The sequence below is a fragment of the Rattus rattus genome, chromosome 2, assembly GCF_011064425.1.
Source record: "Rattus rattus isolate New Zealand chromosome 2, Rrattus_CSIRO_v1, whole genome shotgun sequence".
Taxonomy (NCBI): Eukaryota; Metazoa; Chordata; class Mammalia; order Rodentia; family Muridae; genus Rattus; species Rattus rattus.
Genome location: NC_046155.1, coordinates 196,701,375 through 196,773,463, shown reverse-complemented (window position 1 = coordinate 196,773,463; position 72,089 = coordinate 196,701,375). Strand labels below are relative to the sequence as shown.

General features: G+C 38.9%; 3 pseudogenes; 1 reads left to right on the top strand and 2 right to left on the bottom strand.

Annotated features, from left to right (window-relative positions):
* The first annotated feature begins 9,355 nt into the window (after positions 1–9,355).
* On the top strand, positions 9,356–10,359 carry LOC116894638 (annotated as a pseudogene).
* Positions 10,360–17,676: 7,317 nt separating this feature from the next.
* On the bottom strand, positions 17,677–20,020 carry LOC116893522 (annotated as a pseudogene).
* Positions 20,021–55,061: 35,041 nt separating this feature from the next.
* On the bottom strand, positions 55,062–56,862 carry LOC116893521 (annotated as a pseudogene).
* Positions 56,863–72,089: the final 15,227 nt, after the last annotated feature.

Below are 72,089 nucleotides of genomic sequence, written 5' to 3'. Positions count from 1 at the left end.
AATGAAAGGACTTAAATTTACTTTATTCTTTAGTCAAAAACTGAGGCTTGACAAACATTTTAAAAATGGATAATTCCTGCTTACCTCTCCCCCGAAACTTCACTTAGCTGCATCTGGTTTATAGTTAAACTAACTGAAGAAATTTTCTACCTGTATTGTCTTCATTATTATTTCATATATGTGTGTAGGAATATGAACTACATGAAAACATGAAGTAATAATATTTTATATATATCTTTATAAGTAGTATTCCATTTAACTCTTTTTTTTCTTTATTAACTTGAGTATTTCTTATTTACATTTGGATTGTTATTCCTTCCCGGTTTCGGGCCAACATCCCCTAACCCTTTTCCTCCCATTCTACATGGGCTTCCTCCCCATTCTCCCCCATTACCACCCTCCCCCAACAATCACATTCACTGGGGATCAGTCTTTGGCACCAAGGGCTTCCCTTCCACTGGTGCTCTTACTAGGCTATTCATTGCTACCTATGAGGTTGGAGCCCAGGGTCAGTCCATGTATAGTGTTTGGGTAGTGGCTTAGTCCCTGGAAGCTCTGGTTGGTTGGCATTGCTGTTCATATGGGGTCTCGAGTCCCTTCAAGCTTTTCCAGTCTTTTCTCTGATTCCTTCAATGGGGGTCCCATTCTCAGTTCAGTGGTTTGCTGCTGGCATTCGCCTATGTATTTGTTGTATTCTGGGTGTGTCTCTCAGGAGAGATCTACATCTGGTTCCTGTCAGCCTGCACTTCTTTGCTTCATCGATCTTATCTAATTGGGTGGCTGTATAAGTATGGGCCACATGTGGGGCAGGCTCTGAATGGGTGTTCCTTCTGCCTCTGTTTTAAACTTTGCCTCCCTATTCCCTGCCAAGGGTATTCCTGTTCCCCTTTTAAAGAAGGAGTGAAGTATTTGCATTTTGGTCATCCTTAATGAGTTTCATGTGTTCTGTGCATCTAGGGCAATTCAAGCATTTGGGCTAATAGCCACTTATCAATGAGTGCATACCATGTGTGTTTTTCTGTGATTGGGTTACTTCACTCAGGATGATATTTTCCAGTTCCATCCATTTGCCTATGAATTTCATAAAGTCATTGTTTTTGATAGCTGAGTAATATTCCGTTGTGTAGATGTACCACATTTTCTGTATCCATTCCTCTGTTGAAGGGCATCTGGGTTCTTTCCAGCTCTGGCTATTATAAATAAGGCTGCTATGAACATAGTGGAACACGTGTCTTTGTTATATGTTGAGGCATCTTTTGGGTATCTGCCCAAGAGAGGTATAGCTGGGTCATTAGGTAGTGCAATGTCCAATTTTCTGAGGAACCTCCAGACTGATTTCCAGAATGGTTGTACCAGTCTGCAATCCCACCAACAATGGAGGAGTGTTCCTCTTTCTCCACATCCTCACCAGCATCTGCTGTCACCTGAGTTTTTGATCTTAGCCATTCTGACTGGTGTGAAGTGGAATCTCAGGGTTGTTTGACATGCATTTCCCTTATGTTAAAGATGTTGAAGATTTCGTTAGGTGTTTCTCAGCCATTCGGCATTCCTCAGCTGTGAATTCTTTGTTAACCTCTGAAGGGTTATTTGTCTCCCTGCAGTCTAACTTCTTGAGTTTTTGAATATTTTGTATATAAACCCTCTATCTGGTGTAGGATTGGTAAAGGTCTTTTCCCAATCTCTTGGTTGCCCTTTTGTCCTAACAACAGTGAACTTTGCCTTACAGAAGCTTTGCAGTTTTATGAGATTCCATTTGTCAATTCTTGATCTTAGAGCATAAGCCATTGTTGATGTTTTGTTCAGGAAATTTTCTCCAGTGCCCATGTGTTCGAGATGCTTCCCCACTTTTTCTTCTATTAGTTTGAGTGTATCTGGTTTGATGTAGAGGTCCTTGATCCACTTGGACTTAAGCTTTGTACAGGGTGATAAGAATGGATTGATCTGCAACTTCTACATACTGACCTGCAGTTGAACCAGCACATTTGCTGAAAATGCTATCTTTTCTCCATTGGATTGTTATGGCTCCTTTGTGTGATGAAATACATACTTTGAGTTTTAGTAATGTTTCTTTTATGAATGTGGGTGCCCTTGCATTTGGAACATAGATATTTAGGACTGAGAGTTCATCTTGGTGGATTTTTCCTTTGATGTATATGAAGTGTCCTTCCTTATCTTTTTTGATGACTTTTAGTTGAAAATCGATTTTATTAGATATTAGAATGGCTACTCCAGCTTGCTTCTTCAGACCATTTGCTTGGAAAGTTGTTTTCCAGCCTTTCACTCTGAGGTAGTGTCTGTCTTTGTCTCTGAGGTGTGTTTCCTGTAGGCAGCAGAATGCAGGGTCCTCATTGCGTACTGGATAGTTTGTTAATCTATGTCATTTTATTGGAGAATTGAGACCATTGATGTTGGGAGATATTAAGGAATAGTGATTATTGCTTCCTGTTATATTCATATTTGGATGTGAGATTATGTTTGTGTGTTTTTCTTCTCTTTGTTTTGTTGCCAAGGCAATTAGTTTCTTGCTTTTTCTCGGTTGTAGCTTGCCCCCTTCTGTTGGGCTTTACCATTTATTATCCTTTGTAGGGCTGGATTTGTAGAAAGATATTGTGTAAATTTGGTTTTGTCATGGAATATCTTGGTTTCTTTATCTATGTTAATTGAGAGTTTTGTAGGATACAAAACTGGGCTGGCTCCGATGATGCCATGTAGTCTTGGTTTCTGTTGCTTGGATTCCTGCGCTTTCCTCTTGCCATCAGGTTGTCTCTGGTGTTACCTTGTTCTGCTATTTCTGATAGTGGCTAGACCGTCCTATAGGCCTGTGTGTCAGGAGTGCTGTAGACCTGTTTTCCTATTTTCTTTTAGCCAGTTATAGGAACAGAGTATTCTGCTTTCGGGCTTGTAGTCTTTCCTGTCTACTGGTCTTCAGCTGTTCCTGTGGGCCTGTGCCTGAGTCCACTAGGCAGGTCACTTGGAGCAGAAAAGTTGGTCTTACCTGTGGTCCTATGGCTCAAGTTGCTCGTGGGGCGCTGATTTTTCCATTTAACTCTTTATTACACTTTCTCCCTGAGAAATTTCCATAAAGCTTATGTGAGGCATTTATTATTTTTACAAGATAGTCTATGAAAAATATCCCAATTTTAACATCACTGTCTGTTCTGCTATGTTTGGAGCATTTCCCCTTGCTTTGTAGTTTTCTCTCTCAACAACAAAGACAAACAAACACATACATCTCTTTTAAGTCATCCCAGAGGAATAGAGTTTATCCTAGCAGGGAGACAAGAGAGTCAGGGGAAACATGGTGGCACATGCAGGAAGCTGGCTTATCACATTTTCACCTACTCCCAGGAAGCAGAAAGAAGGGAAAGGAAGACTATGAAACTGCCAAATCCACCCAAGCTGATGGACTTCCTCCAATAAAGCTCCACTTCCTTAAGGTCCCATAACCTTCCCAATCAGCATGACCAACTGGGTCAAATCCAAGAGCCTATGGGGAAGATGTCTCATTGTTTGAATGTCAGACATTGTATCTAAAAAGCACTATGTATGTCCGAAGACAGTGGTGTTAACTTTATTCATGGCCTTGCCACAAAGAAGAGATGGTGGGATTGACTTAATGACATAGGAGTGATCCTGCCTCCATGTTTCTTGACCCTTAGAGAATTACAGGCTTAGATCTAAGTTACAACATTATGCTTATAATAACATAAGATACCAGGATGATTGGCTCTGCCTGTTCCTCTCCACATCTGAGCATCCCATAGCTCTGTGACTCAGGTAGAGCCATTTTCCTTGTTTTTCTCTGGCCTAGCTGTCAATTGTGCTGCTTTCCCTGAATGTGCACTTTGCTGTGGGAGAGCAGAAGACCTCTGAGGTGTCTCACAGGCAGGCGCATCTCCTCTTTCCATATCCCTACATCCTGTGGCAGCTAAGATCTGTTTTTGACTTATAATTGATCTCAGGAAGAATTTCCTTGCTTCTCCCTCAGGATTAGGAGATATTTGCTTGGTATTGGTACAGAATCCTGGCCTCTCCAGGGGGAAAGAGTTTTGTGTTTACTTTCTTCTCTGTAACAGCGGGCAGAACTATGGGTCCCTGTGGAGCTAGAAGTGTTTACTTCATCCAGACCAGAAATGGGATCTGGAGATAGGGAAGGTTTTGTGTGTCCTTTGCTGGTGCTTTCAAGCACTCAATGCATGCTTGAATCCCCAGTGAGCTTTCTTCCCATGTGTCCTGTCCTCAAACTTTCTAAAGGTACCAGGTAGAAATGAGCTACTGAAAGTGGGAAGTCTTTCATATTTTTGAGAATGTATGAGGATTGTGTTTAGGATTGGAAATTGACATGTTTATCCACAATTCATCTTTCAGGTTCAATAAATCCTGGCTGAATTTTTCCCCACCTACGTTTCCACATCTCTCTGCTGCACTCTGTCAAGGAGGAAACTGTCTATGCCCCTCATTTCTCTTTGGATTGAATGAAAACTTTGGGGAATTTAATTTTACTGGTTGCTTAGCTACTTCAGCTCTCTAATGGGCGACAAAGTATTACTTCTTAGAGTATTATTTTTCTTTATTGTTTGAATAGGTGAAACATTTCCCAGCCCTCCCTATCCTTAAACAGACATTAATGATCATTGTCTATAGACTTTGCCTTGATAAGACTTTGTTTACATTTATCAGTCTCGTTATTATTGTAAACAATATGTTGACTTTAATTTCTTTTGCTCCTATTATAAAACTAATAGGAGTTAAGAGCAAGGCAAACCCATGGGGTGCAGGTAGGACTCAGATCCATGGAAAACAAAATGTCTAGCTATCCAAATGAGGCTAAAATCCTCAAAGGTTTTTCAAAAAATAATTCAATCAATGAGTTGAGGATCTGAAGTAAAAAGCCTGGTTCCCAAAGGTCTCAGCTCACAGACAGTCCTTCTTTTTACTATTCCGTTCTTCCTCCCCTTGGAAAATTTTGGTGGCTGTCTGCTCCCCTGCCCCTTCCATCATGACATCACCATGAGTAGGCTTTCTTAAGACTCCACGCTTCACCCAACTCATAGGCCAATGCTTCCCAATGTTTAAATTGACATGCAATATCCAGTCTATCTTGACTGCAGAAGATACGGCCTTGGCCTTTTCCCTGAGTATAAAAACTGTGTGCTTCACCTTACTTAGCAACTCACGTTTAAGACCTCCCCCCTATAGGAAACTGCTTCTCTATTTCTCAATAAAACTCTGCTTGCTTTCCTCTAGTGCTCTGGCTCATTGCTTTTTTAGGATCATGACTCCGAAGCCACTGGCTCATCTAAACCCACTAACCCCACTGAGCCTAGGAGAGATTCCATTGCACTCAACCTGTAATGAATCATTGATACATAGAAATTTCCCAAAAATATTTTTACAGTTTCTGCTACATCATATTAATTGTATTTTAATAGAATTGAATTTGAAATAACTGACATTGTTTCATGTGTATAAGTTCTTTAAATATATCTTTAGTTTCTAAGAAAAAAACTAAATATTTCTTCTTGTTAGATTTTTTTTATTCCTTCATAATTAAACCACATGTGATAGTCTAAGAACATACTTTGTATGGCTTCTTTGAGACTGTTAATTCTAATATGATCCAGCAGGATGCAGTTTGTTTTAGTAAACAGTCCAGGTGCCATTCCATGCATAAACAGTAAACCTTGGAGGCATATATATATATATATATATATATATATATATATATACATATATATGTAAGCTAGGGGTTGAGGATTTAGCTCAATGGTAGAGCACTTGCCTAGCAAGCACAAGGCCCTGGTTCGGTCCTCAGCTCCAAAAAAGAAAAAAGAAAAAGTAAGCTATCTATCTACATATATGTATACACTTCATAGTGTGATTTGATGAAAACTTTCTGGGTGATAATTAGTTCAGTCCTATGTGTACAATAAAACATACATAAATCTCACTGAAGAACAAAGTAACCTAATAAAATATCAGATGTAACTACTTCAAAATTCTTCGTAAAGCACACTGACACCTTCCATACAAATGGGCTGTACAGATTAACGGAGATAGATAAGCTTATATTTCTAGGGAGGGTCTCATATGGTTTCCATTAATACAGACACTGTGATGATCACTAGGCTAGAATTCATTTCTGATCCCAGGCTTCTGGGCAGATAAACAGCATTGCGTAACTTTCCTTGAGGGACCAACCCTGCCTGTTAACATTTCATGTTCCCCTAGTGCTTCTCTGAGAGACCACAAACCTTTATGCCTCCTACATCTGAGAACTTACTATCTCAATCTCTGCTTGCCTGGGCTTCAAGACTCTATCTGTGTACTCGCATCCAAAACATGTTTCTCTCAGTGAGACTCACAATTTCACTTTTTGGGAAAAAAAAGTTTCAAGAATATCGAATATGATCCGTGTTCTTATGTACCCATCTATCCTGTTTTACACATTGTTTCATTAAAAAGTCTACAAAGGAAGAGGATATATGATCTTTAGATCTACTGAGGTAGCAGACATAATCCGCAGGCAGCCAGGCAGCCATCTTGTGCTCAGGATCATTTCTTTGTTTTATATTCAGGAACACCTAAAGACCAGTAGACAGGAACGACTACACGCCTGAAAGCAGAACACTCTGTTCCCATAAATGGCTGAAAGAGAACAGGAAAACAGGTCTACAGTATTCCTGACACAGAGACCTATAGGACTGTCTAACCAGAAATAGCAGAAAGAGGTAACCCCAGAGACAATGTGATGGCAAGAGGCAAGCACAAGAACCCAAGCAACAGAAACCAAGGCTACATGGCAACATTGGAGCCCAATTCTTTCACCAAAGCAAACAATGAATATCCAAACACACCAGAAAAGCAAGATCTAGATTTAAAATCACATTTAATCATGATGATGGAGGACTTCAAGAAAGACATAAAGAACTCACTTAGAGAAATGCAGGAAAACACAAATAAAAAAGCAGAAGCCTGTAGAGAAGAATCAGAAAAATCCCTGAAAGAATTAAAGGAAAACACAAACAAAAAGGTGCAGGAATTAAAAATGGAAATAGAAGCAATAAAGAAAGCAAAAAGAGAGACAAAACCTGGATATAGAAAAACCAAAGGAAGAGACAGGAAGAGACAAGGAGCCGTGGATATAAGCATTACCAACCGAATGCAAGGGATAGAAGGAGCAGAAGATTCCATAGAAATCATCGACACAATGGTCAAAGATAATGTAAAACAGAAAAAGCTACTGATCCAAAACATACAGAAAATCCAGGACTCAATGAGAAGATCAAACCTAAGAATAATAGGTATAGAAGAGAGTGAAGACTCCCAGCTCAAAGGACCAGTAAATATCTTCAACAAAATCATAGAAGAAAACTTCCCTAACCTAAAAAAAAGATACCCATAGGCATACAAGAAGCCTACAGAACTCCAAATAGATTGGACCAGAAAAGAAACACCTCCTGACACATAATAGTCAAAACACCAAATGAACAAAATAAAGAAAGAATATTAAAAGCAGTAAGGGGAAAAGGTCAAATAACATATAAAGGCAGACCTATCAGAATCACACCAGACTTCTCACCAGAGACTATGAAAGCCAGAAGATCCTGGACAGATGTCATACAGACCCTAAGGGAACACAAATGCCAACCCAGGTTACTGTATCCAGCAAAACTCTCAATTAACATAGATGGAGAAACCAAGATATTCCACGACAAAACCAAATTTACACAATATCTTTCTACAAATCCAGCACTACAAAGGATAATAAATGGTAAAGCCCAGCACAAGGAGGCAAGCTACACCCTAGAAAAAGCAAGAAACTAATCATTTTGCAACCAAAGAGAAGACAAGCACACAAACATAATGTCACATCTAAATATGAATATAAGAGGAAGCAACAATCACTATTTCTTAATATCTCTCAACATCAATGGACTCAATTCCCCAATAAAAAGACACAAATTAACAAACTGGATATGCAATGAGGACCCAATATTTTGCTGCCTACAGGAAACACACCTCAGAGACAAAGACAGACAATACCTTAGTGTAAAAGGCTGGAAAACAACGTTCCAAGCAAATGGTCTGAAGAAGCAAGCTGGAGTAGCCATTCTAATATTGAATAAAATCGATTTTCAACCAAAGTCATCAAAAAAGATAAGGAAGGACACTTCATATTCACCAAAGGAAAAATCCACCAAGATGAACTCTCAAGCCTAAATATCTATGCTCCAAATAGAATGGCACCTACATACATAAAAGAAACCTTACTAAAGCTCAAAGCACACATTGCACTTCACACAATTATAGTAGGAGATTTCAACACCCCACTTTCAACAATGGACAGATCATGGAAACAGAAGTTAAACAGAGACATAGACAGACTAAGAGATGTCATGAACCAAATGGATTTAACAGATATTTATAGAACATTCTATCCTAAGACAAAGGATATATCTTTTTCTCACCACCTCATGGTACTTTCTCCAAAATTGACCATATAATCAGTCATAAAACAAGCCTCAACAGATACAGAAAGATAGAAATAATCCCATGCCTACTGTCAGTCTATCATGGGCTAAAACTGGTCTTCAATAACAATAAGGAAAGAATGCCCACATATACCTGGAAGTTGAATAATGCTCTACTCAATGATAACCTGGTCAAGGAAGAAATAAAGAAAGAAATTAAAGGCTTCTTAGAATTTAATGAAAATGAAGGTACAACGTACCCAAACTTATGGGACACAATAAAAGCTGTGCTAAGAGGAAAACTCATAGCGCTGAGTGCCTGCAGAAAGAAACAGGAAAGAGCATATGTCAGCAGCTTGAGAGCACACCTAAAAGCTCTAGAACAATAAGAAGCAAACACACCCAGGAGGAGTAGACGGCAGGAAATAATTAAACTCAGATCTGAAATCAACCAAATAGAAACAAAACGGACTATACAAAGAATCAACAGAACCAAAAGCTGGTTCTTTGAGAAAATCAACAAGATAGATAAATCCTTAGCCAGACTAACCAGAGGACACAAAGAGTGTCCAAGTTAACAAAATCAGAAGTGAAAAGGGACACATAACAACAGAATCAGAGGAAATTCAAAAAAATAATCAGATCCTACTACAAAAGCCTATATTCAACAAAACTTGAAAATCTGGAGGAAATGGACAATTTACTAGACAGATACCACGTACTGAAGTTAAATCAGGAACAGATAAACCATTTAAACAACCCCATAACTCCTAACAAAATAGAAGCAGACATTAAAAGTCTCCCAACCGGCTCTCTGCTCCTCCCTGTTCCAGAGACAGTCGCATCTTCTTGTGCAGTGCCAGCCTCGTCTCATAGACAAGATGGTGAAGGTCGGTGTGAACGGATTTGGCCGTATCAGGCGCCTGGTTACCAGGGCTGCCTTCTCTTGTGACAAAGTGGACATTGTTGCCATCAACGACCCATTCATTGACCTCAACTACATGGTCTACATGTTCCAGTATGACTCTACCCATGGCAAGTTCAAGGGCACAGTCAAGGCTGAGAATGGGAAGCTTGTCATCAACGGGAAGGCCATCACCATCTTCCAGGAGCGAGATCCCGCTAACATCAAATGGGGCGACGCTGGTGCTGAGTATGTCATGGAGTCTACTGGCGTCTTCACCACCATGGAGAAGGTTGGAGCTCACCTGAAGGGTGGGGCCAAAAGGGTCATCATCTCTGCCCCTTCCGCTGATGCCCCCATGTTTGTGATGGGTGTGAACCACGAGAAATATGACAACTCCCTCAAGATTGTCAGCAATGCATCCTGCACCACCTACTGCTTAGCCCCCCTGGCCAAGTTCATCCATGACAACTTTGGCATCGTGGAAGGGCTCATGACCACAGTACATGCCATCACTGTCACTCAGAAGACTGTGGATGGCCCCTCTGGAAAGCTGTGGCATGATGGCCATGGGGCAGCCCAGAACATCATCCCTGCATCCACTGGTGCTGCCAAGGCTGTGGGCAAGGTCATCCCAGAGCTGAACGGGAAGCTCACTGGCATGGCCTTCTGTGTTCTTACCCCCAATGTGTCCGTTGTGGATCTGACATGCCGCCTGGAGAAACCTGCCAAGTATGATGACATCAAGAAAGTGGTGAAGCAGGCATCCGAGGGCCCACTAAAGGGCATCCTGGGCTACACTGAGGACCAGGTTGTCTCCTGCGACTTCAACAGCAACTCCCACTCTTCCACCTTTGATGCTGGGGCTGGCATCGCTCTCAATGACAACTTTGTAAAAAGCTCATTTCCTGGTATGACAATGAATATGGCTACAGCAACAGGGTGGTGGACCTCATGGCCTACATAGCCTCCAAGGAGTAAGAAACCCTGGACCACCCAGCCCAGCAAGGATACTGAGAGCAAGAGAGAGGCCCTCAGTTGCTGAGGAGTCCCCATCCCAACTCAGCCTCCAACACTGAGCATCTCCCTCACAATTCCATCCCAGACCCCATAATAGCAGGAGGGGCCTAGGGAGCCCTCCGTTCTCTCTTGAATACCATCAATAAAGTTCCGCTGCACCCTCAAAAAAAAAAAAGTCTCCCAACCAAAAAAAGCCCAGGTCTAGATGGGTTTAGTACAGATTTCTATCAGACCTTCATAGAAGACCTCATAACAATACTATCCAAACTATTTCATGAATTTGAAACAGATGGAGCCCTACCGAATTGACCCATCCAGCTGGTCCAGTTATTCAGGGTCCTGAAGAGGCGTTCTACCTGTAAGTCAAGGGGGTGGAGAGAAGAAGGAGACCAAGCAAAAGTTCCGTTGTCAAGGTTTATTGACAGCGTTTATTGAGAGAAATGTACAGCATTTAAAGCTCTGAGGCAGGAATTGAAGCAGGAACTGAAGCTTAGGGTGGGGGAGTATTGGGAAGTGCCCAAGGATATAGGGTGAATCACTAAACTGCAAGATATCCTCCTTAAACAAAGAGGCAACAGTCTTCCGGGGACATGTTCTTTGAAAAGGTCGAACCCTTCTCAGGAATCTGTTCAGGGACATCCAGTGTTTTGCTCAGGCTGCAATATCCTGTGATTGCTCCTGGGGTCTTCCCGGGAGAGGCTTTTGTCCAACAATCTCATAATCTTACAGCAGCCAGCTAGGGTTGAGAATCTGTGGCCATAGAGCCCAGAGTCACATAGCCACCTTGAGCTATGCAGTCACAAAGCGGCCAGGCCCAAATCCAATATGGCTCCCTACACCGAATTCCTTCTATGAAGCCACAATTTCTCTTATACCTAACCATACAAAGACCCAACAAAGAAAGAGAACTTCAGACCAATTTCCCCTATGAATATCGACGCAAAAATACTCAATAAAATTCTTGCAAACCGAATGCAAGAGCACATCAAAACAATCATCTGTCATAATCAAGCAGGCTTCATTCCAGGGATGCAGGGATGGTTTAATATATAGAAAACCATCAACATAATCCACTATATTAACAAACTGAAAGAACAAAACCACATGATCATTTCATTAGATGCTGAGAAAGCATTTGACAAAATTCAATACTTCTTCAAGATAAAAGTCCTGGAAAGAACAGGAATTCAAGGCCTATACCTAAACATAGTAAAAACCATATAGAGCAAACCAGGAGCTAATGTTAAACTAAATGGAGAGAAACTTGAAGCAATCCCACTAAAATCAGGGACTAGACAAGGCTGCCCATTCTCTCCCTACTTATTCAATGTAGTTCTCTAAGTCCTAGCCAGAGCAATCAGACAACAAAAGGAGATCAAAGGGATACAGATTGGAAAGGAAGGAGTCAAAATATCACTATTTGCAGATGATATAATTGTATATTTAAGTGATCCCAAAAGTTCCACCACAGAATTACTAAACCTGATAAACACCTTCAGCGATGTGGCTGGGTTTAAATTAACTCAAATAAATCAGTAGCCTTCCTCTACACAAAAGAGAAACAAGGTGAGAAAGAAATTGGGGAAATGACACCCTTCATAATAGTCCCAAATAATATAAAATACCTCGGTGTGACTTTAACCAAGCAAGTAAAAGATCTGTATGATAAGAACTTAAGCCTCTGAAGAAAGAAATTGAAGAAGATCTCAGAAGATGGAAAGTTTCTCCCATGCTCATGGATTGGCAGGATTAATATAGTAAAAATGGCCATTTTACCAAAAGCGATCTACAGATTCAATGCAATCTCCATCAAAATTCCAACAGAATTCTTCATAGAGTTAGACAGAACAATTTGCAAATTCTTCTGGAATAACAAAAAACTCAGGATAGGTAAAATTATCCTCAACAATAAAAGAACTTCCAGAGGAAATCACTATCACAGAACTCAAGCAGTATTACAGAGCAATAGTGGTAGAAACTGCATGGTATTAGTACAGACACAGACAGCTTGACCAGTGGAATAGAATTGAAGACCCAGAAATGAACCCACTCACCTATGGTCACTTGATTTTTAACAAAGGAGCCAAAAACATCCAAAACCATGGAAAAAAGATAGCATTTTCAGCAAATGGTGCTGGTTCAACTGGAGGTCAGCATGTAGAAGAATGCAGATCGATCCATTCTTATCACCCTGTACAAAGCTTAAGTCTAAGTGGATAAAGGACCTCCACATCAAACCAGATACACCCAAACTAATAGAAGAAAAAGTGGGGAAGAGTCTCGAACACATGGACAATGGAGAAAATTTCCTGAACAAAACACCAATGGCTTATGCTCTAAGATCAATAATTGACAAATGGAATCTCATAAAACTGCAAATATTCTGTAAGGCAAAGGACACCGTTGTTAGGACACAATGGCAACCAACAGATTGGGGAAAGATCTTTACCAATCCTACAACTGATAGAGGGCTTATATCCAAAATATACAAAGAACTCAAGAAGTTAGACTGCAGGGAGACAAATAACCCTATTAAAAAATGGGGTTCAGAGCTAAACAAAGAATTCACAGCTGAGGAATGCCGAATGGCTGAGAAACACCTAATGAAATCTTCAACATCTTTAACATAAGGGAAATGCATGTCAAACAACCCTGAGATTCCACTTCACACCAGTCAGAATGGCTAAGATCAAAAACTCAGGTGACAGCAGATGCTGGTGAGGATGTGGAGAAAGAGGAACACTCCTCCATTGTTGGTGGGATTGCAGACTGGTACAACCATTCTGGAAATCAGTCTGGAGGTTCCTCAGAAAATTGAACATTGAATTACCTAAGGACCCTGGTATACCTTTCTTGAGCATATACCCAAAAGATGCCCCAACATATAACAAAGACACATGCTCCACTATGTTTATAACAGCCTTATTTATAATTGTCAGAAGCTGGAAAGAACGCACATGCCCTTCAACAGAAGAATGGATACAGAAAATGTGGTACATCTACACAATGGAATATTTTTCAGCTATCAAAAACAATGACTTTATGAAATTCATAGTCTAATGGATGGAACTGGAAAATATCATCCTGAGTGAGGTAACCCAATCACAGAAAAACACACATATTACGCACTCATTGATAAATAGATATTATTCCAAATGCTTGAATTACCCTAGAAGCACAGAACACATGAAACTCAAGAAGGATGACCAAAATGTGAATGGTTCACTCCTTCTTTAAAAGAGGAACAAGAATACCCTTGGGAATGAATAGGGAGGCAAAGTTTAAAACAGAGACAGAAGGAACACCCATTCAGAGCCTGCCCCACATGTGGCCTATACATATACAGCCACCAAACTAGATAAGATGGATGAAGCAAAGAAGTGTAGGCCGACAGGAATCGTATGAAGATCTCTCCTGAGAGACACAGGCAGAATACATAGGCGAATGCCAGCAGCAATCCACTGAACTGAGAACAGGACCTGGTTGAAGGATTCAGAGAAAGGACTGAAAGAGCTTGAAGGGGCTTGAGACCCCATATGAACAATGTCAACCAACCAGAGCTTCCAGGGACTAAGCCACTACCCAAAGAGTATACATGGACTGACGCTGGACTCTGACCTCATAGGTAGCAATGAATAGCCTAGTAAGAGCACCAGTGGAAGGGGAAGCCCTCGGTCCTGCGAAGACTGAACCCCCAGTGAACGTCATTGTTGGGGGAGGGCGGTAAAGGGGGAAGGATAGGGAGGGAACACTCATTACAGAAGGAGAGGTGGAGTGGTTAAGGGGATGTTGGCTCGGAAACCGGGAAAGGGAATAACAATTGAAATGTAAATAAAAAATACCCAAGTTAATAAAGATGGAGGAAAAAAAAAATAAACCAAAAAAAAAAAAAAAAAAAGAAAGAAAAGAAAGAAAAGAAGGAAAAAAAAAAGGAAGAAAGAAAATTGAAACCGCTTGATCCTAGTGTCTGATAGTAGAACAGCTGGCTAACTGTTACAGAATAGGAAGGAGAAGGCTGCCTGGACACTAGAAGACCTAAACCCTCATGAACCCTGGCATTGGAAATCATCTGCTGAGATGGCCTTGAGTAGTAACCTCTCTCCATCCTACCGTTTTCAAAGACTCATTTGTTTTCAACAAAGAATACCAAAACTTAATATTATAATAACATAATTATTTCCTTTTACTTCACTCTCTAGAAAAATCTAGGGGTTTGATTTAACCCAAAGGCTTCCTAGAAATATCATTCAAATTTTGTTATGTTTGGGATAAGAAAATCTAAACCATATGAATTTTGAATCATGCAAAATTATAATTGAAAAAAGTATGCCTTGTTATCACTCCTTTTACTTTGAACTCAATACCACAACTGCTCATGTCACTAAATAGATGTATAAAAGCATCATGAAAGACAAGAGAATCCACAGTGTTTCTTACAATGGAAAAGAATAACGTCCAAGGCACAGAACACCCATCAGAGATGTTGGGTCTAAAGCACAGACCCATAAGCCAACACGTTGCTTATTTTCTAAATGATGCTTGATGGACCTATGTGTTGCTTGTGACTAGTTCTGTGCTATGAAGGTTGTGTATTACAGTTGTAAAAGAATTTAGATAAACTCTGAAACTTTATACCATTCTAGCCTGGTCATATGCTGACTTTTAACACTGTTTTAAAAAGAAAGCAAACCAGAAACACATTAGTTTTTCAATAAATAAAAAACATACAAATGGAAAAAATAAAGCACAAATGTTAAAGTAAACATTAGCGTGATGGACCTATGTGTTGCTTGTGACTAGTTCTGTGCTATGAAGGTTGTGTATTACAGTTGTAAAAGAATTTAGATAAACTCTGAAACTTTATACCATTCTAGCCTGGTCATATGCTGACTTTTAACACTGTTTTAAAAAGAAAGCAAACCAGAAACACATTAGTTTTTCAATAAATAAAAAACATACAAATGGAAAAAATAAAGCACAAATGTTAAAGTAAACATTAGCGTGATTCTTGTGTAAAACTGCTTCTCTGTAGGATAAAGGGCTAAATTTTGTCAGGCTGTCATTTGACTGTTTAAATTACAGGAGATAATCTCCATGCCTCTTCTTAAAAGGAGGAACCAAACCACTAAACTGCACCTTGGAAATCGGCTCTCCGTACCAGGAGGAAATGTAGCATTGCCATCTTCCAAAACAAGTTGTACCCAAGAGCCCATTGGACAAACTTCTTTAAAGTCTTACCTTTCAAGCGTCTTTCTTCTCAGTTTACTGTTTTATTTTCTAGCTCTACATCTTAAAATGTCTCTTTGATTACCCAAGTGTTCGTTTCCTTATGAGTGTCCCTGTGTTCTGATGTGTTTTCTTAATGTATGCGATGCCAATTTACTTCTCAGACACAGCCACGTCCTAGGATGGGAGAGGCAGGGCTATCCTCCTCCGAGGGCATTTAAAAAGGAGAAAAGGTCGAAGTGATGTCAGTTTGAGGTCTTGTCCTCTGGCTTCTTTCTCTTCTTTTCTATTATCCTATTATTTTACAGCCCATGATTCAGAGATTCATGAGTGAAACTAGTATCAAGACTTCTATATTCATGCAGACTAATTTCTGCATTTGTTTATTGGGGGTTGGTCTGCTGCTGCTGCGTGTTCAAATGTTAAATTCTGTGCCACAAGATATGATTGCCCCAAGACAAGTAAATTCCCATGCACATCACATCGCCTTTCTTGTGTACACCTCACTCTCTTTTCCCACCCAATTTAAAACTATTTCTTAAATATAAATGGCTACCACCAATTACTGGGGAGAATGGAGAGAAGTGGAATTTGGGTTGCAGGGCTGTGGGTCACAGGTAGGGACCACAGTGAAGAAGAAGAAAAGAGAGAGAGGGAGAGGAGCACGGAGAAAGAGAAGACAGCGAGAACAAGAGGTCTCCATTAGTCATGATGCACCAGCAGCCAAGTGGCTGAATGAAACACCTCCCCAGGACACCAGACTTCTGGATCTGAAATAATTTAGGAAGACAAACATCAAGTATTTGGGGAACACAGTTGGGGAAGTAGCTAGTGTAGGGTTAGAGGGTTAGATAAGGGGCCATCCTCCAGTAATTGTGCAGAGCCTAATAAATAATTCGTTGTTTGAGTCTCATTCATTTGAAGCTAGACAGGATAAACTTAATTCACATTAATTTGCATTTATGTGAAAATCCTGCTGTAGGGGCTGTTCTAACTTGGATGTCATCTCTGGTAGGTGATTCCAATTCCTTTAAATCAATCTTCTGCTCGGAATCAGTAATGAGCCGTTCTGGGACATGAAGAAATGGAACTTGAGAATCAGGCTCCTGGGACCTCCTCTCGGCAATGTGCTTTGTTCTAGAACACATTCCTGCTCCACACAGAGGGACTGGCTTAACAGTGAATTGTTTTCTGTAGACAGTGACCTGAAATGCTTCTCTCTCTCTGTCTCTCTGTCTCTGTCTCTGTCTCTGTCTCTGTCTCTGTCTCTCTCTCTGTCTCTCTCTCTCTCTCTCTCTCTCTCTCTCTCTCTGTCTCTCTGTCTCTCTGTCTCTCTCTCTCTCTTTCTCTGAATAACAAAAACTGTTTTACTAAAACATAAGATTTACTGAAATTTCTTACAAGCCATACAAAACGGTCCAAAGGGTTTTCTTCATCGTTCGGGGGTGGGGGTGGGGCTGGAGACTCTACAGTTGACAGCAAAGTCTCAACATTATTAGTGAGGGCTGTGAGGTTTATTTAATGTTCTCATTTTGGTTCAGACAATCAAGCTTGTCCATCTACAGCATCTAAAGTTGGACTTGGCTAGAGAGCATATTCTGAAAAACATGTTAGCTGCATTTAACCACTGCAACTAGATCCCTTAAGAGGGGAAAGGAGGTCATAAAATTAAAATAAAACTACTTTACCCCTAAAAAATAAAATAAAAACACTCATACCCCTGACAGTTAATCCTGACAACTACCTTCATTCACAGTGCCTTGTACTTAGACCATGATGGGGAAAGGAGTCAAAGCAGAGAGTCCCTGCTCCTCAACATCTCTCTGCAACTTGGGTGATGCTTCTAGCCTCTGCTCATGTTTTACAAACAGTGAATCAGGACAAGACAGATTTGCTAATGCACATGTGATCACCAAAGATGAAGATGTCTGGGTTTTTATTCTGTAATGTTTGTAAGACTGTGTCCACGAAAAGCAAGCAAACAAACAAACAAAAAAAGAGGAAGAAGTCTTGGCAGAGCAGAAGTGATGCACACTTGATGATCTGATTGACTTAACTATTATTCCTGACATAGAGCCTAGTCCATGCTCTCACTGTTTCGGCTCGGGCTTTGTTGCTCTTCTACTGCTCGGCTACATCATTTGCTAATGTTTCATCTGGATTAGGAGCATTTAACAAAGCCTGGATTGATAGCAAAACTGTTGGGGTCTGCAGTGCTGGGGACCACTTATCTTTTAAAATATCTAAACATTCTTCCCAGCTTGTCTACATTAGGATGATAAATTTGGGTTATGAAACATACTTTAGGTGCTTTCACTGGGCATTCTTCTGGAAGGAACAGTTCCATTTTAAAAGTCCCCCCCTCAAAGGGGGAATTGTGGGAGCCAGGAATGACCATATGAAAATAAAGGGCATTACTTTCCTCTGGTTCTGCTTTGATGCCAGGAACTAGTTCTGCTAGCAAATGCTGGGTTTCCTTGATGATCCTGCAAGACGACCACACCACCTTGTCAGATCAAGTTGCTCGCTACTGAGAATCTGGTTTGGATGCAAATACTTCTGAGGCAAAGGTTCAGCCTGAACCTGGATTTCAGCTGCAAGCTCAGAAACGACTTTTATGTTTTCAGAGACTCATTCTAAGCATGCTAACTCATGCTAACAGTGTGAATAGGTCTACTGAATTTTTGAAGCCACACTTGTCAGTTAAATTCTCATAAATACTAAGGCCATACTTGATAATTCAAATTTTCATGCCAATCATCCCTGTCTAAATTACACCCAAATGTAGTTATCAAAGGATATCACAATATAACTCAAAACATAAGTTAGTTAGGGAGGAGAATCTGAAAATAAAATATTTATTTCAATTCATGTTTACATAAATATAACAAAGATAAAGTGTATGAACACATTTATAACATGGTAGACATAAATATCAATAAAATGTATTTATTTCATACAAAAATTCATATGCACATTATACAAAATAGCACTTACTCTCTCTTTTTGGGTGTTTCTATTTTTATTTTATGCATATGGGTGTTTGGCCTGCAGACTTGTCTGTGGACCATATGAACAGAATGCCTGAGGAACAAAATTGGACATCAGATCCCCTGGAACTGGAATGTCATAGCTGTCAGCTGTTATGTGGGTGCTGGGAATTGAACCTGGATCCTCTGGAAGAACATCCAGTTCTCTTAAATACTGAGCCATCTTTTTATCTTCAACCTTTGTTCTTCTCCTTTAATTTTTTCTGGGATCCCTTGGACCATTTTTCAGTTCCTTACTTTTCCCTCCATGACCACCGATCTTCCCAGTTTGTGAAGAGATCTTCGTCTTCTTTGCCTTATAAAGAAATCATCTCATGATAAGACACTGTTTCTACTAGGAATTACTTAGAAAGTTGCTGGCTATTGTACACATGAAAATATCTTGCTGATATAAGTATTCAATTCAAGTATTTTCCAATTAGAGCATAGGCAAACACCAAGGTATGACTTTCAGTTCATTGTTATACATGATTTACTCTGAGCAAAAATGAACGGAATTGTCATTGGTCAATGAGTTGTAAAGATAAATTTTTTGCATCATGGATTATTTAAGTCATAATTCTTCTGATTAGTAATTGTAGCGTTTATTAATTTTCTGGCAAGCTCTCTTATATATAAATGTTATCAGGGAAACAAAACATTGTTGTGTAAAGGTCCATGAATTTATCCCAATTCTAGTGTTCTGTGCTTGTTTATTTAATAAGCATAGTGTAGTTTTGAAAAAAAAATGTGTGTTAAATAAAGTTAAAGTCTGGTCTCTCCTGAAAGGCCCTCAGCACTGCCACACCAGATCTTACACATCCAGGGCATAAATTATGAGGGGACAAATCACATCCGATTCATAACATTCTCTCCCTGTTCCACATGACCAGTGTCCTTGTCACAGATGCAAAATACAGTCATTTGTTTTCCATCACCAATAAGTTACAGCACTGCTCAAAGGTCCAGATCCAAATTTTCATTAGAGACTCAACATGAAGAAGCTCATAGCTATGTAGTGGTTAGAAATATGGTGAAGAAAAAAAAAAGGAGAGAGAAAGAAAGGATTAATCACCCTAAGCCACAGAGGACTGCAGCAGGGCAGACGTGAAACCGCAGAGCTGCAAGCACAGCATCCTGCTGCCACAGGGAGATCTACTTAAGAAGTGCAGAACCCCGCTCCCATTGTGAGAATAGTCCTGGAAGACAGACAGCTCCCCCTGCAACCCCCAAGAGCTAAGCTAGCTGCTGCCAGCCTGGCTGTCTCCTGAGCGGACTTTTCAAACTACCCAACGCTACCCTAGAAGAGTGTTGCACACTGTTAGAATCTCCCTTATCCGAGTGGAGAGCAGAGGCCTTCCCGTCATGATTTTGGTGGGCATTCTGGAAGAATCTCTGCAAGAGCTCCTCTCCTGTAACTGTGGATGCTGGTATTTAGTCTAGGCTCCTCCTCCCCACAGTTACCTGGCAACAGCAAGGTATGCTCAACTCATTATAAAAGGGACTGCTTGCCCCTTCCTCTCTCTTGCTCTCTTGTATTTGCTCTGTCCCCTTGCTCCTGCTCTGCCTCTCTCCCCATTCTTTTTCCCCTCTCTTCACATGCTTATGACTGGCTGGCCTCTACTCCTCTCTCTCTCTCTCTCTCTCTCTCTCTCTCTCTCTCTCTCTCTCTCTGCCTTTCTCTGTCTCTACTTCCTCAACTCCCTTCCCCATGCCCTCAATAAATTCTATTCTATAATATACTGTCCTGTGGCTGGTACACTGGGGGAAGGGATGCCTCAGCATGGGCCCACAGAGGCACCCCCACCCCCACACCTGACTTCACATCCACCAAACATATTCCTTCTCTCCTTATCTTTATAAAACACAACAGTAGACTCCTTGTCTCCCTAGTCTCTCTTGACAATCTGAGTTGAGGTTACGTTCACCTTAAATCTTAGGTTTGACTTGCTTACAGAATCAACAATGTGTGGATGGCACCAAGAAGCGTGTGTGAATGAGGAACAGAAACAACGGGGTCTGTCTAAACAACCCTACTCTCTTGTGGTGACACAAATGGCCTCATCACCTTCTACGAGGCCCCAGTTCTTAAAATGTCACCAGTGCTCAGCATTCCCACATTGAGGATCAAGCTTGTAATGTGTGAACCTCTGAATGAGAAAAAATCCAAATTACAGCAGACATTAGGCAATTAGCATGCCACATAGCTTATGGAAAACACACAATAACTCATTTCCTCTGATAGCACACAGTGCAGAAGAAAAATTATTGCTGTCATTTCTAAAATTATTTCTGATACTCTTTGACTCAATGAGTCTCAAAGTTGGAATTGAAATATACTAATAAATGATACCCAAACACAGAAAAATGTTAGATATATCCATAAATGATAAAACGTTTTGGATACCAATTCATGTGTACATATATTGCAATAGTACCTGGACAAACTTTGCTATAATAATATGTGAGGAAAGAAGGAAATAATTTTATAATTGGTGTGTGTGTGTGTGTGTGTGTGTGTGTGTGTTTCTGAAAATAGTGGGGAAAAACTATTGAAAAAACAACAAATGAAGCTGTATTATAGCAAATTTGAAATATTTGTTTTTCTAGTCTCATTTTGATGTTAGTTTTATATGCACTTCTTCTTAGAAAAAGGTTATCAATCTGACTATGCAGTATGCAAAACTTCCCTTACGTGGCCTCAATCATATAATGTATGGTTTAATACAGAACCTGTAGTTGAAAGTGAGTATGTTTCATGGCACTAATGTATGTGAGCCTCTTGCAATATATTTTCTCTTTGAAAACATGTGAGGCTGTTATAAGAAACTTCATCATATTGTGTGACATCCCACAGATTTTACAGAGTCTGCCTGTACCTCTTGAGAAAGACCATTTTCTGATGATAGTAACTTTCACTCCCAATAATGTACTTGAGAGTTACATCTTGTATTGCTGAAGGTCCGGTTATATATTATTTCAATAACAAAAAGTTGATTCATTGGTAAAGATTAATTTGAAAGTTGAGAATCTCCAAAGTTCACAAAGACAGCAATTATTCGGTTTCATCTCTGCTACAAGAAGAGCTTTTAAGTTATCACATCTATTTTTACATCAAATAAAACCTAAAAATCAATGATTTGTGTTGAGACTACAGGAAAAGCTAGGTTCATCCACACTCATAAATCAGATGAGGCAGGTGTTGGCAGACACATACAGTAGCAAGCATCCCGCCCTGATGCAGAATCCGAGAGCTGTAAACTGAAAGGAATGTGTAAGCGCGGTGTCGGGCTTAGCGAGGGCAGGCCGGAGAGCAGAAAGCTTCCAGAAGAGAATTTTTATGGGACCGCTGACAATTTTGATTGCTTTATTACCAACACCCACCACAACCCCAGATTTTTATGATGAGAATTCCCTAATAAACTCTCCTGACCCTGACAGTGGAAGAGGAAAAATAAAATAAAAAACAAACAAACAGCAACAGTAAAACAATCAGAAACTCTTTTTACACTTGCTCATAAGCCCTGCAGTTGAGAAAAGCCTGCCTTTCTGAGTAGTACAAAAACTGGTCCAACTAAAGGAATATAGGTTCCTCCTCCCTTGCTGAGGGACAAAGCCAAGGAGAAACATGTGACAGCAGGCCATCAGGACTACAACCTACAATGTGGACCTGCTCCAATGCTGAGACACAATTACAATATTAATGGACAGTTCTACTCTCCTAAATAATCAGGAGATTGTAGAGAAAGAACTGTAGACACAGGCTCCCTTCAACAAATGGTGGACGGAGGGCCAGAATGAAGGAAGAGAAATCAAATCAGGAACAGACAACTGAAGCTTCTGGTACCGGAACCTATAGTGACAGCAGAGTCAGATCAGCTGCTAACGTAACTCTTCACACCAAGGGATCATTTTTCTCACCTGCCTCCTTGGTGCGGCATGCAGTGGGAGTCTCATATAGGCTGTTCATCTCAATTTCATTTAACGAAGAAATATTCCTTCTTTTCAACTAAAACTAGCAAAGGAAACAGAAGTATCAAAGTCACAGAAACCGCCCATGTTAGAATTATTTAGGCAGGCAGTTTAAAAACAGATATCCTTAATATGGTAAGAGAATTGATGGGAAAACTTCATATGATGATAACATGGAACAGCACAGGGCTGAAGTATGCAGGGACAGAAACTCTGACGAATCAAGAGATGATGGAAATAAACACAGTGACTGAAATGAAGGATTTCCTCAAATGCGGTCAATCTGTCAACTTTATGCTGAATAGAAAAGACACAGCAAGCACCAGGTACACATGAGTCAAACCAATGATGGTCTGGCTCTCTCCTCACCACAGGTAGAGTGGCTAGCACCAAAATGATAGACAATCACAGCAGCAAAGGCTGAGGATGTGGAAGAACGGGCTCACTTCTGATAACTTGAATTGGCAGCCGTTATGGAGAATAGTCTGGAGCTTCCCCAAACAAACACCCATGTAATTCTCATGAAATGGTTACCTAAGTATAGGACAATTTTCATAAATCAAATGAAATCAGCATATGAAAGAGACACCTGTACTCACCTATGTTATATTACTATGCACAAGGGTAAAGACATGGAGTCAGCCGTCACCGAATGAGGAAAGAGAACAGAAGACTTGAGCAGTGCTATGTTGTAAGACTGGTACTCTGAACATTGAAAGAGAACTAAGTAACACTCGAAGCAGCTTTTATTGCTCATGAGTTGGATAAGTTCAGTGACAGGAACCAATTCCTAGAACGAAAACAACCTAACAGGCTAAATTGAAGAGAAATAGACACATAACCAGCCATGTGACTCCTAGAGAAATCAAATCAATAACTCAAAACCTACAGAAACTCAGAACAGTAGGCCTGGATAGTATAAGAGAATTCTACTCAAAAGCAAAAGAAAACACTGCTATTTAACTCTGACTTCACCCCCAAAGAGTTTCGATTCATTGTAAGTCTCGTGTGCTCTGAAACCATATAGGAGAAGAAAGCTGCACGTCAACAGACACGTTCTTAACGAAATACTAACAGCCAAGAATGCAAAGGGTAATTCATTTCTTAGAACATGAGACTTTTCAACACTGTTCAGTGAATTAAATTCCTATTGTTGAACTGAATGGGGGAACAGCCTACAGTCACAGTCAGAGACACAGTGACCTGCCATAGCTCAATACCTACTCCATGAAATGGATAGAAGCAAATGTCCTTATCCTGGCTAATGAAGAACATACAACCACACAGGTTCCCCATAGATGGTAGAGTTGGAAGTCAAGCATACTGCAGACATGACAGCCTTTGAGAGGACAGTCAAACCATATGTTATAGTGTGGAGATCAAATACCCTCCATGAGCTCACATGTTTAAACAGTCGGTTTCTATATGGTGGTGTTATTTTAGGAGGTTATGGAACCTTCTACTGAAAGGATTGTCCAGAAAGCATAAGGACATAACTTTGGAGTTTATAGGCTACAGCCTGGATCCAGCAAATGCCTCTGATTCCTCGTCTACGGAGATGAGAGCAAGCCATGCTGCTCTGTCAGAGCATTGAGCCATCCCCAGCACACTCCTCAATGCACCTTCTCCACTATGATGGACTGCATCCCTTCCAAATCATGAGCCAAAAGAACTCATTCCTTCCTTAAACTGTTTCAGCATCTATTTGACTACATCTATGAAAATAGTCACTGTCATTTATGGATGGACCACCCCGATCTCCTCTGGTCTCTGATGCTAAGTGGGGTTGGGCCTGGTTAGTACTTAGGATAGTAGAGAATAGTCATTATTCTGCATCAGTCAGGAATAACTCAAAAGATAGGTCTATATGCTATAGAGAAAATGAGTCACGTGAATAATGTAGTTGTGAAAGCCAGCTCTCTCACCACCTAAGGTATGTGTGTTCAAGTGCTTTGTTCCAAGCTGCAGAGAAGACATTCTGTTTTAAATATCAGATACTCTGAAGCTTGAAGCAACCTCATGTGAAGGCACAAGGTTTACACATCTTATAGCCATCAAATGCATCCAATCAGACTCAGCCTGAGACATAAATCTACCTATTGTGACAAAACACAATGTGTCTGATGTTCATAGCACTGGACAGTCATCTGCTGCCTGCAGGTATCCCCTGGCAGGGATGTTACATGCATATGTCCTAATATTGTAATTCTAGCACAGTCCCCTTGAATTCATGCTTTTCCATTCTGTTGAAATATCTTTTTAAATATCCCAGTTTTTCCCAGTTTGTAAAGGGTCTGAGACTGTTTCCCGAAGTCCTTATTCAACTGTTTCCAATTTTAATTACACTTGTAACCCATTATACTTTCAAACAAATGAAAAGAGAAGAGTTTTCTGTATTCCTAAAATGTATTTATTCATATAAAAGTATTTTACATAAAATTTTCAATAATATGGTTATGTCATGGCCATAAGAGTTGCCCTTGAACTTTGTAGCTTTGCCACATTCTGGTTGAGGATTCTACTATGACACTGTAAATGTTAAAAAGTCCACTTATGCAGAGTTCCTTGATCACAACTTTATTTATATATGGTGGACAGAGAGATGGCCTCTTTTGCATGTCCCCTAGAGTTCAGATGTTGACATTCTACTTTAAAAGATTCAGAAAGCAACTGTATTGAAGATATTTAGGGAGAGGTTGAATGGAGTCATGAGAGCAGACCTTAATCTAATGTTTAATACCCTTAATTTTTATACATAAAGCATACAGAAAGAAATGATACTGTGAAGATCTACACAGACCGAATACTTCCAACTCTTGGAAGGAACCAACCTCATAACTCCTTGGTTAGGGTGCCTAGCCTCCAAAATTATAAGAAAATAAATTTCTATTGTTTGAGCCATTTACTTAGTCTATAGTAAATAACCACTGAAATCCAAAAAAATGATAGTATTATGTACCACTGGTTATAATTAGCAATTTCTTCAGGAAAATAGTTCATATGCTCTTACTATATATATTTAATTTTTAGATATGAGGAAATTAGGAAATGCTAATCCAGTCTTTGAATAAATTTTACATTATACTTGCATTAGAGAAAAGACTTTGAGTAAGATGGGACATGTCTAAAGCACATGATGAATGTAATAAATTCATTGAAGGCTGGTCAGCTACTCTTTCTTCCTGACTGCCATAGTGACTGCAAAACCCAAATGTTAGTTCCATATTTCCCATTTGTACTATTGATTCCTGTTGAACTCGATCCATATAGCTATAGCTATAGCTATAAAATACCTAAATATCAAGTTTAAGACCCTAAGAGTCAGTTTGTAATTGTAGCTGAGGCTATGTTTCGAATTGAGAAATCATCTGTTACAATTCTCCAAGTGTGTTCAAAGGATCCCATTATGTCACACTGTTTGAAAGGGAGTGAACTGTGCTTGTCTTGATTTCTGAAATGTGTAGTATATTTCAGGGCCTTTAAATAACAACAGTTGAGGTATTCATAATCAGAGCAGCATAGACTTAGAGTTTAAAATCATCTTAATAATCAGATTTTGTGCATCTCACTGAGCTTACAGACAGGCTACAGAAAAGCTAAACAACCACTTTACCTAGTTTATATAGAACAGCAAAGGAGTGAACTCAGGTCCCCTGCCTTACTCCTGGTGTTTGCTCTTTGCACTCAGGAACATCACTTGTGAGACTAAAATATGCTCTAGGACAGGAGAGAATCAAATGGTATGAACACTGAAAATATTTTTTTCAAATTAAAAGAAATTAGACCCAGTAGATCTTGTGTAGGTCTGAATGTAACTCTTGCATGACTAAGTGTCATTCTCAAAGCTCCTGAGACAGCAGGGCAGAAAACCATGGATGCTGACAATTTTATGCAGAACATTTACAGAGAGAAAATAGCTAATTGCCACTAAAGAAAAGAAACTACATGCATGCGCTCTTGAGACAGAATGATCTTTGGTGATTTACTTTGTAAAAACTGAGTTTAAATACTCTTCCCCTTTAATTGTCTCCTTCAAGGTGAATTATCACTTGTGGAAGTATCTGCCATCAGAGATCACATATACAGAGTAACAAGATGCAGACTGGATATCCTCTGTCCTTCTGAAGGAAGACAAATTTAGGTTCCTGTGGTGTGACACATCGTAACTTTGTCCCACTGCATTTTCTTTGACAACAAACTGACTGAAACATAAAAAGAACCATTCAAAACTATTATGCTGCTTTTGGTGTTCTTAAATTTTTGTACATGTGTGAACTACACATATGCTTTGAATTTGAAAACAAACCATATTGTGTTGATCTCCTTCCAGGAGGCTGCTGAGCTAACAACATTGTGTGGACGAAGTCGTTCTCAAAGGAAAATGGTGTGCTCTATTTGAAGATCCTCTTGGCTTACAAGGAAGTAATTTTCTCTGATGCTTCTGAACTTAAAGACAGCAAACAAACAAACCACTGGCCACAACAACAAAATACCCAGAATTCTGTGGTATTACTTGGTTGAATAACATATTCTAGCTAGTCTCATATGTCAGGACTCCTTCATTCCATTGATAATATCTCCACAAATGAGGTCATTTCAAACGCATTTAAGACCCTTCCCTGATGCACTAGCTGCCTATGGAATCACGGACCTGTAAAGAATGAGAAAATAAAGCTGTCCTTTGTCTCCTGTCTGCAGTTTTACAGTTCTTCTCATAGGGAAAGACAAAATAATAGTTCAGTCAGAAAAATTTAATATTAAAATATTTTTATGTAACCTAAAGCCCGGTTTTCTTTTGCAGTTCATTAAACAAACAAACAAAATATAATACTCCACTTCCAGGACTTCCTACATACTTGAAAAGTCAAGGCAGATAAACATAAGAGATCTTTAGTAAAATAATAGTTTGATGCAATTCTATAATTTGATGACTGGTCCATTGGAGTAAATGGACGGAAACATTTCCCAAATGGTGAGGATGTGATTATGTCCCTTATTTATATGAAGTTCTCTGGCAGCACTAGAACATCTTTCTTACCCAGCAGTCGTTTGCTCTGTGTGACAGGAGCGATAATCACATTGACTGAGTTGAGCGGCAAGCTTAGAAAAATCAATCTCCAGGGAGAGGCATCAGCTTCGCCTTTATCCCTGTCTCACATCTCAAAGGGAATAAAAGTGAACCCGTTATGTAGATAAATTCTCAGATTCAGTGCAGCATTGGAAATGGCTTTATCGGATAGTACTCTTCTTATGTGGATGACAGTCTCGTTAGTGCCAGCTGCATTAATGACACACGGGCAATTGGCGAAGCTATCCTAGAGATACCGACGGGGATGGCCACTCTCTAAATATTACAGAGACCAAATAAAACAGACCCGGGGAGGTGTAGTGGGAGAGGCTTTGGAATGTTTGTGGTTATTAGCAAGATGACCTTTCTTCCATCCTATCTTTGAAGAGGGAGACCTCAAACTGTGAAAAGCTTTTTTAATTATTTATGTTAGAAAAAGGATTACAGGTCCCATAAAGTCTTTATTTTGAACTATCATAAACCTCATCATGAAATCAAAGTCAATTATTCAGCACATTTTTATAGTGGGTCATTAACTTTACCAAGCTTCCCGGTGTAGAGAATTTTGTTGGTGGCTCTTCCCAACACTGCTCTCTGTTGACTTTCCCTCATGCTCGAAGATTCAATGCCACTTACAGGAATGTGCAGAAGATTTGCCAAGCACTACTTCATGACCTTTGAACTCCCAAAGCTGGGCAATCCTATCCTGTTTACCTTCCTTAAACATGATTCAACCTCATTTCCTAAATTTTCATCAGAAACCGTCTACATTTTACCATTATCAATGGTAAGCCCGTATATGTTACAATAGTATATGCGCCAATGAATGAACTCCACTGTCTCCCTACATATATATTTTATATGTATAAATAGCTATCATAATACCTTATAATAGCATAAAAGTATTCAGTAAAAATTTTATATGACAATGTAAAACCATTTTTACTGTGTTAATATCTCTGTTACCATGTGTTCTAGATTTTTCTTTCTGCTTTGTGCATATGATTGAACAGACTGAACAGATCTAGCTATGATATTACGAACCACAAGTTTTATCATTTTTATGACAAGCGACCTTGTCTTAGAGTTTCTATTTCTGTGTAAAGACACCATGACCACAGCAACTCTAGTAAGGAAATACTTGATTGGGGTTGACTTACAGTTCAGAGGAGTACATTATTGCCATGGTGGCTCATAGGCAGACACGGTAGCTGAGAGTTTTACATCTGCATCCACAGACTGCAGGAAGAGACAGTGAGTCACATTTGGCCAAACTTGAGCATCTGAAACCTCCAACTCTATCCCCAGCAACACACCTCTTCCAACAAGGGCACACCTATTCCAGCAAGGCCACACCTCCTGTGAGGCCATGGGAGTAACTTTCTTTGAAGACACCACAGACTACACCTCCAGCCTTTTACAGTTTAACTTAGAAACAGTCACTTAGGAATCGGGGAATCAGGCCAGATCCACTAAACCTCTCTCTCACCGCCCCCCACCTTGCTTTTCTTCTTAGTCCAGATAAAGAAATTTAGATCCTTAGTTCCTTATAGCTACACACACACATACTAAACACACACACACACATACACACACACACACATACACACACACACACACAGAGAGAGAGAGAGAGAGAGAGAGAGAGAGAGAGAGAGAGAGATACATATACATATATCTGGAAAATATATCTTTAAATGTTCCAGTGGCCTCTTGCCATTTTTTTCTAGAAAAAAAATAAGAGAGAAAATGGGAAAAATCAATATGTGAAATATTTCTATTCCAAAAATAAATATTCAATGACCACTGCAGCTATGGAGTTTTTACTATGTCAGTAGCACTTATCAAGGGTTTGCCTGCCTGGTGCATCATACAATATCCTCTCCCTGCCCATACTTTCTGCACACAGTCAGTTGCTATAGACCCCGAGTTATTTTCACTAATTGTTTTTGTTCAATGTAACTCTTTATGCATAGAGAACAAAGACTGTGTTTTCCTGTGCCTGGTAAAACAAGAATGGTCTCTCACATCAGAAATTATAAGTTCCCTCTTGGTGTTTGAATTCCTCAAACTCAGTTCTAACTACAATATGATGACATTGGTTTTTGCAAGGTATAACTCTATATAAAAAAATAATGTAAAGGTCATCTGATGTTCTGTCTATTTTGAAATATCTGATATTTTTTTATCCAGGTCCCAGAAGTGTGTACATTCTAAGCTGATATCATAGTTTGAATCTGAAATGTGTTTTATATGTTTGTCCCCAATTAATGGTGTTGCTGGGAAATTGTGGAAATGTTGGGCCTGAAATTCAAGGCCTGTAGAGACAGGTAATAGACATTTGAGGGCTATCGCCAGGCTGGCCACCAGCCTAAACTCTCTGTTTTATAACACAATAAGCAGAGCTAGCTACACTGTGTGCTCAAAATGCCAAGGACAGAACTGCCTCAACTTCCCTTCCTTCCCACCATGATGGACCGCATCCTATGGAACTCAAACCAAAGTAAGTCTTTGCTCTTCAAGGAATTTACTTGTTTCAGATATTTGCTCTCAGGGATAAGAAAAGTCACAAAACAGTCCCCGCCAATGTAACATTCTGCAAGGATAATAGAGACAATGATAGAAAAGAAAGCACACACACACACACATGCACACATGCCAACGCACATCAACATCAACATATGCACATAAACATGCACACATGTAAGCATACACTAACATGTTCACAACACACACACACACACACACACACACACACACACACACTCCAGGTCTATTTGTTTTCTCCTGTCAACTTAAAATTCTATCCCAAATGTTACCACTTTTCAGTTTCCCCTTTGCAAAGTTTCCCCCCCTCCTCATCCCCTCTGAGAGGGTGCTCTTCCAGGCATTCTCCCTCCCTGGGGCATCAAGTCTCTACAGGATTGGGTGCATCCTCCCCTGCTGAAGCCAGACAAGGCAGTCCCCTGCTGCATACGTGCTGGGGTCTTCAGACCAACCCACATATGCTCTTTAGTTGGTGGCTTAGCCTCTGGGAGCTTCCAGGTACCCAGGTTAGTTGGCGCCTTTGTTCTTCCTATGCGGTTGTCATCCCATTCAGTTCCTTCAATCCTTCCCCTAACTCTTCCGCAAGGGTCCCTGCTTAAATCAACACCAAACAAAGAAGCACCAAGAATCCAAAGCAACATCACTTCTTAAATTTTCATAGACATGTGAATTACCTGAGGAATTTTTACATCTACAACTGGGGTGGAATGAAAGCCGAAATGCTGCCTATTCAGTTTCCGAGGTGATGCACATCTGTATGCATAGGACCACAGCATGGGTAGTTACCTCTCAGGACCCAATTATCCTCCCTGACAAGTATGTTTCACAGTAGTGTCAGCCAGTCTCTGCTCCAAAGAAACTGCACTGGTGCACCCTAGGTAACTCATTTCTTAAGACCAGAGTTTGGAAACAAACAGAATGTGACTTGATCTGTCCCTAACTCAATTTCTTTGATTAAACACTATGTTCACAGAGACAATAGTGTTCTGACAGACCATATTAAGTAGTTTATTTCTCTTGCTATATATATTTACGGTGTTTTGAAATAAACATGAATGACCTGTAATTGATTTTTGAAGTTATTTATATGAAATTGTTATTAGTTTTAAAATTGAAACTTTGAATTAAGAACAGGTGCTGAAGTGGCTCAAGGGTCTTAAAGCTAATTAAGGAAACACATGGAAAGATGGAGTCATAAAGCTATAGGAGTTGGGAAAAGGGCAGAAGCCACTTGAGGGTAGGCCACCCAGGACTACCTGTGTGCCCCACAGGGGACAGAGACTGTGAAGTACAGGAGGGTGCCATATATAACCTGTGGTAGGTTACATAGGTGCAGAACATGCCACTCCAAATGTCAGAGGAGGTGGAAATAGCCAGAAGTGTATTGTCTCATGCACGGTCACAGTTAGTACAGAAGGTAGCTGGAGTTTCGGGGAAGATTGGGGTAGTGTCTGGGGGTGTCAATTTCAGTCCTACAGTGGAAAAGAACAACTCAACTTTATTATAAATGCCTCTACTGAGAGAAAGAAGGTGGCTTTAACTGAAAGAAAGAAAAAGAAAAGGAAGGAAGGAAGGAAGGAAGGAAGAAAGGAGGAAGGAAGGAAAGAAAGGAAAGGAAAAGAAAGAAAGAAAGAAAAAAAAAAGAAAAAAAAAGAGAGAAAAAGGGAAAAGAGAGAAGGGAGAGAGAAAGGAAAGAGAGAGAAGAAAAGAAAATACAGAAGAAATTAAGAGAGAGAGAGAGAGAGAAGAGAGAGAGAGAGAGGAGAGGAGAGGAGAGGAGAGGAGAGGAGAGGAGAACAAAAAAAGCCGAGCCCGCCAGCAAGCTCGCTCCAGATATCCAAGCTTCAGTGCAGTAACAAAATTGATGTGTGAATCCAAGGCATCATATTTCCTCCCCATTGACTAATCCCACAACAATGGCCCCAGATAAGGGCAACTTAGAAGCAATTGCAGAAAAATAATTCAAAATAATGTTTATAAATATGTGCAAACAGCTCAAATACATTAATGTTCTCCAAGAGAAGGAAACCAAAGAGGTAAATGACTTGATGACATGAATTCAAGATCCGAAGGCTGTACTGAGTAAATATAAACAAAGGCGCAGATAGACTTGGAGAACAGCCAAGTTGGGACGATTCTGAAACTAACCTAACAGATTCTAGAGTAACAGAAGATGGACCTCTGGACATGCCTGCAGGGATTATCTCAATTACACTGATTGATGTGTAATTCGGGATCCATCTCAATTGTTGTAGAGGCCATTGCAGGAGTAGGGATTCCTGCTTACAAAAGGTGGATAAAGCAAACTGAGTCTCTGTCTGTCTTTCTGTGTCTTTCTCTCTGTCTCTCTCTGTGTCTGTCTCTGTCTTTCCTCTTCCTCCTCCTCCTCCTCCTCCGCCTTCTCCTTTGGACGAAGTATTTTATTACAGCAAGAGGAAAAAACCGATTATTCAATTACTCTTAGATTCTTTTTGCCCCCACTTCAGCAGAATTCTCTGAATTCAGAGGGGAGGGATTTGATGGAAATATTCTTTTGGGGTTGTGTTCCAAGCTCTCTCACTTTCTGCATAATGTCTGCTTGTGGGTCTTTGTGTTTGTTCCCATCTGCCATGGGATGAAGTTTCTCTGATAAAGGCTAAGCAAGACACTGGGCTGCAAAATGGCATTAGAAGTCATTGTATTGTTATGTTTCTTTAGCAGAAGAGTAGTATTTGGTTTCTCCTTAGGTTCCTGTCTTATCTAGTCTCAGGATCTTGGGCACCAAAATAGCACAGGTGTGGGTTCTATCTCCAGGAATAGACTTTAACTCAAATCAGATAATAGTTGCTTACTTCCAGAAGTTTTGTGCCACTACTGTGCCAGCATAACTTGCGGGCAGCTCACACTTTGTAGATCGAATGCTTATAGCTGGGTTAGGTTTTAGCTCTCTCCTTCAGTAGCTAGCACGCAGAATGCCTTCTAGTATTATGAATACCAGACTGTAAGGATGAAGGTTCAAGTTAGACAACCAGATCAACTTCTCTACACTCAATGAGTTGTGTAGGTGTTCCCTTCAGCAATGAGGCCTTACTGTCACTTTATGGATAGTAGTCTATGGGCTTGGCAATATTCTGGGTTGTTTTGGGATTCCCCAGGGACACCTTTGGCCAACAACTTGATAAGATGTGGCTGTTAGCTGTTAAATCATTGATAAGCAAACTACCATCTGTAGATTAGGAGAGTAGGGGACTAGGGGAGGGAGGGATGTCATTAAGAATGGGAAATAGAATAGGTAGTTATGGATGGATGGATGGATGGATGGATGGATGGATGGATGGATGGATGAGGTGCAAGAATGGGAGAATATATCAAGATGGAAGAAAGGGGGGTTACAGAGGGAATACATGGACAGACAGCCTGTTCAAGGGATCATATGAAACCTAATACAGTAAAAGCTTGCTATAATATACACATAAAAAGAAATCTAAATGAAATCATCAAGCAATGCAGGAGACAATGCCCCGCCTGAACATTGCTCATCACTAAATGAAGATTCTAGAACTGGGAATGAAAATCTATTTTTCTTACATTTGAAGAGCTGCTGCCATTACTCTGGGAAATGATTACTATGACCGCATTTGCATTCCTCTAATTTTATAATGTGAGAAGCACTGTCTTCAACTCAATCTCAAATTATCAATGAAGACTGCTGAAAGAAAGATAAGTTACCTAAAGCTGGGAAGCTCTCATTGGTGGAAGATGATCTGATACTGTGCTGGGAAGTCAGCTGTCAGTCAATTCAGTGCTGTTAAATATGGGATGATGGCTCAGACAAAGGTACTCAGATATGTTCTCAAAATGAAGCACCGTTCTACTGTAGTCACAAGGAATGGGGACCTGCTTCAGTCTTTAAATGTCTGGTCTCAGCCTTGACCTCTCAGTTATGAAGCGTCTTAGGAAGTATAGCAGTATGTCATTTTGCACTAGCCACAATATGTACATTGGGTCTTTACTGATCAGTTGGGGCTGGGCTCTATGTTTTTAAATGTTCATAGGGGCACTGAATTCACGTGTATTCATTAATCCAAACAGCACTGTAGCAATGCAAGCAGAGACTTTACAATCCTAAGAGAAAAAGAGACATTTTGGAAAGCACTTGATATTTGCCTTTCTTGATAAAAAGCTTAGGTAGACTTTAAAAAGAAAGCTTATTTATCTAATAAGAAAGCCTTTCCTAATTTTTAAAAATGATTGATTATATCTTTGCAATGTCTGACTATTAAGAAATGTTCTACTGTATTATTAACTCAAATTTTATAATAAAAGCAATTATGGAGCACAGGGAAAATTGATCTCTTGGCTTCATGTAGATAAATAGATTTTTTAAACCTTGATCATACCCTTCTACTCCTTACTTAAATTGCACTGATGGCTTCCAGAACTTTACTTATTACAATCCCAATGTCAAATTATATTTAATAGCTCCTATACTTATAGCAATTAAAATATTTTATTCTTTCATATCCTTAGTGATATGTTATAATCCATCTCACACATGATCATAAAGAAAACATGAGCAGATTATCTTAAAGTCTTAGCAAGTGTCAGTAATTTTCTCCCCACTCTTCCAAAAAATGGTTCTTAATCTCTTGAGCTGTGCTTAAAGTATTAGCAAGTACCCAGCACTAGGCGTATCCTCACTAATGTCTCCACTGCATGCTATTACAAGCAATGCAAACCTGTCGAATAGATTTGCACTTCGGTAAATTTAAGTCCTCTGTTAGATAAAACATCGATGCCTCATACTATAAAGATAACTGAACAACTTTTATACAAAAGTGGAAAGTTTAGAATATGTTCTTAAATGAAATTTAAATATGCAAGGAAAATAAACTATGGTCTTTAAACAAGTGTCATAGTTTAATGTTTAAACCTAAAATATGTTAGGAAACCATCCAGAGCTCTGAAGAAATTTAAATTGCATGATGAACTATGGGAAAAGAAGAGGAGGAGGAGAAGGAGGAGGAGGAAGAAAAGATTTATTTCTAAGAACTGTCTCTGAAACTGAGCAAGTATGCTGTGCTATTTCTAAACTGTTCTGAGTTGAGGAACAAAGATAATACAATGTAAACTCAAGCAGTAATGCCCTCAGAATTAGCAGAAATATCTGTGGTTTAAAACTATTGGCCAAGGAATTCATCCAAAATGGTATAGGTAATAGCTAAAGAATGTTCTGAACAAAGCAGAGATAGCTTGCTTACACCTCCAGTGATGTGAGAATGGAAGCCTCTAGGGTTAAGGTAGTCTTTTCATATTTTGTCTATCACAGGTATATAAAAGGAATGAGTCTTCACTAATTAACCACAAAATCTTGTATCCTATTTTAGCATTTAGAATTATGAGCATGTTGTAAAGGGTAATATTCAAAGTCACTAATTGAAATAAGCCATGTCTCCATAACCAAGCAGGTGTCTGAATATTTCTTGATTTTCCCAACATCTAACATGAATAGCATAGGACATTTAAAGAAGAATTACACTCAATATCACCTTTCTTCTGACCCTAAGAGTTCATTTGAGAATCTTAAATCTACAAAACTAATCTTTGCTCCACCCTCTCTGGGAGTTGGAGTGGCATAGGAACTGGTCTTTTCAGGGATCTTCATGGTGCTAAGTGGATGGGCAGAAAGTAAAAGGAGTCAGAAATCTGTCATCCTGGTTGTACTCTTACACATTGATATGGATTGTCTGATTCCTCTGATCAAAAACAGAATAAGTTTGCTCTCTTCTTCTTGTTAAAAGAATGAGCAGCCACACACAGGCCAGAAGCTTCACCACATACAAGTATCTGAAAACTAGATAGCCCCAAGCTTGACCACTGTCCAGAGAGAGAGAGAGAGAGAGAGAGAGAGAGAGAGAGAGAGAGACATAAACACAAACCCAAACTTTTCCTTTTGAAAAAATAGCCAGGAAGCCAATGAATGAAGGTTGCTAAGTATTCTGCTTGGGAAGTGACTATTTATACAAAACAACTGAAACAAACCCCCTACCTGCTGGCTTCAGGGGCTTCAGAAGTACATTTGTTTTCAGATTGAAGGGTAGAAAGATCTTGACAATTGTAAACTCTGGGTAACAAAAAAGGTGGGGGTCTTGAATCATTAACATATATGGAAGCTGGTATGTTTCATGTCAGATATTCATGCATATTCATACTTTAAAAGAAAAGCGTCTTTTGTGTGATTTTTAAGTTTCCTTAGGAAGCATTTTTGAGGACCTCTAAAACTAAGAATCTCATAAACTCACAGTAATCTTCAACCATTGAGCTTTGCAAGAACACCTTATTTTTCATGAGAAGCAATTATTGCTGCTAAAATTCTACCTCTTCGAGATTATAAATTAATTTATAGCTTTTGTTTTGTTGCAACGGGAAATAACCTTTTCTATGCACTATGCTACTTTATATGCATTACTTTGTCGAGTTTTTTATTTATTTGTTTGTTTTTACCTTTAAATGCTTTTCAGAATTGGATTTTCCCTGATAAGAAGACTACTAACTTAATTATTTTCTGGGATTCTATTCCTGGATTCCTGGATATTTAATTCTAGACTCTACTATGTTTATGTGGAAGCTATGACACATTAAAATAATCTTATTTTTACTGTCATACTAGAATCATATGTGTTAATAAATCCTAGGCTCTGTTGCCTCTCTATTTTTTTGTTTAGATTTCTGAGACTGAATCTTAGGTAACCAAGCCTGTTCCACAATTCTCTATGTAGCAAAGGAGAACTTTGAACTCCTAATCTTCCTCTATCAACTTCTCAAATGTTGGGATTGAAGATATGTGCTAACACACACACACACACACACACACACACACACACACACACACACACACACACTCCAGATTGCTGTTACTTCCAACTTTTTAAGGCAGCTTTTAGTCAGCCATTTCCTGTTACATGAAGCTATCTTTTGCAGATTTGGAAATTAGAAGAGCAATTACAGTCATTTTCTTCCTTTCTGAATCATCCAAACAGATTAGTTCAGTTTTATTGGGATTATTGTGGAAGTATGGCTAGGCTTATCCCCAGTAAGGAGCTAGCTGTCATTTCCTGGCAAGCTTGGCCAAGAATGTCAAATTGTATCAGGACTGTGGTCTTGTAAGTAAACTCTCACAACTCTTCTGTGTATGTCAGTTGTTGGAACTGAGCGGAAGACTCTTGTCCAAGTCTTGTGTCTCTGACTTTAACGTAACAGCATTGCGGTTCCCTCTCTACTGCGCTAAGCATAGAGGATGGTGTTTGAGAGTTCCATGAAATCAGAACCAAAATGAAATCGTGACTCTCTTTGCAGAGTTCCTACACTAAGCAAGGATATTTAAATAAACTCATGAAATATTTCTAACTAAAATGTTTTGAGTAAGGATATCTCATAGAAACACAAAAAAGTATGATAGACTATAAATTATTCAGACAAAACTCATTCAAAGACTAATAATATATTCTAGACATTTCTCCAAGGTCTTGAAGCAAATTTGGCTCATTTCAAACCCTGTCTCAATATTAATCAAAGGAATTCTGCTTAATGTGTATGAAGCTGACACAGAAGATCATTATCAGAAAGTATTTAAAACTGGAAGAAAATTATTGCAGTTCCTATTTGAAAGGTGAGAAAGAGCATTAATTTTAATAAAACTCACTTTTCATCTCGCTCACTTAAGGAGAGTAATTTAATTTGAAAAGATCAAATGAGTTGATGGAAATTTAAGTTTGCAAATACTCTACAGGAGGTTATTGGTAATGAAAAGAAGCCTAGCCTTCATCTTTATGATGTGTCTAGCTTTAGTGGTTTAATGAATAGGGTAATGTATATGGAGTCAGAAGCCTGCCATTTGATATTAAGGTCACCCTTTATAGAAGGACCATGTTTTCTCAAATTATATCTGACTTTGAAGTGTTGTAGGTTTGTCTTTTTAATTCTACTTAAGTGTTAATTTCATAATAGCATAATCTACACTAAGTAGGGGCAAAACTGTATCATAAAAGTCATGTTTTCTCTCCACAACATTTTAATAATTAGAAGTGCCTCCTTACAGATAGTAAAAATAGAACCCTTTAACAAGATCTCAGGTAATTCTACTCTTTCCTCAACTAATGCAAAATAAACTTGTTTGTTTGTTTGTTTGCTTGCTTGCTTGCTTGCTTGCTTGCTTGCTTTTAGAGAGCACGATTTCAAAGTTGGTTGATCTGATCCATCAAGAAGTTCACCAAATACAGTTCTCTGAGATGGATAATTTCAGCAGCATTTCTTACATAGATCCACAGCTTTTCCTTGGCTCGCAGTACAAGTATCTGGAAGACACAGGAGCCACAACATGCATATATTATACTATAATTCGTATCAGTTGCTTTCTAATTAGTCTAATAAAGAACCTAACAAAACCAACTTAAGGAAAGAGGTAGCTGTCTTTGATCCAGCTAAAGGGTTCTTTAGTCCTATATCAAGAACTTGAGGCATCTCAAGTATTTATCCACAGGAAACAGAAAATTGAATGTTAACACCTCTCTCTCTCTCTCTCTCTCTCTCTCTCTCTCTCTCTCTCTCTCTCTCTCTGTAAAGATTCCCATGTCCACAAAATATTCAAGATGAGACTTATCACCTCAATCAATCCAATCTAGAAGAGCCTTCACAGGCATGCCCAGAGGTTTTTCTCCTAGATGATTCTAGATTCTGACATCTGGATTATCATCACCCATCATAAAATTAATATATCAATTCTATTGAAATTGAGTAGTAGAAAAATGATTGAGCTATCCATCTGGATGAATGAACTGATCTTAGAGTATGGTATTCATTTAGTAATTGGTTCCAGAGAAATGGGTATTGCACTTTCATTGGAAAACATAGTAACTAGAAAATGAGTTGGAGGTTTGTAATAATGCATCTTTTAATTAGAAAAATAGTTAAGGAAGACTGAAAGACCATTAAGTCACTCAATTTGCTGTGCAAGGAGAGAACATCACATCCTCGTATTGAAAACTTAGCGAAGCACATTAAGCCTAGATTTTCCCGTTGATCTTAGAAATATTGCATTCCTCTGAGTTATTAACATTATTATGTTTATGGTCACTATTTGCTTACTTCCTGTCCTTCGATTCTGAGATGAACTTACACTTGACGCTAAGCCTATCGTGGTCACTTTTCCTTGGCATTTTAAGCTATCCCTTGTTAACTTTAAATGACACAGGAATGTCAGAGATCACTGTAGATCTTCTGCCAGCATCCTAGTAATTATAATTTGACATATTGGAATATGGAATTGTACTTTTGATATTATCCTAAACTATCCATATATGTGAAAGAGTTTCTTTCAATGAACATCACCTTTGAACTGTCCTAACCTCTTGGCTGTAACTTTCATTCATGTTCTAAATAGAATACGTAGTACCAGTTAGAACAGAAGGCCATGGGGTCAAAGTGGGGAGAACTGGTAGAAGATGGAGGTGTGAGTACTAGAGAGAAGTCTCAGTTCTTAGGAGCCCCTGCTGCTGTTGCAGAAGACCTGGGTTCAGTCCCCAGCACCCACAGAGTGGCTTACAGATCCAGGGGATCTGCCCTACTCTCCTGGCCTTAGTTGGAAGCAGGCATGCAAACAGTGCGCTTACACATGCATTCACATGAGAACCTCATCAGAAAAAGCAAAAACAACCAATCTTTATAAAAGTGAAAGCGTGGAGAAGAAAATTGAGAAGTCTTTCAACCTAGAATCTTCAACCTTGAAAGTCTTTGATTCATATGTAATTAAACTTTCCTGAGCACTTAATATATATTTCCTTTTGAAACATTAATTAATAATTTCAATTAGCTATGAGAGCATTACCTATACCTTAGAGTTTGAGAAACCCTGCATAATAGTGACCAAGAAAGAGAGGTGGTTTAATTAAAAAAGTGATTTTTGTCTGAGAATATAAGTACAAGTATTTTTCCTGATAAAAATTATAATTCTTCATAAAAAATAAGAAAAACATATTCAACTTCTTAAAGTAAGTTAATAGAATATGTTTCTTTAGCTAATATGTAGAATGGTACCTCATTGAATTTAATACCACCCAAATATCATTAACAACACACCTGGCTAGCAAAGATATGTTTATACTGTGTTTTAAAGTTTATAGGTGTTTTTGGGATTTCAACCACAAGTAACTCAGAACCTTGATTATGACAGACAAGCATCCCTATAAAATAACTTTCATGAGACATCAATTCATTCTAATAATGTTGCCAGATGCTATAATTATTATAAATAATAATTTCATGGCATCTAGGGAGAAGAGACCCTTGGGTGTTGTATTGGTCCAGTGATAAAATAGCCATTATTGTAAATGTGTTAGCCACTTCTGTGATCTCAAGTCTATTAATCTTAGGGCCCAGATTCTCTTTATGTCTCTCCCCATCACATTAAGATTGCTCTGTATAAACAGCTGTTGAAAACATGAGACATCATTTTTAATGATAGCTTCATCTTGATGGCTCATTGCATATTTAACCTGGACTACTTCGTTGATGCAGAAGCCAGCAAAGTAGCATCCTACAGGAAAAGACTATGTAGGGAGGTCTAGGAGCTTGAATCCAAAACTACGCGAGTTCAGTGTTTTTAAATGCAGTGAAATCTTGAGACAACTGCCTTCTTGGAAAACTGCTTGCCATTCAGCTCAGGAGAGACCTTCAGCCACAGCATTTTTTAATATTACTCCTTTACCCTTAACCTTCAAAACATGCAGGAGGTGGTAAATTGTCTTTAGAAATGTTAAGCTGATACTTGGAGAGGAGTTGATATATGAAATCCAAATGAGTAATGAGAAAAGAAAGTAGAAGGAAAAGAAGAGGGGATAAAGCTCTTGAAATGAGATAGAGACTTAGAAGAGGTTATGGCCCAGAAGATTTGAAATAGGACTGAAGAGTGACAGTAGAGTGTTTGTACATTATAGGTGAGCACAGGCTCCCCTGGTAAGTGGAAACCTGCATGGGCACGGGAGAGCTGAATGTCAGTGATACAAAGTTAGAGCCTGGCTATTGGAACTGTCTTATACTTTACAGAATGGGACTGGTTAATTGTGGTAAACAGTAGAACACTTTGGATGCCAGCCCAAGGAGTCTTTATGTTGCTGACCAAAAGTCTCTATTGATTAAAAAATGAGTCTAAACACTTTGGATAATGAGTTAAATCAGAAACTAGCATCAAGAAAACAAGGCTGATGACCCTTGAGGAAGGGGGTCTGTGATCTGTAAAAGCAATGGCTGTGGTAGGTAAAACCACACGGTGGAGGGGCTACCTGCATGGAAGACACTGTGGGAGTAGAATCAAAGGGGATCAAAGGGAAGGAAGGAAGGAAGGAAAAAGGCAAAGCAACAAGACTTCACAATGCCAGCTCCTTCAGGTCCTCGAAGAAGATGGATGGGACCATGGGGGACAGAAGCCTGGGGGCAATGGTGGTTACCAAGGATACAGAGAATGGTCACCACTTTGGAATTTGCCAAGTACTCTGGAGTTATTCATTATCTTATTGGTTCCTTAGACTCATTCTGTAGAAAGAAGGGAAAACAAACCCAAAAATGTTTCTTTTGGAAGCTTCAGGAAATGAAGCCATGAATTCTAACTTAATTACGATGACAGAAGTTGTGAATAGCAGATCTGGGATGGGCACCACGTGTCCTCCTGCTTCTGTTCAGTCAACTTTGTCCTCCAGTTTGGCTGGTAATAGAAAAGGTGCTATAGTTTTCAATGTTCTCTGGCTATGCACATCTGCAAGAGTTTGGGATAATGGAAGTGAAGGAAGGGAACAGAGCTGCCCTAAAGCCTTCAGGACTGTCTGACTAGACAATTACACAGATTTCATCATTTTAGGGACCTATCCCTAGCTGTCAGGAAGTTACGTGTCAGATAGCTAGTTCTTCCTTTGGCCTTATGGGATTTCCTATGACCAATTTTATAAGCTTCTCATAGAAAGCTATTTTGTGGCTTTCAATGGATGTTCAGGTCTTTAACAATAACCTTACAAGTTAACAAACATGAATTTGAGCTATACAGACAATATGGTTTATTCTCAGCATTTGTTATGTTTTTTGTGCAGGAACTTCCATGTAAGAGATTCCATTAATGTTAATGATTAAAATACCAGCACTATATTAATGCAATATAGTTCTAGAATTCCTTTTTAAATCCTAAATATTTTAAATGTACCAAAATTAATCATAAACTTAACAATTATTTTCTCCACATATTAAAAAAACAGGCCATGTGAGCAGTTAGAGAATTGGATAGGTAAAAGGAAATTGTTTAAGATTGTCATATATGTGTGTATGTGTGTGTGTGTGTGTGGGTGTGTGTGTGTGTGTTGTGTGTGTGTGTATAGTCTGACTTTCTATGAGAAGGCCAAAGAAGAACTAGGTATCTGATACAATATATATATATATTTTTTTTTCTTGAAGAAATCCCCTCTTGTAAAATTGTTGGATTCAGAGCACAATGTCTGTGATGATTTTAATTATGGTAGATTCTGATAATGACTCTGCATATAGATAGAGTCTGCAGAGACAATTATAACAATCGTTGGGCAATCTAAAGAAAGACTTGCTGGGAAAAATGTTACGTAGAGAGAATGTAAACCATGAAGTCTGACGGGATCATGCAGTCAAGCATTGAAGCCATCTTCATACACACTGAAGAAAATGAAATCATAGAGTAAGACTGAGACATTAAGGACTTGAAGTGACTTTGAAATCTTAGAAAGGAATGAACATAAGGGAATTCAATGCTCTGTGTCCAAGCGAGAGGCCAGGGAGGCTGAGCTGAACCTGTGCAAAGAACAGAGAAGCATATGAATTATTTAGGGCACAAAGTAAATCTGAAGGAAATACGTAGATAGAGAATAATGACCATCTTCCTTTCTCAGTCAAGAATATAAAGTCAGACTGTGGGAGCCTCAAAGCCTGGCCTCTGAATATTAACATATGTAAATGTAGCATCCTGGAGAATCATGCATTGTGCTTTTAAAAGCAGGAGAAAAAAATAGCTCCAAGGGAGACTTTTACTTTGTTGGGAAGATGGAAAGTTCAGCCAAATTAAACTGGTGACTTCAGAGGAAGAGAAGCAATTAGGAAAACTGAATACACGTTAGTACCGATGCCAAAGAGCTATGGAAAACCATGGCTTAGCAAGTGTTCATGTGCGATGAGAAATGAAAGAAAAATCAGAACCTTGAGAGAGAGAAGGAGCATCATGAAGCATGGAACAAAATGAACTGTCCTTAGGATCTGAAGAAGCAGGGCTGATCCCTGAGTGCAGTGTGGCTCTCACTCATGTCACGAATCTGCTCCATTATTTAATTCAAGAAGCAAATTATGTAGAGAAGATGTGCTTCGTTCCTCTAGAGAGGACTGGAATTCCCTCGTGGCCCCATATCCTTCTCCTAGGCAGCCTCTTTGTAGAAAGTCCGGATCAGATGTTCACATAGCCCAAGGTGCACTTTCATCAATGGCAGGTGTGTGAGCATCTCTCGCCAGCTCCACCTATTTCCCTTAAAATCTTGGACTAAAGCAAATTCGATTGATCCTCACCACTCTCAATTTAAGATATTTCTCTCATTAAAGTTGTATTTTGAAATGACTATAGAAAAACTATCTGCTCTTCATCTTTATTTATGATAGGCTCAGTCTACAGTGTATTCATTTGCCCCGAGACGCTTGACAGATCTCATCATATCAGGCACTTTCAGCTTCAGAAAAGGATAACAAATCCATTCTCTCATGCACAGCTAATCAAAAAGAATTTCTGTTTCTTTCCTTACAACTTTGTCATTAAGGTGCTCCACACTCTTGTGTCCAAAGTCAACTTTTTCTAAGGCACAGGAGGACAAAGACTTGGTTTGCTTTGTTAATCAGTACCAAGAGCATTATTTCTGCCCTACTATCTATTTTATGAGTTGTTATGGAATTAACACCTCAATCCAGTATTTCAGGCAGAGATCCTCTTTATGTGATAAAGTCACTTTGTGGCTAGAGCTTTTCTTGATATTTTCAACACTGCAGGGATTAGCAAAGCTGCTTTTACTAACACACTTACTGACATATTAAATAAACAGAACGTGGCACTGTGACACAAGTATACAGTACTCAGGGACAGGTCAGAATAATTTGTCACTTCCTCTCCTTACTGTGCCTTCATACTTGAAGACTTCCAGCAGATCTCTTGTGGACCTTCATCATAGAATATGTAATAAGTTGTGATATAGTTATCAAACAAATTGTTTCTTCTCTAACTTTCATTCTCTTTATCTACATTCTCACTCTCCAACCTAGTAAATCCAATTTTACATCAAAGCTGACATTTTTAATCTTCTATATGAAACTGAATGTGCTATTAAGCTTGTGTACCTGAGCAACTTTATTCAACATGAAATCGTACTTTTTCCATCCACTTTGCTGCATATTTCATTCAGGATTTCATTCCTTTTTATTTTTGTGAGACTTTCACATGCGTATTTAAAACATTTTGTTCAAATAAATTCTTATTTCCTTCCTTTTTTGCCTCCCATAGCCTCAGCACTTTTCTCTCCAAGATTCACACTCTCTCGTTCCCTCTCTCATTCTTATCCTTCCCTCCCTTCTTCCCCCTCCCCCTCTCTCCATCCCTGTCCTCCACCCCCACCCCCTCTGTTTTCTTTCTAAACCCACTAAATGTTCTTTGTGATTTTGTATATGCACTGGTATAAGACCATGTACTGGAGAATGGGTAGCCTTTCAGGGACTGCCTCCCTGGAGAAAAATTGTTTCCTTCTTCTAGAAGTCATCAATTGCCAACAGCACCTCAGTTATGGCTAGAATTTCACGAGTCTCTCTTCTGTCAAAACTGAAATGTGTGCTGTCTTCATCCTCTGCAGGTGAATGCATGCAGTCATACATGCTGTGAATCCATGTATGAGACACCTTCTACTTCTGGCTTTTACAATCTTTCCACACCTCCCTTATGATGACCCAGAATTTTAAGGAGAAGACCATCGTATTCATGCTCCATTAAAAGGTTATTACTTCCTGTATCTCATTCTGTAGACATTGAGAAGTTGTGGGTCTCTGTATTAACTTCTAAATAATGAAAGGAGAAGCTTCACTGATCAGGGTTGAAAGAGCATTAATCTATGGGTACAAATTTAGGGGGAGCTTTAAAAATTAGGTTCATTTAGCAGAATGGTAGTATTAGGCTCTCTTTTAAGGCCTTATCACGCACTGGCTTTTAGTCCAGTTAACAGAACCAGGCATGAGCTTTATCATGTGGAGCAGATTCTAAAAACGATCAAAAAGTGGTTGGTTACTCCCACAACATTCACAGCACCGTGGGCGTATCGTGCAGGTTTGGTCATGATTGCAGCTGGGGTGGGGGGAGGTATTCACAAGATGTGTGAGGCTAGTGATTCCTTCCTTCCTTCTTCAGTGTGCATAGAACCTTCCAGAACAACAAAAGCTCACTAGTAGGGATGAAGCTTCCAGGTCATTAAAAACTTAATCTCTCCATGTTTCATGAGTCAGATATGCAGTATCTTCACATACCGAGTGAGAACAAATGCTGGTGTGGACGTGAGGAAAGAGAATTCTTATCCAGTACAACTGAAAATGCGAACTGGTGCAGACACTAAGTAAATCCCTGTGGAATTAACCTCCAAAAGTTAGAAATAGATCCACCATATTGTCCAGTAATATCATTACTGAATATACCCTTAAAGGACTCTTGACTTTACTATAGAGAAAACCCTTCCATGTTTGTTGCTGCTTTATACACAATTGCCAAAAAATGAAAACATTCAAACTGTTCATGACTGATGCGTGGATGATAAGCATGTGTGCATATACAGAATGGAGTATTATCCAGCTGTGAAGAAAAATGAAGTTTGTAAGTAAATGGATTAGACTGAGGAAAAGTATACTGAGGTAACCCAGACCCAGAAAGGCAAACATCCTATGATGCTTCTTGATGCTAGATTTGAAGCTTCCTATATGTGTATTTAAACTGAAGAACTCAGTGAAGTTAGGACACTAAGGAGGGGCCATGTAGTATGTGAGATTTCAAAAGATCAGGGCAGAACACAGGAGACATGGAGGGGAAAGCAGAATGATAGAAGTGGAAAGGTTGAATGAGATAGGATTAGGAGGGTAACAGAAGAGGTATGGGGAGGAACAAATACCAATAAATGACATATACTAGCCTACTACTGCAAAATCTGTCTAAAATGCATACACATACATATTTAAAAGGGGTTACTCTATAATGGGCTGACAAGATCTCTCCCAGACATGATAGTCTAACAAATAAAAAGTCCAGTTTCAAGGATGGACTACCTCTTTTTCAGCTGTTCATCAGCAGGATCCCATAGACACCCCCCAAACAAATATTGCATGCTATTACCATTGCTCTCAGTTACACGCCTTACTCTTAGTGGTTGAATCACACACACACACACACACACACACACACACACACACATGTATATCATATTTATATAAATATAAATAATATTTCCTTATTTTCATATTTGATTCCACGTCTGAACAATTGAAAATAATGGATATTAGCATGAACATGCAGGGCAGTTATATATTTCCTCTGCTATTTTCATTTGGGAGGACATAGAGTTGGGAGTGGATCTGATAGGATAGAGCTGGGTTATGGGACAGAGCTGGGTTTAGCTGCTTAAGGCACCTCTGTATAGCTTTCGTAATGATGGAGTGTATGAGTTGCACTCATCCCATCCACTCACCAGAATGACTATTCTAGGTGGCTCTGATAACTATTCTAACTGGGATAGAATGGCATCTTACTGTAGTTTTTATGTGAACTTTTCTAATATCCCATGATATTGATCATTTTCTCATATTTGTTTATAATTTGTATGACTTCTGAGAGAGAAAAAGAAAAATCTATTGATTGTAAATAGAGTCCTTATTTCTGTTAAGATCTTTTTGACTTCTATATCTAGTCCAGGTATTAATATTTTATAGATGCTTAGAAGTTTGGTGCTATCCCCAGAAAATGTTAATAGCATTCTTCACATAATTAATAAAACAACAACAAAATTGCCAGATTGATATCATAGGTAGTTGATTTAAAAATGTGCTGAAGAGTAATATTAACCAAAACAGCAGGGAAATGACACAAAGGCTGACATATAGACCAAGTGACCAGAATAAACCATACAAACAAGTCCACATAGATGTCATAAGAGCACACTGTAGAGAAGCTTCCCCTTCGCTGAATAGTATGGTAAAAACTGGATATCAAAATGCCAGGATGATATGTGTATAAAACATCATGTGAAAACCATCTCAAAGTCAAAGACTAAGTGCAAAACCTAAGTTGGGAAAGAAAAACTATTGGATGAGAACACAGAAAATTTGAGGACATCTTCACAAAAGCTGATGACATTTTGTATACATAATCCCAAAAGCACTTAAACAAAAGCAAGAAGAGCTGTGGAATTGTCTCAGACTTAAAAGGCTTTTGGGTTGCAAAGGAAAGTGGAAGTCAGTGGGGTGAAGAGAAAACTTACAGAACAGAAGGAAATCTTCATAAGTCATTTTTTATGCTTTATAAAGAGTTGAGGGAGACAATCTTTATATTAGCCTTCTTATAGGATTCAGTGATTTGCTGTGCATAGAATTGCTTCTGTGTGTACCCACACTCATGTGTCTATATGTATGTGGTATATGTGTGTGTCTGTCTGTCTGTCTGCACATGTGCGTGTGTGTGTCTCTGTGTCCATCTGTACACGGGCATGTTTGTCTGTGTGTGCATATGTATGGGTGTCTATCTGTGTTTATGTGCGTGTGCGTGTGTGTGTGTGTATGTGTGTATGTGTGTGTGCATGTGCGTGTGTATGTGTGTGTTTGTGTGTGTGTGTATGTGTGTGTTTGTGTGTGTGTGTGTGTTGCAACTATTCCCATCCATTATGAAAGGAAGGTTGAAGGGAAGTATTTATATGATTTTTTTGTTTTGGTGGCTTCCTGTTCATGAGAGCCACCATCTACTCTCAAGTTTACCAACAGGCCCTTCTTGTTTCTTTTATTCTGTCAGAATGAAATTTCTTTCTGCTTATCATCTGAAAGCTCCAGAGGAGGAAATATACAGATGATTGCATTGATAAAGTAAAACAGATTCATCCAAAAAAAAAAACCCCACAAAACTATTATTCACAGAAGTTTTATATGAACAACTTTGCCAGTAGTTCCTACTGGAGCTTCAATTCAACTGTGAAATTGAGTTTAAGTGAATTCCACAAAAAGTATAAACTTTTAAGACATGGCTTGGCAATCACACTGCTATTTAAACAATGAAAGAAACATCAGAAAACACTGCAAGTAAATATCCCATTAGTTTTCAATTTAAAGCTCTGAGCATGATGTATTTTTTATTCTCATGAATACTGTACAACAGATGTTATTGCTCTCATACCAGCCTTGTGTCAAGTCAGTCACCTTTCTCTTAGGATGTAGATTAAAGGAGGGAAAATTTATATCAAGGCTGTATTCTGAAATACTAAAATATTCTGTCAAAGTAGTTTGATGTTCAAAACAAACAAAAATATTAGCCTTGCAGTGTTTGAGTAATAACTATGGGCATGCTATAAATACATACATCAAAATGTGTGCTCTGCATGGTTATAAAGTAATGGCAGACAAACAGGACAGCTTCCAGGAAATGAGGAATTATGGGTATGATTGAGGAGCATCTTGATATCCAGCACCAACCTTTATGCAATAGGTGGCATAATTTTACCTGGACAACTGGGTAGACTCTGGTAAATACATAACTTTTATAATCAATCAAACACACAGATCTCCATGCTCTCAGAGACTTAAGTCCTATCTTTTAAAAGGTTCATCTCTCCATCCTTGCAACCTCACCAATTAATGACACACTCGTGTGGGGGGTATAACTTTATTTATCTTTTCTGTACAGCTTCATCCATTCAGCCGATGTTCAAGTGAACTGAAAGGCAGCAGACTGTCTTGGAACCTCACCTTCAGTGAATGCCCATGGTATTGTGCATTTTAGTTCATCCCCTTTTTAATGGGCCTTTCCACCATTCTCCAGTGTGTGCTGGTCATAGAATTTTGTAAAGACACACATTTTCAGTTCTTTTGAGTTAAAATGTACAACATGAATGTACAGAAATCTCTTCAGTGTGCTTATTTAAGTCCCTCCCCATGTGTTCCCAGAAGCACTGTGACTCCATGTGTGGTGATTCTGCATTGGGCTTTTCCTATTTCTTCTGACTGATTTATTTCTGAATTCCAAGGTCTCTATATCCCTGCCTAGTCCTGAACTGAACACAGTAGGTAGCAAAAGGACAACCTTGAAATGCCTGCTCCTCCTTGTTTTCAGAGGCAAGATCATAAAAATGTTTATTTGTTCTTGACTGTTTTTAGTTTATTTGGGAAGACTCGGTAATGTTTTTGACTGTGACTGGACTAGCTTACATTCTAGTAGCAGTTTCTAGGATCCCCATAGTCCTACATCCTCAGTAGCATCAGCTGCTATTTGATTGTATGATCCTAGGCAACTTTGACTTAAGAGTTAGAATTTCAATAAGCAAATTTTGATTTGCTTTTCTCTGATGCCCAAGAATATTGAATAATTTTTTATATATTTATTTGTACTCTTGAAAATTATTCTTTATTTCATTAGTATATTCAGACTAACATTGACATGGCTAATATTAGATATGCTTGGCTCTTTTGATAATTAGGATTTTGTTTATATAATCTGAATATATCTCCTGTCAGATGTATAGCCAGCTCAGATTTTCTCTCTTTTACACTTTCTCTACTGGGTTGTTCCCTTTGTTATACATTTTATATATTTCTGTTTCCCAATTCTTTGGTCTATTTTTTATGTCTATAAGTTGATGTGTTTTCCCCAGGCGTCTTTTAAATGGCATGCGGCATATCCAGTGTGTTTTGTGGGTTTTGTTTCACCATCCCTGTTCTTCCGCCTTTTTGATTCCCTAACACTAGGAGAGAAAAAGAAAGGACAGAGGGAAATGGGGTGACAATAAGTTAAACTACTTCCTACTAATTGGAGCATTGAGTTCCTTGGGGCAAGCTTAATCTTTGCCATCAGAATATCTAATTTCCTCTTTTCACCTCTTTATACAGGACTACTTGAGTCACTGCAGCCATCAGTATCTAATCACCAACTGGTCAACCAACATTCCCTTTTGCCAGGGCTCTCTGAAGGGTCCCCCGAACTGAAACATCACACACTCACAGAAACTATCTGCCGCTGTCAAAACCAAGCCTCTGCTAGAGGATGAGGCAAATCATAGTCCATTGCTGGGGACAGTCTGAAGCAGCCCCATACCCCACATCTGGGATTAAAATGAAAACATTCTTATATTTCTGTGTTTTAAAAGAAACCAAAATTCTTACTACAATTCCTTAAGATCTTTGATCCATTTCAAGTTGATATTGGTAGAGTGAGGTAGAAGGAGACATAATTTCCTTTTTCTACATGTGGAAATCCAGTTTTTCAACCATTTGTCAAAGAGGCCATTCATCATCCTACTATTTGTTTAAACAATGAGACTCCCTTGAAAGAAATCAGGTAGATGTGCCATGGGTTTATTTCCAGTCCCATTTTCTATTCCACTGATCTATTTGGCTGGTTTTTGTTCCTGAACAATGCTGTTTGTGTTTCTATTACTCTAAAATATAATCAGAAATCAGATGTCATAATACAGCCCTGTTCCTTCGTTTTGGTAATTGTGGTCATTTCATGCTACCCTGTGAGTTTTATTTTATTTCCATGAAGAATACCATTGGATGTTTGATGGGAAATGAATTAGATCATTAAATCACAGTTGAAAATATAGCCATTTTCATATTTCTGCTAATCTTTAATGTTGTAGATCTTTTCATCCTCTAGTCTCTTCAGTTTCTTTTTTCAAATTTTTCATCATAGAACACTTCCTTGTTTCAGCTCATTCACAGGTATTTAATCTTATTTTTTAAGCTGTTATGAAAAGGATTGTATTCCTGAGTTCGTTGTTATCTTTGTTATTTGGTGCATAGGAAGACTATTGGTTTTTGCATGTTGATTTTGTAGTCTACATTGCTGAATGTGTTAATAGGTTCTATGAGTTTTCTTGTAGAGTTTTTTGGATCCTGTAAAGCACCATATATAGTGAAAATGAGACAGAAAGTGAGCCGATTTGTTCAACATAAAAAGATTTTTAAATCTATAATCATTTAAAAAAATAATCTCCATTCTTTCTACTCCAAGTGAGCTCTGATACTGGTAATCATTTCATCTTTCTCCTCTTATGTCCTTCTCCCTCAGAAATGTAAAGTCCCCATGGCACATGTCATCCCTGTTTTTGGAGTAGATATGAACAAATAATTAGGACACCAAGAATAATCCAAAGAATTGATTCCACCCAAGTCTAGATTCACATACTAATGAGTTTACCTGTATTACTTCAGAAGCATAGGTGAAGGGTTACTTAAGGAGCCTGGAGCAGTGTGACTTAGACTCATGTTAGCATAGGTGATGACTCACAAGCATTTGTGTCAGTTTTCTTCATCAGTTTTAACCACCAAGAACTCCTGCCCAACACATAGCCCACATTTGCTCTCCAGTGACCTAAATAAGGCCTATGGTCTTCTTTTTTTCCTTTCTTTTTTCTTTTTTCATTCTTTCCATGAAGTTAATTTGCATGCTATTCTAAGTCTAATCTCTCCCACGCTATTCAGATTTTTCAGAACATCTACCTCATGAAGATCACATTCTATCTTGGAGTTCAGGAAAGTCACTGAAGTCCCTCACCCCATGGACCCTTCTGAATGAATTACCTTTTCAAGTCTCACGTAAAAACAGTCCTGCCCAGCTTAGTATCTAGGCTTCAAAGGCCACTTTCTTCATATTCAGTATTGTCAGTAATCTCCGACTTGCTTGTTTTGTCTTCTAACCTTTATTCCTTCAGTCAGCAAAAACTGGGTGTCCATAATGACATATAAAATTATATGGCTTATTTAATTCACGTTGCTCCAGATTATCTAGACCTTATTTTAGGGAAGATTTAGTGTTTGTGATGTGCCTTATCATACCAGAGGAAGCAGCCAGCCACCCTAGAACTCTTCTCTGTTGGAATAGTTCTTACCACTAATACTCTATACCATGCATCTGGTTTCCCAAAGCTTATCTTTGATCTTATTGGCCTCTGTTTAGGTGATGATTTTATTTTATTTTATTTTATTTTACTTTTCCTGGAAATATGTGAATCCAAATGTCTACCCAATCTTTGTAGGGTACCAATAACAGAAAAAATAAGCGATCCAACCTAAGTCTAATGTAATGGACTGATAACTTAATTTACGTAGCATGAGAGGTTACATGTCAAAGCATGTTTTATTCTGGCAGAGGTATCATTCCAGACCTCATTCTACTGTGAGTCATGACTCACAGAATCTGCATCTCTGGGGCTTTCCACACACATTTTAGGTAACTCCACCAAAGAGTGTTCCTTCCCTTCAGTAATTGTTTGTTGCCTATAGAACTACAGGGTGGGTACTTGGGAGTGTTGTGTAATTTCCTTGTGAATTCATTTTATTTTAATCATGTATATGTATACACATGTTTGCGTGTGAGACTATGCAAATGCCAAATAACACATGGAATTCAGAACATACCTTCAGGCGTTTGTCCTTTACTTTCTCCCTTGTTTGAAACAGAATCTCTTGTTTGCCCCTGTGTATGCAAGTTCCCAGAGATTCTCCAATTTTTTGCTTCCAATACACTGATGAGAGCTACAGTAACAGAGATACACTGCAGCACTGGGTCTTGAATGGGTGCCGGGGACCAGAGCTTTATTCCTCATGGTTGCTCAGCAATTGCTTTATTATTGAACCACCTTTTTGGCCCTCTTGTGAATTCTTTATAACTTCTTGTAAATGTAGCATTTATTTCATCAGATAAAGGGATAAGATGAGAGCCATACCCAAATGCACAGCTTAGGCTGATCTCAGAGCATTTCTTTCTCTAACTATCCCTAGACCTAGGCTTGACAGCTTCTAGCCTCAGTACAATCTAATCCTCCAAGCTGACTTATTGATTCTGGCTTCTTCTGACTTCTGACTGAATTGCTCTTCTTGGCCTCATATTAACTTTGGCAATGTGTTCTAATCTTCTGGCTCCTCAGTTTCTGACTTATTCTGTCTTCATCTCTGTCTAGCTTGATCTCTTTGCAGCTTGTCTCTGTAAAGGTGCCCGTAAACATACTCATTCTTCTTTCCCTTTCTCTGTTCTTAAGTAGTCTCTCTTTCCCCTGCTGCTTTCATGTGAGTTGGTTGAACCTATTTCTGACTCATTCTGTCATATCTTTCTCTGATTCATCATTTTTTCTGCCTCTCAACTAGACATCATTTTCAAACATGTCTGATTCCTTCTACAAACCAACCTTACTTTCATTGTTAGGGATCAAAGGCATGAACTAAAGACCTGTCTGTATTCCAGCCAGATTTTACTGTTTTCCAGTGTATGTCTGCATTCCAGATGGATAACATAGATCTAGAAGGCCTTAGATATGATACCTTTACAGAGCAGCTATGTTGCTGGATTAAAAGTTTTTTACAACTTTCTTGTGAATTTTGTGGGGTTCCTCTTTCTCTCCTCATAGAAATGTTTTAATCTTGATAAAATATTTATATGCCAAAATACTAGCATGATCCAATGATAATAAAATATTAAAGGATCTTTTATTTCTTTGTTTCAGTGAAAAAATCTTTATACCTATGAAACACTGTGCATATAAGCATGTTTTTAACTAAAAGTGGTACAGATATAGTTAGCAATTTTGATACCAACCCTAAAGCCATTTGAAGACCATGGCTATGACCGTTGATAGTTGTACTACACAAGGGCCAGTGGCATCATTAGACATACACTTTACTGAGTCCTAGAGCAGCCAATACCCTAGTGACCAGGGCCAAGAATGGAAGAAAACAAACAAAAGTTAGAGCAAGATCTGTAACACTAGGCCGCTGTTGGAAGTCACAGCCTTCATGTTTACAGGCTTCTGCTTTATTCAGAACCAGAGGTCATTTCCCAGTCAAGTGAACTCATTCCCTCTGTACCATTCACTGTAGAGCCTTCCCATCTCTGTAGCTGGGAGCAGGATGCTTCTGCAGGCCACACTGCTGAAGGCAGCTCTGGCTGTAACAGTGGCTGCTGTTCTGGGAACTTGCTCTTTGTACTCTTCAGCTACATTCCCCAAAATGATTGTTTTTATGTAACAAAAAGTATTTGTGCTACCAACTTTTAAAAAATGTAGCAAGGATGAGGACTTTTGCCTCAAATTCAAATCCCCGCAGTCTAGAATCGCCCTACAGCAAGGAAACCCACAAAGGCACAGCACCAGCCTTGCCAGGGACGAGGAAACCCTAAAACTAATGGAAGGGAACTTGACCTCAACAGAGGCTGACTACACTTGATAATGAAAGCGTGTATTTTTCCACTGGTGAGCAACAGTGTGACGCACAGGCCAGGCCGGATTGGAGCAATGGTACAGTTTGTACGCAACATTTGTGGGCCTCCTCTTCCCATCAGCCCCTCTGCTCTGAACCCTTTACTACCTTCATGCATACAGATGACACGCGGACGACAGGCACAGAAACCATCCCAAGCCACGTGGTGCCGTCTGCATGCATTCCACCTGACTTTACCTGCTCTTCCTATGCAGTTTTTAACCATCTGCAGAGAATACAGATACACAAAACCGAAGTAGCTATTAGAATTATTTAAAGCCTTCAGAAACGTACTTTCCAAACGTGCTTCTGATGGAATCCTTCCACCCTCCCAAACAATCCAAACAAGACCACCCTTTGCCCCATGAGTCTGTCAGTCTTGATGGGTGCTCAGGGTTTTTAGTCTGCTCTTCCTCTTCCTCATCATCATCGTCATCGTGGCAGTGTGTAATCTCTTGGGGAGCCAGTGGGAAGAGGTTGGGAGGCTTGACCTCACTAATGGACCTCGTGAGCTAGTGTCGCATATAGTCAGTGTCTTTGAAATCCCCTGAGGTGTGGTTGCGGGTGGCGGGAGGAAACTCCATCTCATTGATATCCATGTATGTGCTCCACCTTGATTCGTGCGGCATCCAGACATGGGCAGCTCTGAAGAGGTAGCTGAATGGATAGTACAGCAGGCTGATGAAGGACGCTGGGTACCGCATCACTTGACTGGCAAAGAGCTTCTGCCGGGAGCCACTGCGGAACAGGCTTCCCATCATCCTGTAGCACATGTCCATGTCTTGAGTCACTTTCTTGATCCGTCTCTGGATGGAGTTGATATCTGGGTGCTTGTTGCTGCAGCTGTCCAGGTGCTTGTAGAGTTCAGCCAAGAAAATATCCAAACTTTGAAGTTCGTCAAAAAGTGAACTTTTGTCAGCCCAGACGTCCAGCTCCTGTGCAAGCTCGGGAATCACCAATGTCTACCCTTGCCATTTCTTTGACTTCAAAATGTCTCCAAAAATGTGATCTCCAATATACAAAATGTCTTTGCCCTTAGCTCCCAACAGGTCACAGATTGTATCAGATGAACCTCCTGAGTAGACGATGCCATGCTGCAGGGGGACCGTGTAGGTTCCAATTTTCAGTTTTCAGGTTTTAGTGTCCACCTGACACAACATTGTGCCTTCTCCAAAAAAGAGCGGTTTCCGTGCATCCACCAAAATCAGATCAAAGTAGGACTGCCACGGCCGATGGGAGCTCCCAGGCTTGGGGCCATGTGGGAAATCAAACAGGTAAGTCATGATTTTATCTGTGTATTTATAGTCACTGTTAGTGGCCAGAAACACTTTCCCCACTTCCTTCATTCAGCTCAGAAGCAACCGCAACTTGCCATCTTTGACTAGATACTTCTCAAGATTTTCAACTGTCTTAAGGAATTAAGGAAACCCTTGCAATGGACCTAGTCCACTGCGTCTCTTACATCCTGGAACATACTCCAGTAGGACATGAAAAGGTCCCAATCTTTAAATCCTGTGTCACAACTGATATATCTGGGACAATTAGTAAAAAGTTCTACTAGGCAGGTCAACAGGTAGGTCTCTGGAAGGTCGAATAGTGTGTTCAGAATGTAAAACCGTTCAGTATCATCTCATTGGATAAATTTATTTGGATACTGCTCTCTAGTTTCTGGTCCTCTTATGAAGTTAAATCCATGTGCACAAACGAAGAGGTTTCCATAGGCATCAACTTTCAAGAGATTTCCATAGAGTATGTCAAAGACGAGCCCTCTGGTAGGGAATGTAGAATCGTATGCAAAGTTGAGCTATCCTGAGGGTAGCTGATGGAAACTAATCTCTCCACAGTAAGCTCAAAGCCAAGGGATTCATATTCCGGAGACTTGTACACAGCCAGGGTATAATCCATGTTAAACCCAAAACACTTAATTTTTTCCATGGCTAAACTTCGGTTCCCAAACACCCGGTGATAGGCTTCTCGATGGTACCCTTTCAGGGCATGCTTATCCATGTTAGCAGGCACCTCTGCTGCGTTCTGTAGGCGGTCACTCCAGGAAGTGATCATTTTATTTATAGGATGAGTTCGGCCCCACCGCATGGCAGCAATCCTAGCGCGCAACTCAAGATCTTTTATTTCTACTATAATCTCTATTTCTCTGTATGCTTTTCTGTCTAAATCATTGTGGACACTCTTCTAAGTTTTGGGTTATTTCATTATTTCAGTAAATTTCAAAATTATCTATTTATTTATTTATGCATCTATTTGTTTGTTTGTTTATTTATTTATTTAGTGCATTTTGGGAGAATTGTGGGGTACCTGAAATGTGGAGATCAGAGGACAACTTGGGACATTAGGATTTCTCTACCATGTAGACTCTGGGGCTCAAACTCAGGTTTAAGGACAAGAACCTTTACTTACTGAGTAATTTAAATGCCCACAAAACTTTTTAAAATGTGATAGTATTTCAATCACATTAAATAGGTATCGTGTGCTCATTGTGTAAGTTTGGAGGGCATAGTCAATTTAAACAAAAAATAAAAAAATGTCCATATGAATACATATTTTGATGATACTTTCAAAAGTTAGATTTTAACTTCTTCTTTAGTTTTGGCTGGTGGCTATATTAAAAAAATAAATATATCCTCACAAAAAACCCTCCTTTATTAGGTAACTCATTATAATTATTTCATGTACATTCTAAGTAGTACCTGGAGTGTTTGGCATCTACAGTGTTTTACTATATGCCAGTACAATTTTTAATCCTTGCTTTTTCCAATAAAACAACATTATCATCAAAGACAAAATCACAGTTTCAAAGACACTGGTTACATTTCAGTCAAGCCCCTTAGAAGGCATTCTGCTGTGGTGTGCACGGGTGTGTGCATGTGCATATGCGTGCATGTGTGTACGTCTGTGTGTGTGTGTGTGTGTGTGTGTGTGTGTGTGTGTGTGTGTGTAAGACAAGTCTCAGTCTATAGCCTTGGATGACCTAGAATTCACCATGTATAGCAGACCAGCACTGAATTCATGGTGTTTCTCTTACCTGTGCCTCCCCAGTATTGGGTTTATGGATGTAAGATACAAGGTATGACTGTCAGCAGTATCTAACACAGTAGGTATTTTCATCCTTCTTTTAATTCCTTCCTTTCTTTCTTTCTTTCTTTCTTTCTTTCTTTCTTTCTTTCTTTCTTTCTTCCTTTCTTTCTTTCTTTCCTATCTAGCCCTACCTCATCTGGGTTTCTTCCAACATGATCTACTTTAATACATAAAAGAATCCCTAGATATGTTTCTGGTCTCCAATAGCTCAGCAGTCAGTCCACAATTGTCCTGAAATAATAAAAGATTTTAGGGCAGTATATTTTTTTAAATAGCATATCCCCCTTTCAGGTTCACTAATCAAAAAAATTCATATTCCAAAGATCCATTGCCTATTCCTTGTTCCCATGCAAACTGCTGGCCTCCCACATAAATCTTTGTTGGACTTTTTAGACAACAGAGGAGGGACCCCATACCAGTTTCCTTTTTTGATCTGTCTGCCCCACTAAGAACCAGCATCCTGCAGTGTTCACAGCTTTCTGCCTTGATGAAGAAAGACCATGGGGCTCAAGACCCTTATCTACTTATTGAATGCTTCAGGAATGACAGCAAGTAAACATATCTATCACTTGAAGTTTTGCTTCTTAATAATGTATACGTACCATTGAGTTTTTAAAAGTAGATTTTATGATATTTAAGAATATCATTAAGGCTACCCATGTTTGTAGGTGTTTTTTATTTTTTCTTATTTTATTATAACATATAATTTGTAAATATTAGAAGACTTAAAATGAACACATAAACAGCCAAATTCAACATGTAAATATATTAAATGCCAGAAAACTGGTGTTCACTTTAAGAATTCTTAGTATTTCAATTAACAGTCTTAGAGTCTATCGCAATGTAATCTAACCTAATGGTTTTCAAATTCGATAAAACAGTTCCTATTTGATTGAGATTCAAATTACTGAAGACATAATTCATATCAAAATCAATTAGATTTGCAGAAACAAGTTCAGAACATGCTGTTCCGTCAAAGAGTCCTAGTAGTCTACCTGGCGCTGTGCCAGAGAGGGGATTTAGAATTAGCACAACTGTATACTTAACAGCCACTGAATAGAGACCTTAACAAAGGTTAAGAAAGCAAGGTACATCGAAATCTTCCAAAGCAGACAACATGAGCTCTTTGTCCAACAGGGCACTGTACATTCCGAACACAAAGACACAGCAGTTGTAACAACCTCAGATGACCATGCAGCTGTACTGGCCAATGCTTTCAGTGTAGATGCAGAAATTTAGGTCTTAAAAGAATATAAATTATAAGAGTGTAGAACTTTCCAATATAACATTATCAAATAGGCATTTATAAACAGTGAGAAAGAATGACCCAGGTTAAAGATGAATTGTCAGTGCAGAAATAATCAAATGTTTGTGTGTACACATGAATGTGTGTCTGTGAGTGTGCGTGCACATGTGTGCATGTGTCTGTAGAGTCATGCAGTGTATAGTCTGAAAGGAGTTTGGAGAATACAAACCTACTGATGAAATATCTACCACACATGTAAAGGCTAGAACAGCTAGTAAATCTTTCACACTTTATGCTGGCTCAGGGTGGCTATCTGGTCACGTGGAATGCTAGTCTAGTAAAATTTCTAGTAAAGGTCTAGTCAGTAGACATTCTTTTGTACTATTTTGATGATAACAAACCTTCACTAACATTTCTATTTAGCCTAAAAATGTATGATGGATAACAAGTTGGATGCTGTGTCTGGGTTTGGGTATATAAGTCTGAATGTATAAACTGTTTAGACAAGGAAAAGTGAACTTAATCCAAGCCTTCAAGGAGACAGGATCTTTAGATAGTTGGCAGGCAGAAAGTCATGATCTTATATATGTTTCAGGGAATAGTGATCCTGGTGTTTAAATTGTCACTTTTCAAAGCCTGCAGAGGAAACGTGAAGGTGGAATTTTGAAGTAGAATGTATTTCAGCACGTGTTTTGGGAGGACTTGTTGCAGGCTCATGCTTTGTCAAGGGGTGACACTGAGAAACCAGCTCAGAGTCAGGCTTAGACTCTGCTCCCTTTCTGTTCCTGTTATATATACGAATAATGTAAATTCTGAGAAAACACGTGAAAAATTAATTGAACTGCCTTTGCTTAGTCAAACCAGAACAAAACTTTTAAACTCAATACCTGATTTCAGAAGGTAAAAGAACCATCTTCAAAATGATACATTAAGAAGTCAAAAGCTATGTCTTGGGTCAGAGAGATGGCCCAGTGGTTAGGAGCACTTCCTGTTTTCCAGAGGGCCTATGTTCACGTCCCAGAACCCACATCAGGCTCCACACAATTGCTGTAACTCCAACTCCAGTGGTCTGATGTCCTCTTTTGACCTCAATAGGCACCTGATCACACAGGAGCACACACAGACACAACCAAGTTTAAAAATTAAATTAGTCATACTGTATCATAAATTTTATGATATTTTTCATGTCACATTTTAACCTAAATTCTCCTATGTCTCATTAAAATTCATGTTAACTCTTAAAGCTTTCAAAACTGTATATATCTATACATATACATTTACATATATAAATATATATACATATTTGTAACACTAATTTTTAACAGAAAAGGAATTATACTGTATATATACAGTATATATATGTGTGTGTGTGTGTGTGTGTGTATAATGTTTTTCAATTGATACCCTAGACTCATCAACCAGATTAAGAAATAATTTATCCTGAAAGTATTCACCAAGGCATTTATCTTGCCTCGGTGACTGCTTTCACCTCTACCCCGATTTCTTAGTTAAATACTGAAATTAATTTCTCACTATAAGATTCACAAGCATTCATTATTAGAGAGGATGTAACTTACATCCTTGTGTTGGGGTAATTCAAGTGTAATAAGATTAGCTATTTTACACAGACTTTTAAATAACTTTCACTTCATTTTAGACTTGGGAAATAATCATTCCATTTTGAAACAGTTCTATCCTTCCCTCACATTTCTGCATCCCCTTGGTTTCCCCAGCATCCATTCATCTGCTTCTGTTTCTAGAATTTTGACTTTTCTACAAACTACATTTGTGCATGAGAACATACACATTCTGAATTATGTCAGGCTTGTTTTCTTCAGACATGTTTATGTTTATCTGTGCTGAGGAATACTCAGTACATACTCTTATGTTGATAATATGCCATTTTTATTCTCATTAACCAGTTCATAGATGCACAGACTTAGTGTTTGTAATAGAAAATCTTCCATTTATAGCCACTCTCATTAAAGCTTTGGGGTAAGCATGGTTTTCACTTCTCTTAAAAATCTCATTCTTATGTTTCTGATTAATATGGAGTTTTGGAACAATTGGATATACATAGTTTAAAAAACAAACTAGACACAGAAGTTACATCTGTCTTAAAAATTAATCAGAATGAATTAGATCTAAATGTAAAAGGCAAACATCAAAGTTTCTAGAAAGCAACATAAAACTAAATCCAGGTGGCTTTAAGATTGGTGAAAAAGTTTTTAGATTCAACACTAGAAGAATTAGCCCTGAAACAAAATTTTACTGACTTGGACTTCACTATCTAAAATTAAGAGCTCTTCTTTGCCAAAATATACTGTTAGGGTGTGAAAATCCAAACAACACACTGTTAGGTCCAAAAGAACCCCAGGACAGATGGCTAACAGCAGTGCCTAGTAGCCTGCCAAAGCACACACTGGCCTCTAGGCTCACCCAGAACATGTAGGCCCTCTCAGCTTTTCTCCTCCACCCCAACTCTCAGTCTTCCAGGAGCTTCGGTTTCCCTTTCCCCAGCTTCTCATTCATATATAGCCACCCCACTCCATTTGGTTCTGTGCTTTCTTGTCTCTGTTCTTTTTCTCTTGGTCTGCTTGGCCCCCTTTTCTTTCCCCATACTCTCTTCTTTCCTTTCTCCACTCTTGGCCAGTTCAGTCTGCTGCCCATGTACAGTCTATCTCTTTCTCTCCCTGTTCTGCATCTTCCAGATGCTTCTGCTGCACTCTCCCTCATGTGTACAATAAAACCTCCACTCAACCATATTTTGAGCAACCATACATGAGCAGTCAAGTCCTCATTTCATGATCGCACATGAAAATAAGATTGGCAGAAAACATATTAGATGGGCAAAGTTCTGAACAACACTTTGTCAGGAAATAAAGATGTAACAACACGAAAACCTGGCCTCCCAATATATCCAGGAATTTATATGGTAGAGTGGCTTACATCTGAAATAGTGGCAATACCAACTGCCAATGTGGCTGTGTGACTGCTCTCCCTGATTGCTGGTGGGAATGTACAAGGGGCTTCTATCTATAATCACAACACTAGGCAGGTAAAGGTGGAGAGGATCAGTGGTCCAAGGTCACTCTTAGATACACAGAGAATCTGAGGCCAATCTGAACTATGTGAGACCTTGTCTCAAAAAAGAAAATGTAAAATAGTTAAAAGTTAAAATAGTCAAATGTCAAAATGATAATGCCTTTGTATTCACATGTTGTATGCTAAACTATGACAAGATATGAAGAGTTGTAAAGATCTGTTGTAGTAAATGAAATGTGGTTATTTTATTATGTGGAGAGTGATTACCTCAGGGAAATAAAAAGTCCTGAGGATGGGGCAAGGGACAGGGAGAAGATTCTAGAACAATTATCCAGTCCTAATTCTAAACATGGGTAACAGTTTGATATACTAGCCTTGAGACTTAAGATTAGAAACTATTTTCTTACAAGGTCAAAATTAGTTTGTTTCTGTTTACTGTCAATCTCGAGTTTAACTCTGAATAAACCTATCTCTAGAATTTTACAGACAAAAGAAAAGATGGTCTTTAGTAATGTACATTGAAAACATCTACATTAGAATCTTTGCATGTCAGTTTCATCAGCTTCAGTCACAGTGCATGAAACTTGAAGCCCCCTGGTCCTTGGGTTATGGAGGAATCTGTCTGTGGAGAGAATTCAGGCAACACTCGAAGGACTCTCCAGTTCTCACTAGAGCGAATTGCTGAGGGATTCCAGCCACAGATCATTCTCTTGCTACCTGTTTGACTATGTGACTCTCCCTGTGGCACATGCTTCTGTCATTGTCATGATGCCCGCATCAAGCAATTATGTACCATGCCTGTCTACTGTTAGCTAAATAATTCTTTTTTTCTCCATGAAGTTTGACAATAGACACAATACCTCAGGTTATTGGACCATGGTAATAAAAAGACTGACCAACAAAACAAAATAATGAGAAATATTTTCCTGGATGGTTTATTAAGATTTTCAGTGAGTCCTTTGGTAATTACATCATACTTACTTCTGAGATTGCAATGCCCTCTTTACAAGCTGTTTGTAGTCTTAAAACAATTTAGGAAATTAGTTTTAGTCTTACAAAGGATTAATCCACTTCTTTTGTTCTATTAAATTCTATAGTTCCTTTCTTTCTTTCTTTCTTTCTTTCTTTCTTTCTTTCTTTCTTTCTTTCTTTCTTTCTTTCTTTCTTTCTAATGATTGGCCCAGATGTCCCAGTCCAGTGATATCTACTAAAATTCATCTATGGCATGTTTTACAGTTGGTGATTCTTGGTGCAGTCCTGTGCTTAGGTATCATAAGACACTCTCACCTACCTACATCGTTTTGGAGAGTATAACAGTGTTCTTCCTGAAGGCAAACTTCCACCATCCCTATATTCAAGATAGGGCTGATCTAAAAACTACTCAAAACTTAGAAGTCAATTTTAATCCAAAATTTTTTCATTGTCATGATTTAAATTGCTTGATGTTAAAGTTTTCTGCTTTCAAGAGTAGCCAACTTAGGCTATGGCAGCTCTGAAGAAAAAGGAGTTGCAGAGTCTAGGCTCCCAAAGTCCCCTTCAAATGCATCCCCCAAAGACCCAAACTCCCACTGCCTGTGTCTCTTAAAAGTTCCTTTACCTCTTCCCAAGTAATGCTACAGGCTGCCATGTAAACCTTTAAAATATGACCCTTGGAGAAAATTGAAGATGGAAGCTATAGTAGATGTCTCTTCTAGACCTTCCAAAGCTGCATGAGATTTTACATGAAAACCTTCCCTCTTCCTATCGTTTTTGAGTCCCTTCCTCTCCAATATACCAAGGCACCTCCAGCTCACGAGGATGATCTTTTTGATACATTTTGCAGCTCACAAACCAACAGCATCTTCCCTAACTCTTTGAGCTGAAACTTTATCTTAAAATATTAACTTATCATCTTCCTATATTTTTCTACTCCTTATTCTGGTATATTCCAGTCATTCAACGTCATATTGTTTACAACATTCTGTGCTCTTAATAAGCATTCTCTTCCAAAGACTTTTTCATATTTACTTGGATAAATTAGAAAAATATAAGTCATTCTTGTAGTATATATCATACCTCCTGATGAGTCATATTTGAGACTTCTTCTTTAGAGGACTGTGGAACTTCATTGTAATTAGAATCTATAAGGAAGAAGAAGAAGAAAAAGAAGAAGAAGAAGAAGAAGAAGAAGAAGAAGAAGAAGAAGAAGAAGAAGAAGAAGAAGAAGAAGAAGAAGAAGAAGAAGAGGAAGAGGAAGAGGAAGAGGAAGAGGAAGAAGAAGAAAGAAAGGAAGGAAGGAAGAAAGAAAGAAAGAAAGAAAGAAAGAAAGAAAGAAAGAAAGAAAGAAAGGAAGAAAGAAAGAAAGAAAGAAAAAGAAAGGAAGAAAGAAAGAATCTGCCTTCAACGACATCTTGGCAATGATGAACTGGACCCTCAAACTCCGAGCCAAAATAAATCCTTCCTTCCTTGAGTTGCTTTTATCAGGTATTTCATCACAGAAATGATAAAATTAATTAATACCTAAATCAGGACTGGGAAGGAGATTCAGATGCTATGATAAATCTGATCAAGTGTTTTGAAGGCTTCTAAAATTACATTGTGGGAAGGATATAGAAAAGTTAGCAACTCAGGGCTAGAAAATTCCTAGACTGCTGTAATCAGCATTAAGTGGTCATTTTTGGACCACTCTCACCTGGAAGATGATAATGCTGAGAGAAAATTGGGCAGTAAATGGCCAGCTAATGAGCTCTGAGAAGATGGATGTTACCTATGGTGAACTTGAATATTAGCAAAGGTACAAGGACAACACCCACCCAACTACTGAAACCTCAATCTTATAAAAATCCAGGTTCATTTGGAGAGTCTAAACTGAAACGATACTAAGAGGGCTCCCCACTTAAAAGTAGCCACCCAATAAACAAGTCTGCAAAGAAAGCCTGAAAGTCACACAAATGCCAAGACAACTGTGGCCCAAGCTGGCAACAGAACTTGGCAGTGTCATTCACATGGGTCTGGTGTCGCCAGCATGAACAAGAGAAAGTTAGGGTGTCATGGAACCTGGTGCTATAGTTCTAAGGAATTCTTGAGGCCAGTCAATAGATGACAAGTTCAGATGCCCTTCAAGGAAACCTGAAAAGGGTACTTCATGCAACCATGAAGAAGGGGGGATTTATGGAGTACTACTCAGCTATTAAAAACAATGACATCAGGAAATTCACAGGCAAATGGCTGGAACTATAAAATATCATTCTGAGTGAGGTAACCCAATCACAAAAGAACACACATGGTATGCACTCACTGATAAGTGGATATTAGTCCAAAGGTTCGGAATATCCAAGATACAATTCACAGATCACATGAAGCTCAAGAAGAAGGAAGACCAAAGTGTGGATGCTTCAGTCCTTCTTAGAAGGGGGAACAAAATACTCACAGCAGGATATATGGAGACAAAGTGTGGAGCAGAAACTGAAGAAAAGGTCACACAGAGACTTGCCACACCTGGGGATCCATCCCACATACCAAACACTGTTGCAGATGCCAAGAAGTGCGTGCTGACAGGCGCCTGATATAGCTGTCGCCTGAGAGGCTCTGCCAGAGCCTGACAAATACAGAGGCAGACTCTCACAACCAACCATTGGACTGAGGATGGTGTCCACAATGGGGGAGCTAAAGGAAGGACTGAAGTAGCTGAAGGGCTTTGCAACCCTATAGGAAAAACAACAATATCAACCAGCCAGATCCCCCAGAGCTCCCAGGGACTAAACCACCCAACCAAAGAGTACACGTGGAGTGACCCATAGCTCCAGTCGCATATATAGCTGAGGATGGCCTTGTCTGGCATCAATGGGAGGAGAGGCCCTTGGTCCTGTGAAGGCTCCATGTTCCAGTTTAGGGGAATGTCAGTGGAGGGAGGTGGGAGGGAGTGGGCGGGTAGGTGGGGGAATACCATATATATATGAACTGAGACTTCAATTCTTCAATCCACTGAAATTTGTCAGATTCCCCTGAAAATTCTCTGTAGTGCCGGAGGTAACAACTGGCTTCCAAGTGCTCTGTGGTAATATTTTCCACGTCCATGAATGTATATTCACTGATTGCCTCTATTCATTATTTAAATTTCAGATCAAGATTGTGTGTGTGTGAGTGTGTGTGTGTGTGTGTGTGTGTGTGTGTGTGTGTGTGTGTGTGTGTAAGAAGGGGGATTTATTTGAAACAGAAGAACATTTTCAAAGGCTCCAATTTGCTTTCCTATAAATATGGGAGATTGCCCTTAAATGTACCTTTCTACTAATCAGAATAGAATGAACACGGGCTGGGGAAAGCTCAGAAATGAGGCTTACCTAGGAGTAGCAAAGGCCCTGGGTAAATCCCCAGCTATATAAAAAAAGAACCTAAAAAAAAAAAAAAAAAAAAGAATAGAATGAACAGTCAAACAGAGAGAAAGATGAGAATGATTGGTACATAGGAGTAGCAATGGTTATATTAAATATAACTATATACATATAAACTGTAGAATAATGTTTTATTAGGCCTCTCTAGATGATCTTTATTACAGTTAAGATAACACCTACAATTAACCATCACAGTTTGAAATAAGAAAATAATTTTGTTCTTTTACAGGCAGACACACTACTTCCCCAGCCTCATTTTTTGAAGAGTTTTCCCTGTTGTGTGTTCTCAGAATTTTTATTGAAAAGCAATAGGTCATAAATGTGTATCCTTATGTCTAAGTTCCCCATTCTATTTCAGAATCATTTCCCACCATGTAACATTTTATATCCTGGTTACTCAATAGCCATGGATTCACATTCCAGTTGTTACCAGTTAAGATGTATTTGTTCCCAGAGAGCTTCCAATCTCTCTTCAAATTGACTGCAAATACAATTTGTCCTGACATTTTCATTTTTGTAGCACAGACACTTGTTCACAAAGTCTCTGTGTCTGATCTCAGAATTGATCCCCCTTCCAAATTTATTATGTTATGAGGAAATTTAAAATATCATTTAAGGTTCTCCTTTCATTTTCCAGGAGAAATGTTGAATTATTAACACAGTATAAATGTGAAATGCCCTCATAAATCATAAACGTCTTAGAGAAAAATTTCATGAATTATTATGACAATATTTGAGACTTCAATTCTTCAAGCCACTGAAATTTGTCAGATTCCCCTGAAGATTCTCTGTAGTGCCTGAGGTAACAACTGGCTTCCAAGTGCTCTGTGGTCATATTTTGCACGTCCATGAATGTATATTCACTGATTGCCTCTATTCATTATTTAAATTTCAGATCAAGATGTAAGAAGTAAATAGATTTTTTTCTGTCCACTTTCTACTCTACTGTTGAAGGAAGCAAGCGCAGTATGTGGCAGAGAAAGGCCTTGTCAGGCATCAATGAGGGGAGAAGCCCTTGGTCCTGTGAAGGCTTGATATTCCAGTTCAGGGTAATGTCAGGGTAAGGAGGTCAGAGGGAGTGGGTGGGTAGGTGGGGGAACATCCTCATAGAAGCACAACTAGAAGTACGAGGTATTGTCACTACACAAGCGCCCTTTTGAGATCCTAGAAATTCTTAGAGAAAGCTGTTGCTGAGAAAGGGCCTATATAGGGTTAGTGTAGCACGAGGAAAGTAACAGTGGATTGAGTTTGTTTGACAACCTGTTTTCTTCCACAGTTCAGTTCTGACTGTTGTTTTGATGTAGTAAGATGCAGAAGTTCCAGCCTGTGAATAGCAGTTCTGATCTCATGTAGTAATATTAGCATCCCAGAGCACAGTACTGCTCAGCTAAATAGCTTCCTCTGCCCTCCATCTTCGTAGTTGACATCCAACAGAGAGCCTGTCTAGGAAACCATAAACAGACTCTGAATATCAAAAGGCTTCTGTTGGGAAACATCCCCCTCACCTATAATGCAAACACCTCAATAAATGCACTTCCCTCCCCCACTCCCCTACATTATAAGAGAAGGCATATTCTTTTCTTGGAATTCTTTCTCTGTGTGTGTCACCCAAGAATCAGAGACAAGCTAGCTTTAGGCTCCTGGTGCCTCTTCTCTCTTTCTCTGAGACCTTGCTCTACCTTGGGTCTGGTCTGAACTATCAGCAAAGCCCTTACTTATGACTGGGGGGGGGGTGAGAACCCTCCTTTCAACACACATCAGAGACCTTTTATTAAACGGCTTTCAAGTTATTCCAGTCAATTTGCATTTTTAATTGTGAGCTTAGCCTTCAACAGCTAAGCCATCTATTTCTCAAGGGCAATTCTTTCAAAGTATATTGAATTTGGATGCTGTCTAGGGCATTTTGATGCTTAAAGCAGTGTAATACCTTTAAAGCAATGGGCCTAAAGTCTGGGTGGAGTTTAATGGCAGAGATTGCCATGCATGGGTGTAGCCAGTATTTGATCCTCTGCTCTATGAAAGACAAAAACAAATAAAACAATTTGCTCAGAAATAATACAAATAATAAAAATTTACTGATATTCAATTAGGTTTTTAGTACTTTATAAAAGGCTGTATATGACTACTTGATTGAAAATTATCCCAAGATACATGTATATAGGATCAAAATATATTTCTCAGCCATTCAGCATTCCTCAGCTGAGAATTCTTTGTTTAGCTCTGTACCCCATTTTTATATGGCTATTTGGCTCACTGGAGTCTAACTTCTTGAGTTCTTTATATATTTTGGGTATTAGCTCTCTATCAGATGTAGGATTGGTAAAGATCTTTTCCCAATCTGTTGGATGCCATTTTTGTCCTAATGACAGTGTCTTTTGCCTTACAGAAGCTGGGCAGTTTTATGAGGTCCCATTTGTCGATTCTTGATCTTAGAGGATAAGCCATTAGTGTTTTGTTCAGGAAAATTTCCCCCATGCCCATGTATTCAAGACTCTTCCCCATTTTTTCTTCTATTAGTTTGAATGAATCTGGTTTGATGTGGAGGTCCTTGATCTACTTGGACTTAAGTTTTGTACAGGGCAATAAGAATGGATCAATTTGCATTCTTCTACATGATGACATTCAATTGAACCAGCACAATTTGATAAAAATGCAATCTTTTTCCCACTGGATGGTTTTAGCTCCTTTGTCAATGATCAAGTGACCATAGGTGTGTGGGTTCATTTCTGGGTCTTCAATTCTATTCCACTGAGCTATCTGCCTATCTCTGTACCAATACCATACAATTTTATCACCATTGCTCTGTAATACTACTTGAGGTCAGGGATAGTAATTCCCCTAGAAGTTTTTTTATTGTTGAGTATAGTTTTTGCTATCCTAGCAAAATGGATTTGCAAAGTGCTCTCTCTATATCTATGAAGAATTAAGTTGGATATATGATAGGAATTGCATTGAATCTGTAGATGGCTTTTGACAAAATAGTCATTTTTACTATATTAATCCTGTCAATCCATGAGCATGGGAGGTCTTTCCATCTTCTGAGATCTTCTTCAATTTCTTACTTCAGAGACTTGAAGTTCTTGTCATACAGATCTTTCACTTGCTTGGTTAAAATTACACTGGGGTATTTTATATTATTTGTGGCTATTGTGAAGGTTGTTATTTCCCTAATTTCTTTCTCAGCTTGTTTAATCCTTTGAGTAGAACAAGGCTACTGATTTGTTTGAGGTCATTTTATACCCAGCCACTTTGCTGAAGTTGTTTATCAGGCTTAGAAGTTCTTTTCTAGGACTTTTGGGGTCACTTAACTATACTATCATATCATCTGCAAATAGTGATATTTTCACTTCTTCGTTTCCAATTTGTATCTGTTTGATCTCCCTTTGTTGTCTGATTGCTCTGGCTAGGACTTCAAGTACTACATTAAATAAGTAGGGAGAGAGTGGGCAGCTTTGTCTGGTCCCTGATTTTAGTAGGATTGCTTCAAGTTCCTCTCCTTTTAGTTTGATATCAGCTATTGGTATGCTGTATAGTGCTTTTACTATGCTAGGGTATAGGCCTTGAATTTCTGATCTTTCCAGGAATTTTATCATGAAGGAGTATAGTATTGAATTTTGTCAAATGCTTTCTCAGCATCTAATGAAATGATCATGTGGTTTTTATCTTTGAATCTGTTTATATAGTGGAATATGTTGATAGATTTCCATATTTTGAATCATCCCTGCATCCCTGGATGCCTACTTGATCATGACGTATGATTGTTTTGATGTGCTCTTGAATTCGGTTTGTAAGAATTATTTTGAGTATTTTTGTGTCGATAGTTATAAGAGAAATTGGTCTGAAGTTCTTTTCCTTTGTTGGGTCTTTGTGCAATTTAGATATAAGAGTACTTGTAGCTTCATAGAAGGAATTAAGTAGTGTTCTGTCTGTTTCTATTTCATGGAGTAGTTTGGACAGTATTGGTATGAGGTCTTTTATGAAGGTCTGATAGAATTCTGCACTAAACTCGTCTGGTCCTGGGTTCTTTTTAGTTGGGCGACTTTTAATAACTGCTTCTATTTCTTTAGGAGTTATGGGGTTGTTTAGATGGTTTATCTGATCCTGATTTAACTTTGAAACCTGGTATTTGTCTAGTAAATTGTCCATTTCTTCCAGATTTTCCAGTTTTGTTGATGATAGAATTTGTAGTAGGATCTAATTTTTTTTGAATTTCTTTAGATTCTGTTGTTAAGTCTCCCTTTTCATATCTGATTTTGTTAATTTGCATATAGTCTCTCTGCCCTTTGGTTAGTCTCACTAAATGTTTACCTATCTTGTTGATTTTTGCCAGATCTTGGTTTTGTTGATTCTTTGTATAGTCGCTTTTGTTTCTACTTGGTTGATTTGAGCCCTGAGGTTAATTATTTCCTGCCTTCTACTCCTCTTGGATGAGTTTGCTTCTTTTTATTCTACAACTTTTCAGTTGCTGTCAAGCTGCTGATGTATGCTCTCTCTTGTTTCCTTTTGCAGGCACTCAGAGCTATGAATTTTTCTCTTAGCACTGCTTTCATTGTGTCCCACAAGTTTGGGTATGTTGTACCTTCATTTTCATTAAATTCTAAGAAGTCTTTAATTTCTTTCTTTATTTCTTCCTCAACCAAGTTATCATGAGTAAAGCATTGTTCAACTTCCATGTATATGTGGGCTTTCTGTCATTATTGTTATTGTTGAAGACCAGCCTCAGTCTGTGGTGATCTGATAGAATTCATGGGACTATTTCTATCTTGCTATATCTGCTGAGGCCTGTTTTATGACCAATTAAATGGTCAATTTGGGAGAAGGTACCATGAGGTGCTGAGAAGAAGGTATATCCTTTTGTTTTAGGCTGGAATGTTCTATAAATATCTGGTAAATCCATTTGGTTCATAACTTCTGTTAGTTTCTCTATATCTCTGTTTAATTCCTGTTCCTCTATATCTCTGTTTAATTAATGTCTGTTCATTGATGAGAGTGGGGTGCAATGTGTGCTTTCAGCTTTAGTAAGGTTTCTTTTATGAATATAGGTGCCCTCGCATTTGGAGCATAGATATTTAGGATTGAGAGTTTATCTTGGTGGATTTTTTCTTTGATGAATATGAAGTGTCCTTCTGTATCTTTTTTGTTGACCCTTGGTTGAAAATCGATTTCATTCCATATTAGAACGGCTACTCCTGCTTGTTTCTTCGAATCATTGCTTGGAAAGATGTTTTCCAGCCTTTTACTCTGAGGTAATGTCTGTCTTTGTCTCTGAGGTGTGTTTCCTGTATGCAGCAAAATGCGGAGAGCTCTTTCCGTATTCGGTCTGTTAGTCTATGTCTTTTTATTGAGGAATTGAGTCCATTAATGTTGAGAGATATTAAGGAATAGTAATTATTGCTTCCCGTTATTTTCATATTTAGAGGTGGAATTATGTTTGTGTGTCTCTCTTCTTTTGGTTTCATTGCAAGGAGATTACTTTCTTGCTTTTTCTACGGTGTAGTTTCCTTCCTTGTGTTGGAGTTTCCTTTGTAGGGCTAGATTGGTAC